The sequence below is a fragment of the Populus euphratica genome, unplaced genomic scaffold, assembly GCF_000495115.2.
Source record: "Populus euphratica unplaced genomic scaffold, PopEup_1.0 scaffold1045.1, whole genome shotgun sequence".
Classification (NCBI taxonomy): domain Eukaryota; kingdom Viridiplantae; phylum Streptophyta; class Magnoliopsida; order Malpighiales; family Salicaceae; genus Populus; species Populus euphratica.
The window spans coordinates 1-63,386 of NW_011500893.1; the positions used below are offsets into that span (position 1 = coordinate 1).

Sequence of the window (63,386 nt, forward strand, 5' to 3'; positions counted from 1 at the left end):
ATATTTTAAATAAAAAACATTTTAAACCATTACTACAAACATAAATAATATCATCTCAGGCATTGAAAGGACAAAACTGGCATTATAACTCTATAAGAAATGGCGTGGTCAGCTTGCTTGGCTCCAGTCCAGTTATCTGGCTCAAGAATTTAATAATTGTGTAGAAGAGATTTGATGAATTTTCAATGGGCATGTGTAGGAGCGACGGATGGGGAGTACAGTTCCCAGCCATCTCTCCAGACCCGGGCACGCCATGTTAATAGTCAACGGTCTGGTGAACATCTCCATGCGGTAGCAGAACCGTTCCTCCTGGTTTGTCGAATAATCAGAGCCTGGCCATTTGAAACAAGACATAAGTTGGCAAATGTCTAATTCTGCAAGCTGAATATTTTGCTGACTTGGTAAAGACAATTGTTTAGGTGCGTGGTCAAATTGTTTTTTTTTTAATTCTAAATTTTATTTTGTTTTAAAATAATTTTTTTAATATTTTTTATTGTTTTAAAATGTTGATGCCAAAAATAAATTTTAAAAAATAACAAAATATTATTTAAATATATTTTGAAATAAAAATTATTGATGCCCTTGTTATTATTCGATCGGATGTGCATTACAATGTTCGATTGTCTTGGTAAGAATAATGTTACTTGTCTCTGTCAGTTTTATCTAGCTCCTTATGCTCTTCTTTCGAATCTTTGGTTGCAGCTAGTCCTTTTAGTTGCAGTGCCAGCTGCCAATTAGGCAAAACAATATTTATATTCATTAATTAATCACGGGATGTGTACAACACATGCTAAACACTACTTATTCTTTAGATAAAACAGGAACTGAGAAACTATAATAATGTTAAGCAGAGAAAATAAAAATAAAAACAGAAATGAAAGTAATGATTTTCTAATTAAATAAGAAACAACTAATTCTAGAAAAAAAAATCAATAATTAAAGAATGATTATAATAAAAATAGTTGTGTTTGGAATTATTGTAATCACGCCCCACATCATATCCATTAATTTGATGTAATCATGTAAAATTTATTACATTAAAAGCTAAAAACATATTTATTTTTGTATTTTAAAGGTATTTAAAAAAAATTAATTTTTTATTTTAAATTAATATTTATTTGATATTTTTATATCATTTTAATATACTAATATTAAAAATATTTTTTTAAAAAATAAAAAATATTATTTTAATATATTTTTAAATAAAAAATATTTTATAAAATAATTATTATTATGACCCAAACTCAACCTAGCCAGGCGAAACTCTTACAATTTGAGCTGAGCTTCCCTCGGCGCCGACAAGAAAAAAAGATCACTCATGATTGGCAGCACCGTGGTCATCAACAAGTTACGAGATGTGAAGTATTCGGCTGGGTGGAAGTAGTTCTTGTCGATTGATGACCTGTCGGAAACTAGGGTTAGAAACCGCGTTTTTGTTTTCGGAGTTGACATTTGCGGCGTCATGTATTCTTCCATTTTAGGAAATTCGATGTCCTCAGCACCATTTTCATGTTTTGTACGTTCGAGACAGATTATTGGCAGCAAAACAATTAAAACAAACAAAATGGTTTTCCCTATGTAATTAATGGATGTTTTTGTCGGATATTTTGTGCAGTCGATGCATGCGCTGTGGCAAGGAATCTTTGCATAGATTTTTTCAAGCGGATGCTCAGCAGCTTCTTCATATATTCCTTCTATTAGCATGGTTGCCGGGTGGAAGACGGTCCATTTGACACCTTTTCTTCTACCCTTTCCTTCTTCCTTTTTTGTCTTTTCCGTGAAAAACACATTGGATGATCAAGGATGAATTAATTATTAGTGGGTATGCTTTATAGTCTATGGATTGCTTACGTAATCTATAATCACGTAAAATATATTTATTATTTTTAATATTTATTTATATTTAATTAATAAATTTAGAGTAATGGTAAAGTTTATTGGACAAAAATATTTTATAAAAAAATTATAAAATTATTATAATTATGAGATTCTTAATACATTAAAATATTATTTTTCAATGTTCCTAGTCAATGTTTTATTAAGACTAGACATTAATTAAAGCTATTAAGATTTAAATAAATATTATGTTTATTTTTTTATAAAAGAAAGCAACTGTTATTATGAGCCAAGATATGAGGGACACTTGAAACTAATATGCACGTACTTGTTAGATGGTATTTACATTGAACTGACTCGCAAAAGAATTTCATATAAAGAGATTACATATATCTATAGAAAGGCTCACGTGATAATTGTGTAAGTTATTCTTATATTAGACATCACCAGTTATCTTATACATAAAGTATTATGCTTTGATTTGACCATACACTGTCTTATAAAAAATAAACATATATTGAATATAATATAAATTATATGAATGCATTTAAGCAATCAAAAGAGGATTCATCACCTTAGGTAAATTAGAAAATGAGATTTAAAAAGAATTTCAAACATTATTCTAATAATTAATGACTATAATGTTGAGAGCAAAACAAGCATATTTCATGCTATAATATCTAAATCAAGATATTTTTTATGAAACTATAATAATTATACTAAGTAACTAGTCATTGAAAGGTTAAGTCAAACAACTTGTGATTTTTTCAATATTTGTGAGATCATGATATGTTACTAGATATTGTACTTAATCTTCAAATATAAATCAATCAATTATTCAATTGATAATAAATTAAATAATTTAATTCTATTTTATTTAAAATTATAATTTATAATTGAGGCAATTTATTAGGAAACCTAATAGATCATACACATAAGAACCATTGATTAGAATTTAAAATGGGATGATTAATCAAGTATGACTTAATTGTAAATAATTTTTAGAAATTATGGACTATAATAAAAGTAATATAGAGGATTATAATTATAGACTTAGAAAAAAATCAAGTAGAAATTTGACCAAATAAATTTATAAAATTATCTTGAAATAATATATGTAATATTATTTAAGCAACAAATTGATATTTTTTCATTTATAAGATTGTCATGTTTTCCAATAAATATAATGTTATGCTTTTTATTTTCTATATAGAGAAAAACTATGTTAGTTACACAAACACCCGAAACACAAAAGAAAAGAGTTAGTACTCAAAGGTATAATAATCATTCTCTTCTAAAAGGATTTAGGAGATTTCTCACTTGTGATTCATGTGAATTACTATTAAAGGCTGGATACTTGGATGACTTGTGGTTTGCGTTAACATAATCTTAAAGCAATTACTCAAAGTAAAAAAGAATATACGATCTTTAGACAATCTTTGTATAAACCCTAAAGGACTTTGGTTTTATCTAACAAAATCCTTGTGACTCCTAAAATAATTAAATTTATCATTTTTATTGTATATATTTTTTTCGAGAAACCTAACAGTAATAACCACTAAATCTTATGCATTTGAGTTGTGTATTCATCAAGATTAACAACTTCGATCTAAAAAATCATTGTAATTAGTCATTTCATTGATGATCTTTATACATTTTCTTTTTCACTTTGTACATGACATATTTATAGCAACAAAAAGAAGAAGAAGCATAAAACAATATATATAAGAAAAAACAATGAAATCAGTAACTTTATAATTAGATCACAATATGTTTTTTCTTTTTATTCTTACTTGGTATAGAAAAAAAATAATAAATGAAGGAAAAACTAAGAAGATCATACATTCCAATACAACATCTAAGTTCCCCAAATAAGAATATAAAGAATTTTTATGGTATACATATGCTAATTAACAACAAAAATTGAAGTGTAGCTAAGATTCTTAAATCTTCCATGAAAAAGACATTGGCCAACAATTACATTCTTTAAACATTTTGGTTTAAATTGATTATTAATTTATAATGATATATTTTTTTCTTTTATTAATTTTTATTGGTGTTGACACTAATTAAGAACTGATTTGTGCTTGTTGTGGTTATTTATTTGAATGCATTATAATTAGTGTAGTGGATAAAAATTAGGGTTCCTATTACATCTTTATTATATTGCTTATATACTAGTAAACAATCTTAAACAAAGCTAGAAAAATAATAAACAAGTTCTAATCCAATATAACAAATATAATAAAGAAAATCATGAACAATAATTATGGTCTTTATTTGAAAACTTTCCTTGACCTTTTATAATAAAAAAAATTTAACTCTATATAAAAAATATAATTTTCAAAATCTTCTATCAAAATTTCATCATAATATAATGTTCAGCTTAAAAATTATTCTTATTCGATTAGATTACATGCTAGACTCTTTTAAAATTCTTCAAAACCTATTTTTTTTTAAATTAAGGAAATAAAACAATAAAATAATTATAAAAATAATAATAAAGAAAGTGCCCTACGTTGGTCCCCTATACTTGCAAAAAAACTCGCCCTTATGTTAATTGTTATAAATTGAACTTGACTATGCTAAAAAAAATAGATAATTCAAATGTAACATTGTTATAAATTTATGCACCAGGTAGCTAGCTCCAAATATTTTAAATCTAATTTTAACAAATATATATTTATGTAAACTTTTTGAATTTATACAAAACTTCTTGTGACCTAAAAAATCAAGATCACATCACATGGAACCATTTTTTGAGATGATAAGAACTTTAATTGATGTGTTTGGTTATCCTCAATAATAAATTTTTGACCACCAGTTAAATTAGTAATTTTAGAATATTGATCCAACATAGATATATTTGGTTTAGACAACACATTCATACTTAATTTCTCTGTGACCCAAGACCAAACTAATCAAGTTGACTTGAAAATCATTGTTTTGATCATAAACCAACTCTAAAACTTTGGTTTAACTAAAAAACAAAACCCAAATAAAGTGAATATGCAAAAACAGACTCAATTAAAAAAAAATATGAGAAATATAAAATTCCTTAACAAAAACATATAAAACACAAAAAAAAAATACGATGAATGTTCTTTACGAACCCAAAAAACTTAACTCTCATCACATACCAAATATAACAAAACTAGGGTATAAAGAAATTATAAATCATGTAAGGATCAATAATATGATACCAATTTACTTTGATTATCACTAAATCATTACAAATTGACTAGAAAAGGTTTCAATTTGAAACCAAAACTTTAAGATTAAAATCATGAAATACATATTATTAAGGCAAAAGAAATCTAGATTATTGGACGGCTAACACAAAGAGAATAACCAAAATTGGATTAAATCATGTAGCCAAAAACATTGCCCCAAAAAATATAGAAAACCTCATAAAAAACCCAAAAATAACCTCAATCCAAAAACAAAACTAGAACTCAGGAAAAACAACCAAAACCTAGCAACCAATGCTTTGAATTGTTCCTATAATTGTTTTAAAAAACATTTTTAACCCTTCACACTAAAATATATCATCCAAATTTCTAATTTCATACCATACAAAACTTTATAATATATTTATTTGGTTCTCAATGGCTGTAGCTTTCTTGGAAAATCAATTAAACATATTATGAGAATATACAAACGGACATTATGATTTTGCTAACACAGAAAAGAAGAAGAAACAAGCATAAAAAAGAAGATTCGGCTCACATGGTGGTCAAGAACATGGTTTAGCTTTAGCCAATGTTTGATATTGTATTCCAAGCAAAAGTTGGTTAAAAATTAAATTTTTTTTAAAAAATTTTAAGAATTTTTATGCTGGTATTAAAAATAATATTTGAAAAAAATATTATTTTAATATTTTTTAAATAAAAAATATTTTTTAAAATAATTATTATCACATTTATATATATATAGATATACAAGTGATAGAAACTCATCATCCTGAAACCATAACAACAACTATAAAAAAAGAATAAAAAAAAGAAGGCAAACGGGAAAATGCAAATGTACAAGGAATGTGAATAAAGCATAACGCGTCCAAGAAAATACCATTACCACCCTTCAATTTAATTTTTTTATTAGAGAAACGGAGAATACTCCCCCATTCAACGACTCCAAGAAAGACGACGGTATCACCCAATACAACAGCGTAATATAACCCGGATTTGAGTATAATTATATTCGACCGCATCTACTTTCGAGCAGCTGGTGCCATCTCTTTTGAACGCTATTATTCGTTATTCGCTAGAGCTTAATTATTCGTCACCAGAGTCGAGCATATCTCTGATGCCGGCAACCGCTAAAATTTTATCGGTAAATATTCATAATGTTTTTTTTTAAAAATTGTGGACTCAAAGAAAGCATGGACCCCGAGCACCCGGTGCCCGTGAGCGCACTAGGCTCACCAGCCTAATTTTTGGGCACGTGTGCTGGGCTAGAGCACGCTGTCAACCCCCAGACCTAATTTTTGGGCGGGGACTTGGCACTCGAGGACGGTGTACGAAAATCTTCACCTGCCTGTTATGTCTCCATCCCATAAATGAGTTGGATGATTTAATATAAGACAATTGTGTTGTTGCAGCTATTTGAGCAGGCTGAGTGAAACCATAGCTGAGGACTTATCGTTTGTAAATGATGTTAAAATTATATTTTTTTATTAAAAATTATTTTTTATTTTTAAATTATTATTATATACTAACTTAAAAATTAATTATTAAAAAATAAAAAAATATTATTTTAATATATTTTTAAACAAAAAGTATTTTAAACTATAATTAAAAGGCACTTCTTAAAATAAAAATACCCTCTAATCTTACACCATAAAAAAGGAGTTAAAAGATATAAATACTCATTAAAGCATATAGATAAAAGGGATCTAAAGCTATGTCTTTGAGGGAAAAATTGCTCAAGAGGGAGTTTTACAATATTTATTGTTTTGGTCAGATTTTTAAACTCTTATGGCTTTTGTAATTCTACAATAGCTCAACCTATCGCTGAAGTTTACTAAAAAAATTACGAGAGGCAATTATATTGCTCCTTCTTACCACATGAATATTATTAATATAATTTAGATAAAAATGAACGTGCCAAAAGAGAATGAAAACTTGTGCGAGATCGATCACTTTTCCATTGATGGCCTGTGGACAAGAAAATCTTAATAGCACCAAAGGAGGGCAGAAGCACGACACGCTAGCAGAAAATAAGAGCTACAACGCGCTACTAAACGCCAAGCTGCTGCTGCTGTTTTGAAGAACTCTACTTGCGGATGAGAAGGGAACTCGAGCAATTTCTACACCACTCCAACTTGCAGCATCTTTTTTCCTTGTTCCACGTGCTAACCTCTTTTTATTTGATTCTATCTCTCACTCACCAGGTCCACCATGCCTGCTGGTCATGTGCTTGTGCATCTGACCGACCCTATTCTTTTTTCTTTCTCCACTCGAAACACAATGACCTCCCTGTACGTTTTCACAAATGCCCCTTTCACACTTCTTTATGCAAGAGAGTGTGAGTGAAATCTAAACAATGGAATATGGAACACAGGATATCAATTCTGAGCCGAAGGATTTTGTGGATGATTGGCGAATCCTGCTCTTGGAATTATAAATAACTAGAATTGAGTTAATAGGATCTAGATTCTTGACCTTGAATTATATAAAAATATTAATTCATTTACCCTTAAGATTTGAAAGAACTTATCTTTACTTGCTCTTTTGCAGCCTTTTGAACAAGACTAAACCTCAATATAATTCCACTGTAATGAAGACAGTGTCTGCCACATGCTCCCCATAAAGGGTTACGGCAACCCCAATAATATATATATCAGGCTAGACCATCTTGTTCCATGCAGAAGCTAGTGTTTATGGGGGTGAAGGGTAGGTTTCTTTTCCTTCTAAAACAAAATGCATAGAGAGAAAAGAGGAGAGGAAGAGAGAAATTCACCTCGTTCAAAGGTCGTACCAGTGTCTGAGTCTCAGACTGCATTGACAGTCAAGGTATCTATTCTCCAGTGATGAGCCACAGACCACATCAATTATGGAGTTGTTCATTCGTATCATTCCACAGATGATACAGAAGTGTCCAGGCTCCTAACAAATGGTTGCTTATTGCTATACATCTCGACCTGCTCTCCGCAAAGCAACGAAAACGATTTAAAATTAAATATTTGGTGAAGGAATATGACCTAATCAATAAGTAAGGAATTGCACCTCCAGTGGAAAAAAGAACTAAAGAAAGACCTGTAAACGTTTTATCAAAATCTCAATTCAACAAAGCGACTTCAAGATAAATATGGGCAGAGTAGTTTAATTACATGAAAGTAAGAGATACAGTTCATAAAACATCTTCAGCTATGCTAAGAGATACAGTTCATAAAACATCTTCAGCTATGCTAAGAGATACAGTTCATAAAACATCTTCAGCTATGCTAAGAGATACAGTTCATAAAACATCTTCAGCTATGCTAAGAGATACAGTTCATAAAACATCTTCAGCTATGCTAAGAGATACAGTTCATAAAACATCTTCAGCTATGCTGCCGTTCCAACATGACTTTTGCCTCTGGTGGAAGGTGCTCGGGAATCTTCTTTATTCAATTTTTCTTCTGACTAGTGCTCTGAAGAAGTCGAAACTGTAGCCAATGAGAAAAGAATAAAAAAAATATTGCGATTATTTCCATTACGAGGATAATGAGGCAGGTTCTCTGTATGGAAACAATTCATCTGAAATGTAAAACTACATGATACTAAACCTAGCATATTTTAGTCAAAGTAGGGAAGATAATGGCAGATAGTAACAATCAGAAGCAGATCGTTTCCAATTGTGTTTTATCTGATGACCAGAAAAATTCAGAAACATGGAAAGTTGTCGCTGGCCCATTCAAATTTGCAACCAAGTCAAGGACTCAAGACATCCGGGTTGAGAAAAACATAATGGCCACTCTGACGCACATGGATCCATGGAAAACTTGTACTACAAGAGAATAGGATAGATCAATACAGTAATGATGCACTATGCTTTTGTTGAATAAGTAACACTCATGCACAACTTAGCACCACAGAAACCCATTCATTCTCTTCGAATTCAACTTCAAAAAGTGTAGATTTTAATAAACAAGAATATATATTTTGGAAGGTAACACCAATCTACCTATTCCCATCAGGATGAAGTTCACACATTTGATTCTCTTCACCAATAGCTAGCAAATAACCAGAAGATGTCAATCCCTGCAAATATAAGAATTAGCTAAACACTTTAGAACACATCATTTCAGGTTCTAGCACAAGCAGCACGACACTTCCTCTTATTTAGCACCTGTTGCTAAAGGTCTATCATATCAAGGGGCTTAAGGAACTAAACTTTGCATCATGAATGGAACTGAAATTATAAAATCACATTGTGGAATTTTCAGTTAGTAATATGTAGTGGAATAAAACTGTTCCACAGGTTTACTAGGAACAAAATGTGAATTCAAATCAGAAGGTAGCATATTATCTAGGACATCAACCTTAACAAGGTCATACCTGAATGGTGACCACGTTCTCCACTACTTGGTTTTCATTCTTCTCCTGGATGATAACTCTCTGTCCGCTGCATGAACATAAAATAAAATCATAGCTATACACACAAAAAATGACAAATGCATTGCAGATCATGATAAGTGAATCCATGAGTTCAGTACTGAATGAAGAACATAACCAAGGTTCCAAGATACCACAGATAGCCTCCGAAGTTCCAATAATAAAAGCACACGGATAGATATTTGAAAATTGGTAATTCAATAATTATGAAAGGTGTGCCCAGAAAACAAATATCTAAAACATGCTTGTCTAAACGATATAAACAAGTCCGATCAGCATATTATAGGCAATAGCATAGAAAGTTAAGCAGTTATCTAGTTTAATATGAGGATTTTTTTAGAAAGTTGAGTAGTTGTCTAGTTATGAGGACTATTTAAAGCAAAGCGAACATCAATCTGGTGATCCATAAGCAGTAATATAAACAAAACAAGAATCAGGAATCAACAAGTGAAAAGCATGTGCAAGCAGTAATATATATATACACATACTCATAAGCTGAAGGCATCCAAAGGGAATCGATAATGTGAGCAGCTGAAACAAGGATATGCCTGAGAAGCTAGCTAATGACCCATTGATTTGAACAACACATCATCCTAGATGAAGCAAAGTGTGTGAAACAATATTCTTTTCCCTATAGAACTAGAGGGTTTATTTTTTTCTTCTGTTGTTAATTTCAGTCAAACTGTTTTTAGGTTTGCCAAGCACCATGCTCGGTTGTGAGAAATTCATAACAACAACAATTTAAAATTTCAATGGACCTCGATACTTTTCATGGCTACAAAACATGAACATGATGGATCTCCTTTGTTATGCATCTTGTGTTGGGAATTTCGACCAGTGATGTTCTGATACTTGCTCATAGGAGAGCCAAGCACACTGACACAATATTTAACGTGGTTCGGCAAAACCGCCTATATCCACGAGAGAAGTCAATATATTTAGAGATAGAGAAAGAATACAAAACAAATACATGGAGGAGGAGGATTACACCCTCTCATACTCAACTCTCAACTCTCTTTGCTGCAATGGCAGCAAGGCTGCTGCCATTGCAGCTCTCTCTTCCTCTCTACTCTCTTCACATTTTTATAATTCTCTTCACTCATTTTGCTCTCTTGCATATGCCTCTATTTATAGGCATTCATGGAGGCTTTTCTTCAACAAAGGTGGCTGCCAACTCCAACTCTTCTTCAACAATGGTGGCTGCCAACCTTTGACATCTTGGATGAGTGCACATGGTTAGTGCAATAGCAAATGGTTGTTGCACATTAATGGCAACCAACCTAACAATCACCCCCTTTGCCATTCATGTGGGGCAACTGTCCTCATTCTTCTTCAACACAAGCTTGCATCTTGCAGCTCTTCCAAGCTTTCCATTTTGAAAGCTTTTGTAGCCAAGTTTACAAGTACTTGCCAAACCTTTCAATCATCAGAGTGACCTAAGCACACCTTTACAAGTGATCTGGGGTATCCTGGTTTTATACCTGATTTCTCAATATCTGGCGAGACTACAAGTGCTCAGATTTGTCAAGATTGGTCTTCATCAAATTTCACTCTCCACCTCAAATTGTCCAAATGATCGGGTGCCCAAAGTGTCCCAATTTTAACTTCCCTCAAGGCAATTAAAATTCCCCACATAATAGTTCAACACATGTAATTGGACAAACATGTGTGATTTCTTCTACTTCAGCTCCATCGACCACCATGATGACCATCAGATGCCTCCTAATCGGGCAATCTCTCTTTAATAATTCATCACTGCCTTTTATGATCTCAATCTCAATGATCGGACCATACCATTGCATCCGGAACGATCAAATTAGCTGGAAACAAGTCTGAAATCATCCAAATCGCACTTCAGACGGCTAAGATTTGATCAAAACAATTCTGGCCTGATAAACGGCCCAGATTCAATCTCAGAACCGGTTGCACGTAGACTCTGCCACACAGGATCAAAATCCAGGGAGCTGACGTGTCATCCACGTAGGATATATATGTCAACCACATCTGACGTGGCAGTTTGACTGGTCAAAGTGCTGATGTGCCAGGTGATGTGCCTGATGACTGTGCAGAACTGCTGACGTGCCTAGTGACGTGGAAGTTTGACTGGTCAGAGTGCTGATATGTCAGGTGACGTGTCTGATGACTGTGCAGAACTGATGACATGGCTGATGATGTGGACAGTCACCCCGCCGGCGCGTGCGACGGTTTCCAACGTCCGATTTCGACGCGGTTTTCACCAGTGGCTTCGTCTCTTCCTCCTCTACATAGTGGTCTGGTCAAAACACAATTTTGACAACTTTCATTTTTGAGCAAAATCAAACACCACTTTAAACCGAACGCTCTGATACCAATTGTTGGGAATTTCGACCGGTAATGTTCTGATACTTGCTCATAGGAGAGCCAAGCACACTGTCACAATATTTAACGTGGTTCGGCAAAACCACCTACATCCACGGGAGAAGTCAATATATTTAGAGATAGAGAAAGAATACAAAACAAATACATGGAGGAGGAGGATTACACCCTCTCATACTCAACTCTCAACTCTCTTTGCTGCAATGGCAGCAAGGCTGCTGCCATTGCAGCTCTCTCTTCCTCTCTACTCTCTTCACATTTTTATAATTCTCTTCACTCATTTTGCTCTCTTGCATATGCCTCTATTTATAGGCATTCATGGAGGCTTTTCTTCAACAAAGGTGGCTGCCAACTCCAACTCTTCTTCAACAATGGTGGCTGCCAACCTTTGACATCTTGGATGAGTGCACATGGTTGGTGCAATAGCAAATGGTTGTCGCACATTAATGGCAACCAACCTAACATCTTGAAGATTATCTACTTCATAACTTGTTTGCACATAAACTTTCAAAAGAAGTGATGAAATGATAAACCACTGAACCATCATTGATTTGAATGGACATCAACCCTAACCAATTATAAACATTACCGGTGCCCTTTACATTAGAAAAAGTAAACAAGCACACACGGAAAAGAAAACCATTAACACAACAACAGAGTTGCAAAGAGGAAATCATGTGAAATACTGGAGAGTATTGAAAATTACATCTCACCTGTGTAGCCATGTTTTATAGTAAAGCTCCTCAAGAATTTGAAATCCTGGGTGCTATGCCGAGAGAGAGAGAGATGAATGTGACATCATCATCATTATTATTACTACTACATGTAATATGGTTAGCTTGGAAATAAACATGATATTATCAATAGAAAAAAATGGCTATTTGTAAAGAAATTTCTGATGAAGCAATTATACGAGAAAAGGAAATGACAGAATTATAATTTGACACAACCTTTGGTTAAAAAGAAGGAAGAAACCAACTAAACTATAAAGAAATATATGATTTAATAACACTAAATATCAATAATTCTTTAACTATTTTAAAAAATAAATTAGATAACCCTATTTATACTAGTTCTAGACTTAAATCTTAATCCTCTTCGGAAAAGGAATCCTTATTGATAGTTATATGATTAATATAGAATCTAGCTAGCATTGAGATTCCTAAGCTAAATAAGAAAATAAAAATAACAAGAAAAATAAAGAAAATTATGAAAAAGCAACTTCCAAACCTAATTTGGGCATGAAAACAACCTCAGCTAGTTATAACTTGTTGACTCTAACTCTTGTAGGTGATTACATTGATTCAGCCTTTGAATTCAGAATTATATTTATGGATACATTTATTTCATTGAAAACAGTACTGATATCACTGAAATAAATATTGATCATAATCCCAAGGAAGAAACTTATCTTGCATTCATGATCTAACAAGTGCCCTGCCCTCTCTTTTGCTTATAGCCATATGTAGTTTTCACCAAGAAAAAGCTCCACCTTTCAGCTTGTATGTGGTCAATTTCAATATCATCTCGTCTGAGGTATTCATGCATTCCTTAAGCTTGTCACATTTAGCAATCCAGTCAAAGAATTTTTCTATATCCATATCTACATTGAAGTTAGGGATATCACTCGTTAGATAGAATTCATTCATCTCATGCTAAAGTTTTACAAGCCTATGCTTATTGTAATAGGCCAAACCCTTGCAACCTCAATCAATCTTGTCCTCTTCAAATTCCTCCAAATAGATAGGTTGTCCATGTATGATTGGAGGAACAACTTTGGGATTTGATCCACTCCGAGATAAGTCTTTGGACGCCCCCCTCCTTTTAACACCATTCTTGTTTATGCCTTCCCTTGGTAGTTGATCTAACTGCTCAGCTATGTCTACTACTGAACGTTCTAATCAATCGAATCTTTGCAATAAGATTATATATGGTGCCTCTTGAGTCCTCACAACGCTTCTACGTCTCCAACTCCCTAAATTACATTGCAAGGTAGGATGATGTTGTCAATGTCTCTATCCATCAAGCAAGCTAACTTGCTATGATATTAATTGACGCAACATGTTTAGCAAAAAGGAAGAAACCAGGGTTTTACAAACCCTAAAATTGCACTAAACATCTAATTTAATGACTCTAATTGTAATAACTCTTACTTGTTATGAAAACTAACCAGACAACTCTATTTATACCAGTCCTATACCATATCCTATTCCTTATAGGAAAATGAATCCTTATTGAAAGTTATATGCCCAATATAGAATCTAATTGGCATTAGAATTCCTAAACTAAATAAGAAAAGTAAAATAACAAGGACAATTAAAAAAAAATAAAACAATTCCAGATCTAATTTGAACATGTAAACGATCTCAATTGGTTGTAAGAAATAATATGCTTGCAAAATTTTAGTTTGATCCAATAGTCAAATTAAAAGTTATGTTGTTTTTGCTAAGAAGCTCCTTTAACTTGTCCAGACTTTTTCTTAGATTTGGACTGGTTGATTTGATCATGAATGTACTTGTTGGATGTTCCACATCATAATTAGAGCAATCCTAACTTGTAACAAGTTATTGGACTTTATGTTATTGAGAACCAACTAAACAAAAACCTTAACCTCATAGGGTATCTTGCCCTAGTAAGAAACAAAAGTTTGGAGATTAAAAAAAATCCAATCAAATCTTCACTTTTTTGCTTTCAAACTTCACCATTCACATCAATAAAACCATAAAATCTCAATCCATTGTCTTACCATTCTAAAATTTCCTAAGAGTTGATTCAAGCAGAACTACAAGAAGTATTTGGTTGAGAGTTAAAATATGCCTTCCTTAACTGATTGGAAAGTATCAAATCAACACCTTTTAGTCTATCTTAGATAACTTAATAAAAGCTCGCTCATTGAAATGCTTTATGGGTTCTGAATGAAGTCAATTCCAGCTGTTGCTTTACTAGACTAGGAGATAGCAAACCAATACCTGGAAGAAATATGAAGCAAGCCCTTAAACGCCACAATATGATTATTAATAAGAGCTCAAAATGGCACAAACCATATACAGTGGCCTGCTAGTATCCAAGAGGAAGAACCCCAAAAATTTTAACAACTAGCTAATATTGTAAAGTATTCCATAAATGCAATGGAAGAAGGAAAGGGATGAAGCAATGAAGCTATAAATAAATCTCAAACAATTATTTGAGCTTCAATAATGAAGTTCGTTCTCCTTAAAAGTTGGACCAACAGGTACTGAAATTTCCATGACAACCTTTTTTTATTTCATCCTATATTGAATAACCTTTAAGTTTCAGCCATCTCGATGTTATTTTGCTTCCTTTTATGATGTTATGTGGCAAGAAAATAATAAGAATAACCATGCATAACTATATATGCCTTTTACCCTATGTTGGAAAAAAACTTAGTTAATTACCATGATGATGATATTTTTGAGTTTCAACATAGTAAAACCAGAGAAGGCTAGCATGTTTAGATGACAATTTTACAGGATGATTGGTAAGTGAAATGGCATATTTGATGATGGAAATGCCTTTTCAATAATTTAAAGAATTTACTCACCTCCATTTATGAAAAGACCATAAAGTTTTTCAAACTTATTTAGAAAGGCCGCAACAATATCTTCTCTTCTTAAAGCGCATGCAGCACCAACCAACTCTCTTAAGACCACATTCAAGCATGTTGTTGGTTTCTTATTATCAACATTCAAGCCTATACCTGCAATATTGGAATGCTAGTTTACTCGTATCATAAATACAAATTTAGAACCAACCTTCTGTATAATTTGGATTACAAAGAATGGGAGCTGAAGAATAAACAAATTAGCCAGTCAGCTATGTGTAAGTGTGAAAATCAGAAACCATTCGCAAATCACTGAAGAAGAATCATTTTTATCGGCACTGACATTAAACTTCTTTGATCTGTATATTGAGGTGCAGAGAATGCCTCCAACTTTAACACCATTTAAATAAAGATCACTTGGCCATTTTATTCTAACGTCAAGATGTGGTAAGCCCTGAAATAAATCATATACCCCCCAAAATGCATGAATCAACATCTAAACCTCAAACTCACATACTTGCTTACTAAAAATTTACAATAACAAAATCATGTATAGAATTAACGGGTAAAACAGCCTACAGTCATTGTTCAATCAGACACTGTCAGGTGTCATTCCTTAAAAACTTGTGTTTTTTACACACTATCTTATGTTATCTGGTTAAAGAAGAAATCACTAAGGAAGCAATATTTAGATATCAAATAAGAAATGAAAAGGTTATAACAAGGTAATGGCTAGCAACGCACTTCAATTAAAAAACAAAAACTAACATTTTTGTCACAAAGATCCTTAATTGCCTCTGTAACAGCAAGAGACACTATGTATTGCAACAAAGGCATAACTTGCCCATCCTTCATTTGAATGGTAAATGAAAACATCAAGCAACCTGCTAGAGATTCCCGCACATTCTTTGATCAACTTGCATAGTCAAACAAAATAACATACATATAGATACATTCAACTTTTCTAAATTCACAGCATGACATTCCTTTCACAAACCTCGCTCTTTATATTGAACATCAGCAACTCAAACAGTACTAATTGGAAGCTCGCCAAAATTATTGCCAGAAAAAAAAAAACATAACAATAATAATTAAACAGCACACCAAAATCCAAATTAAATTTGGAGATGCTTACTTGGAAACAAGATCATGAGTTGAGGGCAATAGCGGAGACCAAATGAGTAATCTACCGAATAGATTAGTTGAAAGACAATTCATAAACTGTGAAACAGAGAAAGATTCTTCATTTTATTGAGGTTCATCAAGAATCTCTGAGTGCAAAAGAGTAGAAATTTCCACATTATCCGGTAGTTTAAGAGTGTTATTGTTCATCAATAATTTAGCAATTTCATTCTCTGTAGATGATTTTCCACATAGTAACAGTTTACAAGGCGTACTATTGCTATCCATTGCTGAACCAAAACAACAACAACAACAAAGAAATAAAATTTTAAGCGTTTCCGGTTGTCAAGCAAGGTAAAAATATTTGACACCTACTTGTAGAGGTTGCAACTGATCGATAAAAAGAGACAGGAAAAGAGTGAATACGTGTTTTTTTTTTTTTGGATAGTTTCACTTTCAACTCATTAAAAAATAAATAATTCAACTCATTAAAAAAATAAAAATAAAATATAAAACTCTCTACTGAACTGTGTTCAAAGGAAGGGTACTCAACGGAGAAAACAACACATGCTACTTGCACAGGAGTTGTTAAAGTTTGCTATCACTGAAGTTTTGAAGCCGTTGGATTATCCAAGATTTTGTTACTAGTTTTTGATTTCCAAAAAAAAAAATCTAAAAATATATATTTGAAAGAAATCTAAAAAAAATAAAATAAAAATAATTGGAACAAGAAAAGAATGACGAAGTGTCGAAAAAAGACCAAAATTGATTGAGGAGGTTCAAAAGTGCAAAATGTTGAAATTTGACAATATATTTTTGACTGATGGAAACCCTATTGATAAGAAAAATTCAATTTGTGAAAGAAAAGTCCAAAATCATATGTTTATAGACTCAATTAAATTTTATTCGAGATTTAATTGAATTTATGGAGAGTTTGATTGCAAGAAAATTGATCTTTTAAGTCAACTTAGGCTTTTATTAGAAGAACTTAAAGTTTTTGGGTCCAATTATAATTTTAAAGAGTTGATTTGGTCAAATTAAAGATTTAATTGTATAATTATTGAAGTTTGATGGTCAATTAGGAACTTGATTGAAACAATTCGAAATCAAGAACCAAACCAGAAGAGGCGCTAAAATTAAGGGACCCAATCACAATTTTTCTAGGGTTTGATTACAAAATTGTAAAAATTACAATGACCAAATCAGAAGAATCAAACAGTTTTATTTCCATTGAAGTGCTATTCATTATCTTCTTAAACATGACAGCTGTGGTGTTAAAGGTAGGAGACTTTAGCAATGATAATGAAGCTGCTTCAATCAGGGGGTATGTCTCATGCTACCATATACATCGATCGTTACTCTATTGCCAAAAAACATTTGCATCCTCTGGCTATAAAAGCCAGAGGAAAGAAGCAGCCAGGAAATGAGGAAAAACAAAAACAGAAAGGGCAAAGACAGCAGAAAAACATGCAGAGAAGAGGAAGAATAACCGTCAACTGGCCAGAATCAGCTTCCCAGGCCGCTGCCACCAGCACCTTCATAAAGCTGCTACAGAGAGGGAAGAACATTGTTGATAGAGGAAACAACAACGAAGAGAAAGAGCGACCACAACACCACCACCACCAAACTAGTCACCAGCATCACCGTTAGCTCATCTATCCAAGCTCATCATCCCAGCAACAACATCGCCATTTACCTTCCTTTTTGAACCACCGTTTGGAAGAAGAAGCAAAGAAGCAAGGTGATAGAAAAAGAAGCAACGCAGAAACAAAATAGAAAAGGAAGAGAAACCACAGCAACACCACCGCCCAACTGGTCAGTAGCATCACCATCAGCTCATCATCCCAGGTAATTCTTCCCCTTATCTTCATTTACTGTTCATCTTCTTGCATGCAGAACGTGCACTTTGCACGTTCTGCAAGCAAGACAATAATTAATCAGTTACTGTGCAAATGCATAATAACCAATCCATATTTGTTTTGGGCTGGAACATTAGCCCAGTCCATCCGGCTGGGCTGAGTTTAGCCCTGTGGAAAGTAGGTCCTATTTTATTGTAGGCTGATTTTGGTCTAGTTTCCTTTTTGATCGAGTCCAACCTAGTAAAAAAATTCTAAAAAAAAGGACATTTTCTTCAAATTTCACAAAAAATTATGATTTTCTTGTATAATTTTCTACTAAATTTTGGTTAGTATTGGTTTGTATTTTTATATTGTAAAGATATAAATTCAGTATTAAAATACCTAATTTTCATCAAAACATTAAATAAAAAATGTTTTATTCTCATGTATACAGTCAAGTCTCTAAAAAAAAATTATATTGTATTTTTATATAACAAAGAAAATTTTAAAAATATGTATTAACATGTATTTTGGCTTTAATAACCAGTTTATTAAAGTCACGAGAACTAGGCCAATATTTTAAAATTTTCAAAAAAATTATTTTCTCTTTTAATATCTAGGTTTACAACCTTATACATAAGTCATATTTAGGATATTAAATTCTTTTATTGATGTTAGAATTACCCGATAAGATAAGGATCACCTTATCGAGGAGGACTTTTCTTAAATCATAGATGGACCAACAACTAGAAAATATGACAAGACCCTAGATTTTATTAGATAATAAAACAGTGTAGCTTACTCTATATAGGACGTATTTGAGGTGTTAATACCTTCTCTTTACACAATTTGTCCCCGTACCCGATCTGTGAGACCAATTAAGGTTTTTAGTGACCAAAATATTAGGTGACGACTCCCATTTTAATTTTTTCACTAATAAAAGACAAGAATTCATTGTCTCTTCATATTTGTTGCATTAGATATAAAATTTATAGGTGGATGTTTCCGTCGCGACGCCGTATATGCGCAATATAAGAGACACGTCGTTCACAGTAAGAGAGCATGACTTTAACCCATAGTTTTAAAATTAGGCCCGGGGGGTCAACTCGGGGCTAAAATTGGGCTGAGTTTATGAAAAAACTAGCTAGAGAATTGGCTCGACAAACCTAGCTAAGACTCGATTATTTTTTATATTACATTGGAACGCAAATTATTTGATTAATTGATAATAAAATTCATAGCCTTATCAATCGAAGAAAAATTTAAGCCACACACAAGCTATATTAGGTAAGTCCCTGTCTCTCTTTTGGTTATAATAATAAGAAAAGACCCTTAGCAAACTCTAAATTTGTTTTTGCAGGGTGTTTGTTTCTTTTCTTGTTTTGGCTCTCTTCACAATTCATGATGCTGTTGTTACTTGTTTCTCTTTAGTTTTTTGTTTATGAAAGCACTTGCGCAGAAATATTCTCCTTTTCAGCCTCATAGAAAACAATTATTTGTTTCGCTTCAGTTTTCTTCTCTCTCATATTTCTGTTCTTTATTGATTGATTAAGCAAACCAGTAACTATACCTTTGGAGAACCTCATTTTGTTGGTAAACTATATGTCCTTTTCTTCTTTATCATTTTTCTCCATTGTGGCTTTTTGGCTTTTCTAGTTTCTAGCTTTTCTGGTTATTAATTCATTGTCATTTAATTCATTGGTTTCGTTTCTCTTCAAGGAAGTAAGATAAGTTGTTAACTGCTTGTTTTCATAAGTCAATCCTTTGCAAGTTACTTGCCTTGTTTATATATAAATCCTTTTATATTCCTTGCCCGTGTTTTGCTTGAATTTGGGCTCTGTTTCTTACCCTGTTTCTATTCCTATTAATAATAGATTAAGAGAATCTGATCATCTATGATTATAATTAGTATGATTATATAGATACATAGGAACTTATCATACATGTATGAGGAGAAAATGCTTGTTCAGAAATTCCCAGCAAGGGCTGTTGCTAACCAATATTTTAACTAAACTATATGCTTGTTTTATTGTTAATTAGGTGAATATACTATGATAAATTATGTTTGATTTAGTTTAATATAGGTCCTTAAAATGTCTTATCGTGATGGTAGTACTCCAAATAATGATCCTTCAACGGTCCAATCATCTCAACCTTTAATTTTCATGTCAAGTGGTGACTGAGAAAGAACAGAGACATAAGGTCATTTTAGAGAAGCTTTTGAACTTAGTGTTGGATATAAAAAAACTAAATTAATATGTTTATATTATGCTAAAGTATTTGCGGGTGGTGACATTAATTGATTTAAGCAACATTTAGCTGAAGCTAAAGGAAAAGTTGAATAATATCGCAAATGTCTTCCTGATGTTTGACATAAAATGCTTTTGAATCTTAAAGGAAATGTAAAAAAAAAAAATATTTATCTTGTTTCTTCGCTGTAATCCATCAAAAGTTAAGACAACATCTACCATTTTCCTTTGAAACTCCCCCGATTATATGACATTCGCAATCTTAGAGATGATGATTAGGTAATTAAAAGATGACGATGACGATGACGATGATGAGGATGGTGATGATGTCAATACTAAAAAATATATGTTACCACCGAAGGTTGCAAAAAAGAAAAAGATTCAAAGCACCAGCATTATAAAACAATCGACTATAAGTTATGAAAAACGAAAGAAATTTGCAACATTATGGGCATATTTCATGTCAAGAATAACTCCTGGTGCTCAAAGTCTTTTAAGAATTGTTGGCAAAAAAGGGAAGCAGCTGAACGATGTGATCTTACTTTAGCAAAGTGGATGGTTGATGAATGTGCGTCATTTAATGTTGTTAACTCTGTGTATTGTTAACATGTCATAAATGTCGTAATAGCCATAAGTTTTGGTTATAAAGTACCAAACTTGCCTGTTATCGAGAGATTTAGAAGAAGACTGGTTGCACATTAATGGCTAATGGATGGAAAGATCATAAGAGAAGGACTTTAATTAACTTTTTAGTATATTCTCCTAAAGGAATAATGTTTTTAAAAACTCTGGATGTATCAGATATCTCAAAGACTGCTAAATTTTTGCATCAGTTATTTGGAGAGATTGTTTTGTATGTTGGGATACAAAACATTATGCATGTGGTGACTGATAATGTTGTAAATTATGTTGTTGCTAGCAAATTATTGATGGAAGAATTTCCTTCAATATTTTGGTCTTTTTGAGTTCCTAATTGCATCAACCTATACTCAAGGACATTGGTAAATTGCAGTCAGTTTGTTCTATTGTTGAGCATGTTTCTGGTATTATATAGTACATTTATAATTATTGTTATCTATTGTATTTGATGAGGAAGTTCACTGGAGAGAAAGAATTACTTTGTTTAGTTCCTACTCGTTTTGCTACTAATTTCATTGCATTGCAAAGCATTTTAGCTCATAAAGATGAGTTGAGAGCTATTGTGACATCTAGGGAATGGGTCTCACCTGTTTATGCTAAAGATAACAAAGAAAAAAAGTTTGTTGAAAGTGTGTTAAACTCTCTGTTTTGAGAAGAATGTGCAATAATTGTGTGAATGAGTGAATCTTTAATTCGAGTTCTACGAATGGTTGATGATAATGATAGACCTTTAATGGAATACTTGTATGATGTTATTCATTACATGAAAGAAGAGATGTTGAGGAGATTTCAAAAGAGAAAGGCTAGAATACAATCTTTCATAGACATTATCAATAATCGGTGGAATGGATAACTATATAAAAATTTTTATGCAATGACATTTTAGTTGAATCCTCGATTTCAATATGATGTAAATATAATGGATAAACATATCAGCATAATTTCTGGATTTTTAGATGTTCTTGAGAAGTATACACATGAAAAATTACCATTGCAAAGTAAGATCACTAGTAAGATGAAGTTATTTAGAAATGCAGAACATGAATTTAATTTAGCGTCCGTGATAAATAATTGTACCCTTATGCCTCCAGGTATATATTTTTTATTTAAAGATATTATTTGATATATTCTTTATTTTATATATATATATATATATATATATACATATATATATAGATGAAGTAGGTATTTATAAATATGATAGTGATTTTTTTAAAGTGTTTTTTATTTGGAAATATATTAAAATAATATTTTTTTAATTTAAAAAATTATTTTTAATATTAATATATTAAAACAACATGGAAATATAAAAAAATTATTTTTTAAAAAAATCTTTTTTAAAATAAAACCAGAGCCTGATTATCTGCATTTGCCTTGCATTTTCAGAAGAGAAATAAATTAGAGCACCAAAGGCTTAATGACCTTGTTTGCGTCCATTGCAATCTAAAATTGAAACAAAAGTATTTTCTATTTTCTAATTTCTTAAATATTATTTTATCTTATTTAGTAACATTATTAATACTTATATTATGTTTACCTTCACTTTTAATATATAGAAATTATTGGAAATGATGAAATTATGATCCAATTAATTTTGAGACAATTTGTGACATCAAAAATTAAGTAATAGAAGATGACTCGTCAATTTTGACAACTGAAGAAGCAAAGAATTTTCACTAAACTCTATCAACGATGACCATATAAAATACTTTAAATGATGGTAATTAATGAATGATCATTTAGTAAAAAATATTATTTAAAACAAAATATTGTTTAACACATAATATTTATTTGTTAATTGTGTTTTAAATGTAGATTTTATAAATATTAACGAGATTGAAGATGACTGTGACGATGAAGTTTTACAAGAGCATGTTGATGTTTTATTAGGTGTTGATGAGATTGACTCAATTCCATCAATATTTGATTTAATTTTGCTTTTATGGACACCGAAGAACTTAATATGTTCATTTAATTAAAGTGAATGTGTTGTTGATTTATAATTTATATTTTCTGATGTTTTATTTTAAATATTTTAAAATTTTATATTTGATTTGTGTTTTGGATATTAAATTAAATTGATGTTGTTGGTTTAACTTAATATATTCATTAAAAAAAAATGGATGTGTTTTTAATTTAAAATTTATGTTTTTGGATATTTTGTTTTAAATATTTTAGAATTTATATTTGATTTATATTTTGTATATTAAATTAAATTTGTATTTTTGGTTTAAAATTTAAATTTAATTTATATAAATATTGAATTGTAATTGTAACTTTGTAGGCATTTTCTATAAATATTGTATTAGTTTTTTTTTTGTGGTATTTTCTATAAATATTGTATTAATTTATTTTTTTTGAATTGACTCATATTAACTACCTGACTTGCCCCGATCATAATACCGGTTAATTATAGAGTTGAGTTTCAAAACAATATCTTAACCCAACTTTCTGGAATGCAAAAATTGGAGGAAGGCAAGGTCAAGTTAAATTCAAAATATGGGGAACCGTCTAGACTCTTCAGTCTGCCCTAGAGTTGTACTCTACTAGATGCGAGTGGAGGGGAGGGGAGAGGAGAGGCGAGGCTAGTCCAGCCTGAGTAATCTATCTATCTATCCATGGAGGAATTGCAAAATGTTGTTAGAGATGGTGGATTAGCTGTGTCTAATCTTCCGGAGAAAGGACGATGTCTGCTCACCACCAAGAATTTCCATCCAGGTCTCTCTTCCTCATTTATTTATCATGCACTTGACAAGCCCAAGAACTCAATAGCTATCTGATAGGAAATTGCTTTAGTTTCTTGAAGCGAAGCCAATTCAACGCTCAATATCTTTTCATCTGTAAATTAAATTGGCCATTTGTATTCGCAGGAGAAGTGATTTTAAGGCAAGAGCCCTATGTCTGTGTACCAAACAACTCCTCTACTGTCTCGAGATGTGATGGATGTTTTGCATCAGAGAACCTCAAGAAATGCTCGGCTTGTCAAGTTGTGTGGTACTGTGGAAGCACATGCCAGGTGTTTCAAAAATCTCAGCACACAATTTCTTTTTTTCTTCCTTTAAAATGAGAAAACTGTGTATTGAACAACGGTGTTTGTGTGTAATTTTCAGAAATCAGAGTGGAAGTTGCATCGACTTGAATGCGGTGCTCTCTCTCGGCTTGAGAAGGAGAAGCGAAAGGCTGTTACGCCTTCTATTCGTTTGATGGTTAGACTTTACCTTCGTAGAAAATTGCAAAACGAGATGGTAATTACTTTATCAATTTCTGGTTTATTGTTCATCACATACCTGCTCACTGGGCTCTTGTCTTTGGCCTGTGCACTTACAAATTTAATTGTTTTGACTGCCAGTTCATCCCTACTGGTGTTACAGACAGTTACAATTTCGTGGAGTCATTGGTGTCGCGTATCCACTCATCTTGTGTAGTTCATTTCCTCAATGTTGTGGTTGCTTAAAATGCTTGTTTTGTTTAACCTTATATTTGGTGAAGACTTGAAGGAACTTGATGAGAAGCAGCTGGTGCTATATGCACAGATGGCCAACCTGGTCCACTTGATTCTTCAATGGCCTGAGATCAACTTAAAAGAGATTGCCGAGAACTTCTCCAAGGTCCCCAACTTATTTTATGCTGCACATTAGTAACTTGTAGTTGGTAACCACTATCACCTAAAGCTGTTTCAGCAAGCACTCCCACTGTTCAGCTGATTTATATGCTAGGAGTAGTTGCAAGCTTTCTTAAATGTGTTTCGTCTGCAGTTTCATATTCCCTATCATACGCTTCCCTTGTGCGAAACAGCAGGGACAGTGCAACGTTGTTTTGGGAACTTTTGCATGTATTTCATGCATTATTTAAGAATTTAAGGGTTGTTTTAAGTTAAGCTTTTAATTCATAATGCTCAACAAAATCTTATGTAGAAGTGCACAGGATCCATAAAAAAAGTGATCCTATGTTTTATTTTCATGCGGATTGCAGTTGAAATGGAAAGTGATTCTATGTAATGCACTGAGACAAACCTCCATTTGAATCCTTTTCTGATACTTAGTTTTGGCATCTGATCCTCCACAATGAAATGCAGCTGGCATGCAATGCCCATACCATTTGTGACTGTGAACTCAGACCTGTAGGCACAGGACTCTATCCTATTGTATCCATTATCAACCACAGGTAATTATTAGTGAAATACTGTGAACTTGTCATCTTTCCTAGTTGTTGGTTTGCCAATTCATTCTGGTGCTTGCAGCTGCTTGCCCAATGCCGTGTTGATATTTGAGGGAAAGTCATCTGTTGTTCGAGCTGTAGAGCATATACCAGAAGGAGCAGAGGTAAGTTGTGCTTTCTATTAATCATTGTACTTTGTACATTAGTTGAAGAACTGTAAGAGGTAACTGATTAGTTGGGTTTGCCCAGGCCTACTTGTTTGATGATCATGTAAAAATTTATTGGGAAACCCAAGGCTTAGAAAATGCTAGAGCTGTGAATGGGTTATTCTAATATATAGTTGTTTTAATTGTTCATCACAGTGTAGTCTCAGGGATTTTAATCCTGTTTTATTTATATATAAAAAAAAAATTCCTGTTCTGCACCAGTTTATATGTTAAAAAACTCTAAGCATTTGCTAGTGACCAGTTGCTTCAAAGGGACTGTTATTGTCAGTAACGCAGAGATGAATATGGGTGGATATTGAAAATACATCCGATGCAAAATTTGGGATTCAAGATTTGGATTGGGACTTAATTCTGAATACAGAACCATGCTGAAGACGTTGTAAGACCTTAGACAACAGGCAGCAGCAATTTATTAGTCATGTTAGAGGACATATCAAGACTGAAATTGTGTGGTTAGGAGGGAAAGCATGTTTGAGAGGAAAAATACTTCTGATTATGAAGGTATTAAAAATATAGGAATTCATAGTTCTTTCTTGCACAAATAGGAATAATTTGGTCTGCAAAGGACACACAAATATCTAGTTATAGGAACGAGGGAAATGAATCCATGCAATTTTGTTGGGAATTGCTGGAAGGTTTTTTTTGAGGATCTAAATTTCACTTCTTTTCCTCTCTTGAGCAAACACTACATCATTATAGTCTGTTCATCACCTTTGATAAAATTATGAATAAGATAAACCTGCATCTTATTTGCATGTTTGTTAGTTCCTCTGGATTTGTATTGGACTGCTCACAAGGCACATAAACCATTTGAGGTTTGAAACCATATAGACTTCCAGAAAGCGACTTCACATTTTCTTTTACCAATATCTGAAGCAGTGGCAGTGACAACTTTTGTCAGGTTGGTTGAGCCATGCCTATTATGATGTCTATATGGAAAAAAATAAAAATGATGATTCCTTGACACAGGATGCTAGGAGTTGTTACCTGCTGGTTAGGATTAGCTTCTTTGAAGCTTCAATGAACTTTATTGTATCTTTAAACCCTCCTTTTATCTGCTTCTGCTGTTTTCTGGAAAACATGTTGCTTGGAACATTTAGCTATGGTGTAAATTGGCATTAGAATGCAAATTGTCTCTAAATTCTTAAATACTTTATTGATGTGATTCTAATGTTATTTGTTATGTTTTTCTTTTAAGGTGTCGATAGCTTACATAGACACTGCTGGAAGCACTATGACTCGGCAAAAGGCTCTCAAAGAACAGTACTTTTTCACTTGCACATGTACCCGCTGCATCAAAGTGGTACCCTCCTGGCCTAAATTTATAAGAATGCAGCAGACACGTGCATGTGTAAAGTATGCTAGGCTTGTCTTCATCTTTCCCTCATAAAATATTTTGCATGGAAAAAATATTATGAGGAAATGGCATATCAAATTCTTCTGATTTTTTACTCCTCTTTGATAAATCTAAGTGATTTCTGTAATGAAATCTGTTTTTAAAGCGGACTTGTGATAATCTGAAAATAAGAGGCTCCACCATATGCATGAACACACATACACAAACATTTGTTGCCAGCTAATAATTTTTGCATACTGTTGAAGGGTCAGCATGATGATATCCAAGAAAATGCGATTCTGGAAGGCTACAGATGCAAAGATGATAGATGCAATGGTTTTTTGCTACGTGATTCTGGTATATGATTATATTGTTGTCATGTCAATCATACGAGCTTCACCGTTTTTTAATTCTTTTCTTTTTGGGTATGGCAGAAGACAAAGGATTTGCATGCCAAACTTGTGGCCTTCTTAGGAGCAAGGAAGAGGTAAAAAGGATTGTATGTGAAATAACAGCAATTTCAGACAAGAAACTTAAGTCTACTTCCCCTGGAAGTATCCTTTTCATGTAATTCTTTATTTTCCATTTGGTTACATGGATTTGCTTCTCACCTTTACATTATGGATTTACTTCTCACCTTTCCATTGCTATGTTTTGTTTTTTTTTTTTCTTTGTTGAAACGATACTTCCATTTACATTTGACAAAATTAAACAAGAGTTTGATATTTAACTAACTTTAGATCACAAGGAAGTGATTTCTATATATAAGATGATTGAGAAACTTCAAATGGAGCTGTGCCATCCTTTTTCAATTAGTTTGATGCGAACTCAAGAAGAACTTCTGAAGGTATTTCCTTAGGTGTGTTTTCTTTTTAATGATTGTTCTCTTACCAACATTGAGTTCTGTGTTTGAAGCAATTTGTGTAAATGTTAAATAAATGCTTGTGCTGAAATGTGTTATTTGGCTTTTCAGATTTTGATGGAGCTAGGAGATTGGAGAGAAGCTCTGGCATATTGCAGATTGACCATTACTGGATATCAAAGTATGCCATTCGTCAATTGGAGTTCTGGATAGCAAATATATTAAAGCTTATTTTAATTATTCTCTGGCTTTTAAAAATGGAAATGGGATACTTTTGTCTAATAAGGTAACATGAAGGCTTGTTCCTTTAAGCCTTGGAAACTCAAGCTTCAATATTTTGTAAAACTATCTACGCCAGCCTTGAAAGCTAGCAAAAAAATTAAGCTTAATTCAGAAACATAGCTCTTATATTCTGTGCTTGGACCTGGATACTCTGAGGTACTCATTGTTGGTTGACTAGTTTCTTACAATCATATTGTAGTGCTTTGATATCAGGTTTATTTCTTTTACACAGGGTCCTTCTGTCCATGTAACCCATCTTTTTCCATTTTCGAGTTGCAGAGCTGAAGTTGGATTACTGCTGACATCCTAAACTTTGTTCCCTGTCCTATTGCAGGAGTGTATCCAGAGCTTCATCCTTTGCTTGGGTTGCAGTATTATACCTGTGGCAAAATCGAGTGGTTAGTTTTTTCCCTTATACCTCTTAGATTCTATTATTATAATTCGAACCCCTTCCCCCCCTCCCTTTTCTTGATTCATTTTTTACATGCTTTGACAATCCTATCTTGTCAGAAATATGGCTTTGAGGTTCAAAGTCGTTTTTGGGCACGTAGAACTTACAGTTACAGTGACCGGCACACTGTCTTCGTCCGGCAGATTGTGTATCGCAATCTTCTTTAGCTTAACCCTTTTAGTAATGGATGACCAAAATCAATTACCAGTTTAACAATTCAATACTGTAGGCGACAGATATTGTAATTTGGCATAAGAAATGGGGCCGATTAAGATTGGCACATGCTTCTCATTTCTTTTTGAAATTTTCTTGCTGTCTGACTTCTGATCCTGTACTATGCAATGATTCATGGAATCTCTTCGCTTTTTGTATGCTAGAAACCAAGAACTGAATGGACTGTGTTTGGCGTAATCAAGATATAGTGAAGAAATCTTGTTGTGCATAATTTAACTGCTGCACCCCATGCCCATGTACAAACAAGAGAGAATCACGTCAAAGAATACTCATACTTTTTTGAGAAATATCTTCAATGGCACCACACTTGTGGAGTTTAGACTAGTAGTTGCTGTTGTTGTCACTGGCTCAGATGCACTGAACTACTGTTATTTGTGTTACAGGTTGCTTGGTTACACAGAAGATGCTATCAAGTCACTGACTAGGGCTGTGGATATACTTCGAATTACTCATGGGACAAACAGTCCCTTCATGAAAGAACTCGTGATGAAGTTGGACGAAGCACATGCTGAGGCTTCTTACAATCTTTCATCGAAAGATGAGTAGCGTGCTGCTATCTTTGCTCGATGAGCTTGTTCTTAATGATTCTGTGTGCTCTGTTCAGTCATATTTTGAGAAGCGGATTTACCTTGATCGCACAGCTCTGCTTTATACGTAATCTCTTACATCAACTTTGCATCTGAGAGCCATTTGTCCATTTCTCTGCCAACAACTTGCGTTGCTGCACTCAATTTGATTTAACTCTCTTCTTTGCTGGCCAGCCCTCATCTAATGTTTTGACTCACTGGAGATTTTGATGTAAAAAATAATTTTAAAAATAATATTTATCATAATATTAAACAGGTTATTAGAGCTTTAAATTACTGCGTGAATGCTAAAATCTTTGAATGCATGCCTGCATTACTTAACAACCACTTGAATTTCTAATGAAATCCGAACTCAAATTTAATGTTCGAAAATCCATACTAGAACTAGAATCCAATCAAAGGAAGATGAGTTGACGTCTGATCATCTATTAATTTAAAGTTGCAAGATCATCCGAATTGACTAGTCATTTTCATATTCCATGGAGGCATCATTGTGATTTTACTTTTCCATGCGCCAATCGCTTCATTGTCTGGGACGTCAGCGCCCCCTGCCGAGCGCGTGAAATACGCTCTTTATCTCAGCGGCTGGGTGACTTAAGAGCAATGGATTGTTTAAGAGCTAAGTAATTATTTTTTAAGTTTTTTTATTTGAAAAAATATTAAAATAATATTTTTTTAAAATTTATTTTTGATATTTTAAATTAATTTTAAAAAGTTATTTTAAAGTAAAAAAATAAAAATTAAATTTTTTTAAATACAAAAATAAACATGTTGGAGAGAGTGGCGAAAAGAGAATGGATTTTATTGTGGTTTTTTGTTTTTTTTTTCCCTTGTGATCTTAGGATTTCCAAGAGAATGGATGAGCATCACTTGATAAGACTCGGATCAGATGGGCTGACAACCCAAATCCTCTCTTTCAATCTCTTAAGCAACAAGGCAAATGCAAGTGGTTCCTGTGGAGAAACATTCGATGGTAATTTTCTTAGTTTTACCTTTTTGAGTCATCATTCTTCTCGTCTTTCCTTGCTTTACCTTTTGGTTACATCCTAATCCCGCTCTTTCAATGATTATTATTATTATTATTTTTTTTCATATGGATTTGATTACATATAGCCAATCCTACTCGTTCTTTCTCTTTGGACTGGATCTGGCTTCCCTTGTGTTTCTAGATTTTACAAAACCACCATCTCTGTATTATAACTAAATGGATTGCAAGCCTTCCCACCGCAATAATTATCAAACTGAGTTTTCTCTTTTTTAGATCGTACGAGATACCATGCCCATGTCGTATCATGACACACAAGTACTTCACCTTAATACGATGCGGGATTCTGGCTTCCTGGAGTCATTTTAGGGCAAGCTAACCTTAAGAGACCTGCTCTATGGACATTTTAGGGCAAGATAGTCTCGCCGACCTGCCTGCCTTAAACGAGTGCAACGTTAAGCAATGATTATCTCAGCATTTTTTTTGTTGTTGTGTAAAGGCAATGTTGCGGCTCAGTTGTTTGATATGTTTGTTGACTTGCTGCAGAATACAGTTTGTCAAAAGTGCGGTGATCGTGGCTATCCGGAGGCTCTAAATTACTGTGTAAAGTGTAAAGTTGTTGCTGAACACACGTAAGTTTCCTCCTGTCTGCCTTTATTTGATTGTATGATTAGATTGATTTTTGTTAGCTCTAAATGTCTTACTGTCTAAACTTGATGCCAATTTGAGACCCAGAAATGAAGCAACCAAAATAGAAGGAAAGAATTGGCATAAATTGAATATCATCACTGCTGCTGCTTATTACTTATGTTGTGACTCTACACGAAATCATCTGTGTATTTTTAGTAACTTCTGTGCTTCCCTTTTTATATTATTCAGCTACTGCTTAGATGTTGTTCCCAAGGATTTTGATGAGGATGTGGTTTGGACGTGTTGGTTTTGTTTATCTGGGAATGATGGCGGACATAATAATACCGTGGACAGTTCTAGTTATACCCAATTATTAACGAGTGATCAAGCAGTTAAAATTGTAAGAAAACAGAAATGGAAGGCATCAGATGCATTCTTGAAAGCTCTGAGAAAGGTAGAGAGACTAAAAAGGGGTCCCTCTTTGCAATCTGCTGAGGCAGAGGCAGAGGCAGCTAAAAGGGTTTGCTTGACTAACTCAAATGATCAAGAATCGGACTGTTCTCACCTTCATAAGGACAAAAGGAGAACACTGGCCCGGGGTGAGAGCTCTGATGAGCATCAAAAAACGAGAGAACATGGTATAATGATTGTAGAAGATAGGGGTGGCTCGAATGAAGAGGTATTAACTGTTGAAAGAGATTCATTTCAAAATGGCAAGAGTGATCTGCCCAAAATTTCAGACCGTGATTCCCATGTTAATGTACAGCAACCTTTTGAGGAGAAGATGAATACACTGTCTGGCAGTGAGAGTTGTGCACAGGATCAGAACTTAAGTGATCAGAATAGATTGATTCTGGATGTTGGGGGTGGCTCAAATGAAGCTGTAAATTGTATTGAAAAAGAGGCCTCTCAAAATAGCACTGCTGACCTGCCAAAAATTTTAGATCGGGATTTCAACACCAATGCACAGCCAATTCTTGATCCCATATGGAGGTAAGAAAATCGGGTTCTCTTTTTATTTTGTCATGTTCCTTTCCTTCCTTTGGGTGTTTTCCTTTTTTTTTTTTTTGTGGTGGGGTAGGTGTATTCTTTAACTTGTACAGAGCATTTAACATATTCTCTTTGCAAATTTGGCAGGGGAAATTTTACCATCAAAGATGGAAATTTTGATGTTATGAATGGACTGGTGGCCTATACATCTAACCAAGCATCCCCAAAAGTTCGCGAGACAGCTAGTTTGTTGCCAGGATGTGTTTCTATAGAAATGCTTCCTAGGCATGAAGTGTTTCCGAAAAAGTTTGGTACTTCAGATGTAACAGCTGAAGATATTGGCCTTTATTTCTTCCCGGAAAAAGAGAGGTTCCATTTCTGACAATATAATTGAACAAGACCTTAGATGAGTTATATCCTGTTTTAATTTCTTGAAACATTTTTCCCTCTCTTCAATTGCTGCAGAGATGAACGAGCCTTTGATGAGTTAGTAGATAATATAATTGAACAAGACCTTGCCTTGAAAGCCGTTCTTGAGCATGTAGAATTATTGGTCTTTACATCTCTTCAATTACCTTTGCAGAACTGGAGTAAGCTTTGCTGCCATTACGTGTTATATTTGTCTGTCTCTCTTCTCATTGAACTGAATGAATGCTTGAATGATCTTTTTGCAGGATATCGGGGAAAGTATTATCTGTGGGGGTTGTTCGGTAGACACAAGCATTCTCACTATTCATGTAGAAGAGAGCATGCTACAGCTTAGACTTTGTAAAATGATGGGTAGAGGCAGTTCAGACTGATCAGAACTATATCATGTCTCCGTAGGCAAGGAATGCTGGAAGGTAATTAGCATGATGCAGAGAAGACATGCTTCGAAAATTCCAGCAATCTTTTCATGGATCAAGTCTTATATCATTGTGTTATAAAGGAAAGAAATGGGCACGTGGGAAATATTACCACGGGAAAGTTGTCCAATTTTGAGAGTTGGGGCTGTGGTTATGGATTTTGCATCTTTATATGCTGCTGTGATTGGCAGAGATGAATTTTGACACAGATGCCTCACTGTCGCCTATACAAATATGAAAATGAAAGTTGTTATTTGTCGTTTAAAGCTTGCGATTCTCTTACACGAGGCATCTCATTGTGTCTCCTCCTTTATCCTCTCTCTTTTTATTATTGTTTTTTCAGTGGGGATCATAAATAAATAGCTGATGTACTACATGCCTTGAATGGATGAAAAGAAATGTCGGTTTATTCCAGTCTGCGAACTGGATCCTACCGCTATAATCCTTTCAGGAAAAAAAAAAAGAAAAGAAAAAGATTCTGCCGATCAGTCACGCTACGCCTAGATTCTGCCATTCGTTTTTGAAGTTCCCTGCCCGGTTCACAAGCTCAAAACTGGGAGTCTATGCTCCAAGCTTCAGGGTGTTCTTACCCTCTTTTTTCATAAACTGTAATTTTTATCATCCCTGTTTCCCTTCGAACATTGAACATCTAGAACCATGTTGTTATTGACCAAGAATAATGCTAGGGATACCAAGATTTTCGGGTACGCCTTTATTAGGGGACTTCACGGAAGCATTCAGTTAACATTCCATAGTTCGTATTTCACCTCTGGCTACATGGTAATCATGGAGCTCACAACTGGCTCTCGTTTTTTTCCAGGGCCTTCCACAATCAATCAATTGTAGGATGCAAAAATTGTGTGACAAGGGAACAGCCGGCTAACCACTTAAAGTTTATATATTATCGTTACTTGCTCGTTGTTGACCTAGCCAATGTGTTGCAAAATGTCTTAGAAGATCCACGAGAAACGACTATTCCAGTTAAGCCGAGAATCAAGTCATGCATGCTGCTCAAAGTATATGTGAAAGATTACATCCAATGTCACACTGCGTGTATTCATCGGGCCCGTAAAGGAGATACATACAAGTAAAGAATTGGAGTTCAATACAACTGTTCGAAGTCAAAATAAAACAACAGGGATGATTACACCTTATAAAGGGTAGGACGGCCTTGATTTCTCATATTCCCCGAAGAGAAGAGCTTCCCGGAGTTGACTGCCTACCTCAAACATGGATTTATACACCTGGAACTATTCCTAAAATCTCTCTGACTTTGCTAAACATTCCCGGAGCTGAAAACAAAGCTTAGACATCTGGGAGAGCAACTTGCATTGTTGGTCTCGTGATGTTAATGACTCGGATATGAGGGTGCCTGGGTTAAGTAATTGTTGGAGCTCATGGCACAGCATAGAAGCTTCTTGGTCACTGCCACAAGTTTCTGCAACAAGTTGAAGCAGTTCACAACCTTGATTCTGAGATGCAGATTGTTGAGTCGGTACTGGTGGCACAAGAAAAGGATGTTGGAGTAATTGAGGGATCCTCCATCTCTCGTTCCTCTCCCAAGCCAAGCATCGTTTCATAAGATCAAGAAGCCATGGATTGGAAACTGGCTCATAAGTTATCTCATGGTTTGAATCCGTTATAACTTTGAACTTGGCCCAAAATGTTTTGTACGCAGAAAAAGGGGTTCTTCCATACACCATTTGGTAGAGGATACAGCCGAGGGACCAAATATCTGATGGCCGACCACACTTTATGGTTTTTCCATTAGTATCACTCTCATTGCACATGAATGCCTCTGGAGACATGTAGCTTAGGGTACCTACCTGCAGAAACAGATTATGAACCACTAAGCAAAATAGTACCAACTAAAAAGCCTTTGAAATAAGCTAAATTGACATATAAGCAATCCCCTCCTTTCTGTAGTCAAAGCAACTTCGTCGCTTTTGTATACCATTCGGACAGCAGCCCTTTTAGGGGTTCCTTGGGTACCGATTCACCCTGCGTAGATTGACTGAACGCAGAAAGCCTTCCACTGGCAGGCAATCGTATTTTTCACAGGTTTCTCTTTATCCAAAAATATTCAGAACAAAAGAGATTCTGAAGTGGCAACAAGTGGTCAGACATGGATGGGCAACAAGGTGAAATAAGCATTCTAATAAAATCACTTTCTATTTTTTTTTTGTTTGTTTACCATTAAAAAAATTTAGTGAATAAAAAATATCTTTTAATTAAAAAAAATATAATTTGATTTTTAAAAAAATATTTTTTTTCTTTTATTTTGGATGGCAAACATTTGCAAAAATAGCAAAAAAATTAAAAAATATCTTGCTATTTAATGATCATATCAAATTTAGTTTTTAATTTTTATATATTTTGTTTTGAATATTTTTTTTTCAATTTTATCATTTAGAATTTGATTTTTATAACTTTGATCCTCATTTTTTTATTATTATTTTTTTCTCTTATCCTTTTCTTAATTGAAATTTTTTATCTATCAAATTTAATCTTTATTTTTTTAATTGTTATTTATTTTATTTAAAATAATTTATAAAATATTTTTTTTAATTTCATCATCTTTTTATTTATTTTTTCTGTCAAATTTAGTTTTTATTATTTTAAATGTTATTTATTTTTTAAAAATAATTTATGAATTTTTTTCTTTTAATTTTTTTATTTATTAAATTTAACCGTTATTCTTTTAATAAACTTGAAAAAAATTAAAAATATTTTTTATCTTATTTTTCATGGTATAGTCAAACACTAGAAAATATTTTTCAACTTATTTTTTATGACATTATTAATCATTAAAAAACAATTCTAAACTACTAAGTAAACAAATAAAAACTAATTTTAAGCGAAGAAACAGGTTCTAGTTTGGACAACTAAATGTGAGGGATAAGTAAAATCTACCTGTGAATCCCTTTGAATGTTAGTAGTGTCACTCATTATGGCTTTGGCGATCCCAAAATCAATCAACTTTAGAGAACCTTTGACAAGAAGAAAATTAGCAGGTTTCAGGTCAGAGTGCACGATACGTTCCTCATGTATGGTATTGACAGCTTGAAGTATTTGCTGCAAAATATTTGAACAAAACAATGTCAATCCCCGTTGCCGTTTAATTAACTATGAACAAGACCAACAAGTAATGCGTGTTTTGAAGACGATGTAAATTTGCTACTTGATAGTATACTGTGAAAACAATGTTACATCAGTGATATAAAACAAATGTGTTTCTTCATCCATGCCAATACCCTTCGATGCAAAATATGAGAGAAAGATGGAAATCCAAACAATGCCACTAATCAACATCATGCCAACATTAGAAACCTATCCAGTACCCACGCCATGATGCAGACCAAGTCTCAAGAATGAGAGCAGAGGCACCATTACAATCCTTCATTGAAACAAAGAAACATTGTCCCCCCCTGTCTACAATGACTTCCTTCTAGCAATAGACACTAATATGTAGATTAGTAGCTATAGCTATCAAGCTTACTATGAGAAAAAGCTATAGAATGTTGCTATAACCAAACTGCAACTATGAAGCAAAATAAGGTGTAGCCCAAAGACCTGCCAATAAAATCTAAGCCAATTCTCATCTATCGTCTGGTTGGAGCTATCCATCTCCTTCCATTTCTGGGACAGCATGTGAGCCAAATCAATTTCCCCGTATTCAAGGACCATGTATATACACCCATCATCTTTGACTATTCCATCTTTATTATTTACAGAGCCACTCATGACTTCGTGGAGCAAAGTTTTATCTGTCACCTAAATCCAAAAGAGACTATTAGGGATCGACTAGACAAAAATAAAGCAAGAATAGATGCCATGCCTTGGAAATATGGATTCTGATGAGAAGAAAAAGGAACACCAAGCTCAAGTATAGAAGATATATTATTCCGAGACAAGATTTATCATCTTCTGTAATGATATCTCAAAGCACCTATGTTGCAACCACAAAGTATCGAGTTCGTGTAAATTGGACAAACAGAGAGAACTTGATAATAAGAATTGCAAAAATACTGCCCAATCATGGAGATTAGTGCATGATTCTTTTAAGGCTGTAAGTGAATACCTCATAATCTATTAACTGTATAATGTTGTTCTTCCCCTTTAATTTGTTTAGATAAAGAATTTCCTGACAAAAACCATATGCAGTTCCATAATCACGACCCTTGAGCTTGATTTTCTTAAGTGCGTAGATTGTGCAGTCTGATGAAATGACTTTGTGAACCTCACTGCTTCCTCCACTTCCTATCTTACCAAGCCTTTGATAGAGCTTCCCATTAACTTTAAAGAACAAATCAGGGTCAAGATTCCTTTTTCGAGGCACTGATGCACCTTTACTACTTGAAACTTTTTCGTGTTTTTCATGTTTAGGAGGCTCCAACTTCACATCTGAAGATGGGTTTTTGGACACTGGAGGCTGAGATTGTACATCAGCACCATCATCTGCTGGTTCAATATCCTTAGTGGACCTCTCAACAACAAGTGAAGGATTGTTTGCAATGTTACTTACTTCAGGCACACCTCCCTGTTGCTCCTTAGGCAGGTCCTTAAATTGGGAATGGATAGCAGAGGTAGAGGGCCCGGTTGCAGCGGCTCTCAGGTCAATTAGCATGTCACTTGTGTCCTTCAATGAAGGATGTGACAGCTGCTCCAAATTCAATGCAGGTCTATCACATAAATGAAAGGTCTATCACCCTGGAGTAAACTTATGAGAATTTGCATTAGAATCCCTCAAAGGTTCGACTGCAGCTTGAGAACCACTCTCACGAGAGCAATATGTCATCGAGTTAAGCATGGGTGCTGAAGTAGAATGAACAGATGTTGTGGTAGCACAAGATGGTCCAACAACAGAAGATTGAGTGGCTGGTTGGCTTAAAAAGTTCCTCAATTGATGCAACTGATTCTGAATAACCATTGTTCTCTTTGCCAGTGATGGTACAGCTCCATCAGACCTCAAAGTGAGATCTGATTCCATGTTCTGCTGCTTTGTTTCGTCATTGATCACATTTGACACCTCTACTTGATTGCTCACATCCCATTCCATTTCTGTCAATGCAAGTGAACCCATATGAGAAGTTAAGTTCTCCAATCCAGTGGCCATTCCATTATCGGCCCCTGCATGTTAGAAGATAACAGAGCATATATTTCTAGAGCAAAAAATTTAGAAACTTCTGTCACAGCATCACGAATTAGATGACAGACAAACAACTAATCCAGCAAAACCAACTTTCAAACCACAACTCAAAACAGCAAGGAACAGCATCTTACCCTGGGAAATGGTGTTGTTCACTGTCGAAAACTGGACTTTTCTCTTACCCTCAACGAGTTGAGATTCTATGCATGTCAAGGGCATCGGATTATTCTCTTTAGTATCGATAGCAGATTTTGGCTGCTCTCTCTGTGCATCAAAGGGATTGAAACTCTCATCAAACGTATTCGTGATTGTTCCAGGAAACGAAGGAGGTGTGATTGACGCATCTTCATGACTTTCCCTGATAACAGTAACTGGATTCTTTTTTGGCAAATTTGAGTTACTCAATGGAACAACATCTTGAGAGCTCTTCGTGCCTGTGGTTGGACCCACATTTGAAGCTACAGTTCTTGACGCTTCACGTTTTGGAATTAACGTACGTCTAGGCTTTGTGCTATTACTCGTCTGCATTATTCCTAAAACGAGCATATCAATCATTTAGAGCTTCAACAGTTATTTCATTTTTTAAAGCATTAAGTTCACAGTTTTCAAAACAAATAAAAAAGAATCCATATTGAAGAAGTTAATTCCATTTTAATAACAGAATCACCAACAGACATGGTAATCAGGATTCCTGGATTAAGCCTTCATTTAGCTTTTTAGTAAATGACAACAAATAAACAAATGTGCCAAAGTTGAGCAGTAGCTTTCAGAATTTCTTAGTAAAAGAAAAGTCTAGAGAGACACAAAGCACAAAAAAAGTTATCGATGGAGAGTTGCGGTGGTACCAAGGGGGCGGTGGCGCTTGAAGGCGGCTTGGACATGCCGGAGAAAGTCCGGCGGGGAGGAGGATGAGGAGGAGGAAGACGTCGTGTCTGCGGCGTTGGTGACGGGACGAAAGAGATTTCTTTGCGGAGGTGCAGATGGGACCGGAAGGTTAGCCTCCCTGTTCATGACCGGATCTGAACAGCATTTCCGTCAAGGAGAGGGGTGATTTCGGAAGTAAAAGAGCAAAATGAAGATTTTAATTTGTGGAATTAGTGTTTGTGTGATGTCCATGAGAACTTTGGAGTGCGGGTGTTCGTGTGTCAAACAGAGAGTGGAACCAACCACACTCGCTCTTCCAATCCTGCCAAAGCCAGCACAGACAGGGGGGGAGAGGAGCGTCTTAAGTTTCGAAATGACTTGTTGGCGCTCTCGACTCAATTCTGCATTTGGGCCTTTATTGGGCCCCTAACCTTTTCTCATCTATAAACCACCTAAGGCTAATATTAATACTGGGCTTTCTAACACGTGGATTTCTAAGGGGAAAACCCAAAAGCTTTCTCCAAACCCCTAAGAGTATTTTTATGGCAAATGCTAAATGAAAAATCTAAATAGTTAATATGGAATTTAAAATATATTGTAAATATAATGTGATCATAAGATTCATATTTTATAATTTAGAAAAAATTGTATACAATGAGATGCCACATCATATTTTGTAAGAACATGGGCAGATTCCGTGATTTTGTCTTAAAAGGAGTTTTTGTACAAGCAAAGCAAGATCCATTGCATTTCAGGACTGGACAGGCTCAAAACCATAGAGGAAATAGAATCGGGCAAGTTGAGCCTTTATATTGTTCATTGGAGTAACAATTGGCCCTTTTGAGCCCAATTTTAAAAGGCTTAGGCTTATTGAGCCACTAAACCTAAATGCCTGAACAATTTTTTTAACAAATTTTCAATAATAAATATTTATTTTATTAAAAATTAAATAATATAAGATGTGTATCTATGTGAGTGTGTGTATTAAGCTGTGAGCCTCTACTTAAATCCTAAGCTAATTTTTAGAGAGTCAGTGTTGATATATACACCACAATAAAGTACTACAATATTTAAAGAATCAATATGGTGTCTAATTTTTTCATCAACAACGATATATATATATGGCGCAATCTTATTAATACAACGATAACTTTTCTTGTCAATCATTTATATTCACTAACCCTTTCATATGGTATTTACATAATTATTCTCATCATTACTTTATATAGCCATTTGTAACTTCTCGCTCATAATGTGATTTTATGTGATGAGATGTATAAATATCTCGAGTCACAAAGTAACTAGATAGTTCATAATATAACATCAAATACAATCACATAATTTTCAAACATATGAACATATACCTTTTTAAGCTTTGATTTTCTTGGTTGTATATTATTTCTCTTATCTAATTTATTGATTTAAATATCAAAGGATTCACTATTTTGATAGAAAACTTATTTTAGAAAAGTATAAAATAATCAAATCCAAATATCTCATTGCAATATGCAATCATGAAAAGCTCAAATCTAATATAAAATTTCAATTTAAATTTAAAATGAAATTCATCATGAACTTGACTGGTGACCCATTAAAAATTAAAGAAGGATTTTTATGAGAGCTGAAACTTCAATTCAATCTTATAAATTCTTGCCCCATTCTCTCACCATCAATATATATTTAATATACCTAAATGGAGTTATAGCAAGAATTTTCTATTAGTAATATGTTATAAGTTAATATTCTTTACTTAATATTTCTTTGTTTTGGAAGAGCCCAGACCTATAATGAGATGTAACTTAATTGAACATGGATTTGATAAGTTATCAAATTTAATATATTTGAGTTTAATCAACTAAGCTCAAATCTTCAAGAATTTGATTCAGGAATTTGATGAGTCAATGACTGATATACTTTTTAGACCAAGAGAAAGGAAATATTAACATAAATATTTAATTAACTAGTATTTATATATCAAATAACCTTATTCCATGCATCAACATGCATGATGCATATAGTTTCATATGATACGGCTTCCTATATATATATATATATAAACCTTGATGAAAGCCAATTGCTCCATGTTTTATGAGCTCAGAATCCACCAATTCTCCTTTCAAGTGGGACAATGGGATCGTCATCTCTGTCTGATAAGTTAGCATTAGCTTTAAGCTTTTTATTTGTTTTTTATTTTTATAGATTTAAAACAAGCCTAATTGCAGCAAATGAGTATGCTTATTCGAAATTCAAACCCTGGATGGCTCCCCAAAGGTACACAGGCGTTATTTATCAACTTTTTTTTTAATAATTTAATACTATCCACGTGATATTATAAAAACTCATTTGAAAATCAGATTTTAAAGACCATGCTGCCACTAAAAAACCTGTTGGACTTGTAAATTTCAGTCTAAAGTTTGGTTGAAAAAGTTTACAAAACCTAAAGCAGATGTTGCCCTAGCTTTAGCGGCTAGTAATCAAGTAGGTTAGCACACGAACTGAATTGTTACTCCCAGATTTCATATTAGTAACGGTTACTACTTGCTAGAGCTCCGTTATGTCCTGGACACATGTCGAAGATGAAAAGTTACAGGTGACCGTTTGGTAATTTTGAGAACAAGAGGGGTGAAATCTTGAGTTTTGATAGTTACGAATTATTAAAGTAAAGAACTTTATTCCATTGCATATGGGTGTTCGCATGATTTTGAGGCAAAGGGAATCAGTCAGCTTTTCCCCGTAAGAAGGACCATTATGGCGTAATTAGTGAGTGCCCTGTTCATGATGCGTCGCAGCGCTTAGGCCAAGAAATTCACCTTGGGATGGCAATAAGGCAAGCTCAGGCTCTTGATGAGCCATCCACACCGTCCATCTGCTCTTGTATCTGATCATTGTTTAGCCACAACCCGTAAGCAGGAGACACCTATTATTTTACCAGGACAATTTGTGAACGGCCACGTTTGTTTATTGGTTACAGAGTTTCTGAATATGTAATTATTTTTTAAAGTTTTTTTATTTAAAAATATAATTTGTGTGTTTGTAAATGTAATTAAAATTGTATTTTTTTAATTTGATTTTTTTATTAAAAAATTATTTTTTATATTAACACATAGAAATGATTTTAAAATATAAAAAAAATTTAAATTTTTTTAAAAGTTATTTGAAATGCAATTTCAAATAAACTTACATAGTTTTCTAATATATTCTAAAATAATAGTTATAAAGTATTATGCAAAAAAATGAATTCGTTGCTAACTAACCAAGCCACGCTGGAAAGTTTTTATTAGAATATAATTTGTGTGTTTGTAAATGTAATTGAAATTGTATTTTTTTTTACATTTGATTTTTTCAAAATTAATTTTTTTATTTTTGAATTATTTTAATGGGCTAATATTAAAAATATTTTTTAAAAAATAATATTATTTTAATATATTTTTAAATAAAAAATACAAAAATAGCTGTATTTTTAAATAAAAAATACTTAAAAAAAAGAAGAAGCTTTGATTAACTTTGAATTCTAGCGTCTGGTATCTCTCTCTGTGTAAATTCTGTGCCTCGTGCGTATCAAATTTTAATTAATATGTGTGCTAAGGCGTTCTATCCATGTTTTTGAAGTATTTGCTGATGTAATAACCTAACAGAAACTGTAAATCAATATTTAATATTGATGATTTTCTTGCGCAGACCATCCACTTTTCCCAAACTGCTGAAGTACTGATCTAACCTACTGGACAAAGAGAACAGAACCCTTGTAGTAATCTAACATGAGGGGCCCATGTCTCTTTCTTCTTCAACTGATCCAAGTATCTCCTCCATGCAATGAACGGTCAGATTTCCATCATGAACAATGTCATGCCCAGGGCTATTAGTTTGCTATAAATCACAGTTTGCACATGCATATCAAAGACTCCATAAACACCAAAATCTAGAACTACATCTCCTACAAAAGGAAGCTTCTCCTCATGTGACAAAAGAGCTCAAGCTTCAGTATTCTATCGCCCTCCAATGGCTAAACCAAAAATCTCCAGAAAACCCACCGTGGAAGTCAACCAGAATCAAAGCCAAGAGCCCCTGAAAACAGAAAAACCACCTTCATGGTTTGTTGTGAGAGGCCTTTTTGGCTGCAAGCATATCCAAACACAGCAGCAGCAGCGGGAACAAAAGCTACAGAAGCAACCACAGCATCGAAAGCAAGATCAGCAGCAGCAATCAAAGAAGGAGAAAAAACATAACCAGCATCAAGACCAGTCGCTGGAGGAAACAAGCAAGAAATGCAAGAAAATGAAGTGTTCAGGCTCAATATGCAGCAACTCAAAGGTCATGCACAGGCCTGAAACAGCTTCCATTGAAGTCCAAAGGAAAAGGGCTTCAATGGGCTCAGCTGGTAAAAATGTTTCAAGCAGATCCATGAAAGGTCCTTTAAATGAAATCAATGGGGTTGTTCCCTCAACTAACTCTTCACTTTCTGCATCTTCCAATTTCTCCAGCAGTAATGTTAGTTCTTTCAGAGGAATGCCATTCAGTAGATTCTCTGGTTGCTATGAATGTAGAATGGTAGTGGATCCTGTTCTTGGAATTGCCAGAGACCATTCCTTGAGGGGTAGCATTTGTTCTTGCCCTGAATGTGGTGAGATTTTCATGAAAGCTGAAAATCTGGAGCTTCATCGGGCTGTTAGACATGCAGGTAGCTCATCACCATCTCCTTCAACTCTTAATACATGTTCATCCAACAACCATTTAATCATTATTTTCACTTTCAGTTATCTATTAGTGTATTTGTGGTTCATGATATTGTTTATTGAAAAGGAACTTATTTTTCATCCATTATTCCAATATATTTTGGTTGCTCATGAGTTAATTACTCCGTTTATTTCAATGCATTGTTTTAAACTAATTTCAAAATTCTCAATACCCACCACACACATATCCATGCATGTGCACCATTACCATCTCAAATCCTTAACTCCCTAATTTTGGAATCAAATTTCAGTATCTGAACTGAGTTCAGAGGACACAAGCAAGAACATAGTAGAAATCATTTTCCAATCAAGCTGGCTAAAGAAACAAGCCCCCGTTTGCAAAATAGATCGCATCCTCAAAGTCCATAATACCCAGAGAACCATCTCTAAGTTTGAAGAGTACAGAGACTCCATCAAAGCCAAGGCCACCAAGCTTCCCAAGAAACAGCCACGTTGCATAGCAGACGGCAATGAGCTCCTCAGGTTTCACTGCACCACTTTTGCGTGCTCACTGGGCCTAAATGGCTCTTCAAATTTGTGCAATTCAGTTCCAAACTGTAATGTATGTAGCATTATCAAGAATGGCTTCAAAGAATCCACCACTCGAGATGACAATGGGCGTGGGATTTTGACTACAGCGACAAGTGGAAAGGCACATGACAAAGCCACAATATCAGAGGACGGCAATGGTGAAAGTGAAAGGAGGGCAATGCTGGTTTGCAGGGTGATTGCTGGCAGGGTTAAGAAGAGCATGGAGGGAAATGCTGAGGATTATGACTCAGTAGCAACTGGCATGGAGGTTTACTCTAATTTAGACGAGTTGTATGTATCTAATCCTAGGGCCATTTTGCCTTGTTTCGTTGTTATCTACAGAGGGTTTTAGTATGGCCTAACTCGTTGCTACTACCTTGTATTCAATTAATTAGGGTAATGTTTCCTGTTTTGTTCACTTGATTCTCTTGATAAACATATTTAGTTTCGGAAGGATTTCGCAATGCATAATTTGGGGCTTTGGTCAACTGTGAACAATAAATTTTGTAAGGCAGAACTTGGACGGACGTAGCTCTCCATACAGGGCATTAAATGTACATTGGACTTGTGCACTGTCTCGGTGTCTCCTCCTCTCCAATCGAGAAGTTGTGTAATCTAAGCAAAACAGTAGCCTTTTTATTTTTGTTTAATCATACCAAGTTCGAAAGTGATGGGCGATCAAATTCTCGGAAAGTATGCACTCATGTTTTGAGATGTAACGACGGAGTTCCAGCGTTAAACTTCCCCACCAACCTAATAGTTTACAGAGGGTTTAACCATTCGAGTGACATTATTATCGAATCTATGGACACAGAACACTAATTTGGAGGACAAATTCATAACCTATGACTTGAGATTCCAGTTTCACTAGCTCATGAAGCTGCAAGACCTGCTTTGTTGTCCAACGCTCCGCGTGAAAATGAACTTCAATATCTACTGTAGCTCAAAGGCCCAAATTTTTCAAAATCCTTTTTGATAAAACAATATTATATTTCTCATAATTGGTTCAATAAAGTAGTTCACAAAGGAAAAAATAGCCTCTGAAGCATGCACCCCTATTCGATCTCACCGAAGCTTTGCTATCCATTAAACAGCCAAAAGAGGGTAGACGAAGGAGAGATGTATGCTACATAATTACCCCCTAATTGTCATCGCAAATTTTCCACCTTTTGACTTTACGTACGTGTAAGAATGAATTCTAGGTTTTTATGAAATAACAGAGTTTAAAAAATTAATAAAATAACATAGTTTGCATTACTTTTATAACTTATTGTTATTTAAAATAACTTATATCCTTAAAAAAATATATAAGATGCATAGGAGTGAAAAAAAACAAGAAAGAAAAAGAAAGATCATGAAGACATATAAAAGTTTTAATTATAACATCATCAGTATCATAAAAATATCTTGATGAGATAAATCTAACAACACTAAAAAAATCACCAATAATAACTCGATTTAATAACATTTGTCATCTAAAGATGAAGGATGAACCACTTGTTTTTAACAATAAATTTGACCCATTTAGATCATTATTGATAATATTTTTTAATATTATTGAATTCATTTCATCAAGATTTTTTAAAGATATTAGTGATATTGTAATCAAAATTTCAAAGTGTTTTTGATGTTTTTTTTGTTTTTTTTCTTTCTTTACTCTCTTTTCTCTCCAATACATTTAATATTTTTTAAATTGTAACAAGTTATAAAAAAACATGTTTTTTAATGGTAACATATATAAATTATTTTATTTAATAAATTATTTCTTTAACTGTGATATTTCATAAATACTTCTAAAAAAAAATATGCCAAGTTTTTTTTTAAAAAATCAACAATGAATTCTTGTGGCGTGCTTTAAGTGGGCAGGAATTGTTATGGAGTAAAGATTTGCACGTCACCACCAGACATCACCAGGGTGAAGAGTGAGCTGATATGCTCGGTTGGTTCCCCTATGAGCTAATTGTTGACTGACTGCCTATGAACCAAAAAGGTCTGTGGGTCAGACCACCCATGTCCTATATGGTACAGCGTGCTCTAGCATTTGTTCTGTGGCCTTGTTTTGTAGCCTGCATGAGATCTTGATTTTCGCCACATTTCTATTCTTGATTTACTATATTTATTGACTCTTGTTTTGTACTCATTGCCTTATGATTTCGATTTTCTTGATTTCCGCTAAAAAAACAAGAGGCAAAGCACCCTAGTATGGGCTTGTCAATCACTTGCATTACTATATTTAAAAATAGCTTCCACTACCAAGAGATTTTGAAAACGGAGATGGACGATATTTATCATGGCACCAGGCCATGGAATGTACTGGCAGTCTATGTGAGGCCAAGTGATAGAATTTAATGGCTCGGGATTTGCTAGATGATGTTTTGGCGCCACCAATTTAATGGATGGGCCCAGAGGAGGCGTGGTCGCTGTACTCTTACAGCCATCGGAAACACTAAAAAGAGAGGCCGACAGGCGTACACGGGCACAATCATAATGTACATTCTGTGGAGAGGGATTGAAATGATTGAAGACGTCAACATGGCATGAAAAGGAGTACTCTTCAAGACAGCCAACCTGTACAAATTTGGAATAATGCCTTGCAGAGCAAAGCATTGCCTTTGCAAGGCAGTGCCCTTTCCTTTAATAATGACAAGTATTTTCTTTAAAAAAATAGCAAGGTTTACTAAAAATTAGGTTAAAATAATATTTAAAAAATAATATAATTTGAATATAACTGTATTTTGAAATATTATTTTAATATAATTGTTACTTAGAATAACGGTCACTTATAAATAAATCCAATTATTATATTGGAGCTCACAAGACACTCAACTTATTAGTATCTTGTGCTTATGTTTGTGCAACAGAGATATAACAAATAAAAAAAAAAGAGAAAAAGTATAGATGGCAGGTAAGAAAAAAAAGAAGATATATTATATAGTGTTACATGAATGGCATGGAGCTTAGGGTTATAAATGGATGATTAAGAGTATAAAAAGACTCGATTTTGATTTGATTTAAAAAAAAACACAAAAAAATAATTTACAATAAAATAAAAAAATTACTAAAGTAAAAAAAAAAAGGAAGGGAAGTTGAATAAAAAACTAAATAAATTGACTCATTTAATTTTAAAATGAACAATAAGCCGATATAAATTATCAATCATGATTATGAATTAAAAAAATAAAATGAAAAAAGAGAATTGCACAACCCAAAAATAATAACGATAAAGATGCACTACATATTAGATGCATTCAATGCATAATCATAACATGGGTGAAAACCCAAAGAAACTAAAGTTTAAAAATATCAAAAAAGGTGCAGCTATGCATTAAATATCAAAGGTTTGTGAGAGAAAAATTAAAATAATGTTTGCAATTCAAAAGCACATAAAAAATAATCCCTCTAAAAAACTCTATTCCATAATAAGTATCAATAAATAATCGAACAACGTAATAGAAATCTTGAATATGATGAAAAGACACATCAAACAATAACATATATTTAAGAGAAAGCCAAAACAAATTAAATATAAAGATTGTATATATAATAATTGGGGATGAAATCATAGAAAAATGTTTTAATGTCTAAAGCGTTAAAAGGAAAAATTGGATGAAAAGGCAAAGCAACTGAAAAATCAAAAAGCTTCTACAATCTAGATGACATGAGACATTCATGTTAGTTGTAATATCTTGCTATAATTTTATTGTACAAGTAATTGCTTGATGTAAAGAGTTGAATTAATAAGAAATAGTTGTATATAGTTACCTTTTTAAAAAAAATTAAAATTATGATATAGAATGATTGTATGTTGTAATTATTAATGGGACGAGATCCTCAATTAAGAGGTATTTGGATCATTTTGACATGGTTTGAGAGTTGGAATTCTAAATTATATTCTTAATTCTCTAAATAAGTGTTTCTTTTTTCTTCTTTATTTTAGGTCTTAAGAGATTTTTTTTTTTGGGTTTCTTTCTTGAGACTCCTTGATATGATAATGTTTGCAATTTCTAAGTGTAAAAAGCTTCTTCTTTTTTTGTTGGACATTGTAACGATACAATTAGTTATTTTAGAAGTTTCCATTCTTGGTAATTTAAAGTCTTTTTAAATTAAGGGTTCTTTTCTTTAAGTTTATAATGTCGGAAACTAATCCAATTAAGAGTTTCAATTCAGGATGCTTGTGCAAAGAAGTATAGTCACTTAAATAGACCGCCTACTAATCTTAGAGAGATTGTTTTTTAGGAGAGTAAGAATGTCCATGATATCTCTTGGTTACTAGGTTCTATTAAACTATATATGGTGAATAATATTTTTTCATTCATTACTGTTATCGAGATGTAGGTTTATCTTAGAAATATTTATTCTCAAAAGTTTCAATTGGAGTTGGCAATCAGTAATTATCATCACTATAATCTTTCTATTGAACAATTTTTTCATAACTCAATTTTTATCCCTATTTCTAAAATATTTTCAAAAAATATGCTTTCAACCATTCATGTACCCATTCCATGATTTTTTACTATTTTTCTCTTGTTGACATTTTTTTGAAAATGAATGCCAAAAAATGAGAAAAGTAAAAATTAAAAAAGAAGATTGATAGATGAAATGCAAAAAAAAATAAAAAGAGAGACCATAGTAAATTTTGGTTACTTTCTCTCTAAGTAATTGGGTAAAAATAAAAAAAATGACTATAAATAGAAAAGAAATTTTGAGTAAAAGGGGAAGAATGGATGCAAAAAACCTAGCCACCTTGGAAAAAGAGCCAAAACAATTTTGAAGAGAAAAGGATAATGTGAAAAAAATAAGAAAGTATGCAGAAAGAGAGAGAAAGAGAAGGAAAAAATTAAAAAAAAAAGCAAGAAACGTAAAAGCCTCACACTATCTCTCTTATACAAACCCAGCCTATACCACCACATCTCCATCATTCTTTGTCGAATCCCAACCACCATCCCTGCCATAAGTCACTAACCAATTATTATATCATTAACTATATTTTATTTCTTTTCTCTTCTTACCTATTCAACAACAACACCACCATTGATAGCATTCACCTTTTTTTTATTATTGCATTTAGACTAAACTACAACAAATAAGATCAACAGTCAAAACAGAAGCCTTGGCTAGATACAATAGTGAAGAAGGAAGGAGAAAGAAGAGATGAATTGAGAGAGAGAAAATAAAGAAGAAAAAAATAAATCAAAAGAGTAAATAACAATGTTTAGTCACTCTCAGCTTGGCTTCACTCTAAAAACCATGACATTTGAGATGGTTAATAGGGTATATACTACACACGATAAAATAAGATCCAAGTCATATACTCATTGTTATAGTTACAAAGAGTTCAGATATATTGTAAAGCATTAAAGTAAAAAAGAAAAACTCTATCATTATTGGAGAAAAAAAGGCATATCACTAAACATTATAAAGTACAACTTCAAAACCAACACACTTTAGCCCTCTTTAATGTTATCCAATCTAATTTCATAGCTATCTTTTTGGTTTATTCTATAGATAAACACTTTATAAGTAATTTTTTCTCTCACCTCATATCTTTGATTATATTTTTTTTTTGTTCACTTATTATCCACTAAATATCACAAGCTTGTTATTTATTCTATTCGATGCACTTTTCTTGGATATAGTAATGTCCATAAAAGGTTTATGTGTTTTGATTTGGATGCTAATAAACTTTTTATTTATTAAATGATGATTTTTTTTTAATAATCAGCATTTCTTTCAATCTTTTGCTTTTCATTATTCCTTTTTAATTTTTCTTTCTGTTTCTTATGATATGTCTTAATCTATTGGATGTTTTAAGGTAAGGTTGTGAATTAGAGATATCGTCCACCATTTCTATAGCTTTACCTTACCCTAATGGCTAGTCCTTTCTTGGCTAACCTTATTAGTCATCTTGGATTTCATGTCCTTCAAATAGGTATGAATTCACTTATATAAATATTTAAGTCACTCTTAATACTACTAGTGTACCTCAATCTTACTATTAGACTTTCACTCAAGCATGTTGGTAGGAAGCTATACAATAAGAGTTGTAAAATTTTTAAGATAATCACACATGTTTCTTACATTGATGGTATCAAACTTTTTATCTACAAATGATTTTACACCATAAAGCTATGTTATGATGGTTATATCGTAAGGTATAAAGCCCGTTTAATGGCTCTTGAGAATTGACATGAATATGGACTTGATTATAAAAAAGACATTTACATTTATGGATAAGATGACTATTATTCACACTACTATAGCTTTTACTGCCATGAAATGGTGGTCACTCCTTCATGGAAATATCAAAAAATAAATAAATAACTACTTCACCTAGCATGTTCACTCGTTCTTATTTTAAGATTTATCACTTGAAGCAATCTATATATGGATTGAAGTAGGAACAATACACCTGGTTTGAGAAGTTTATTGAAGTAGGAACAATAAACCTGGTTTGAGAAGTTTTGTTCTATCATTCTTGATTTTAACTTTATTCAGAATTAATTTCATTCCTATTTCTTACTTTGAACGAATATCAATGGTCTTGTTATGCTTCCTGTATATGTGGATGATATTGTTATTATAAAATCTAACTTTTTGTTGATTGAGCAAATATAAACACATCTCAACACTTCTATTCATATGAAATATCTTAGTCTCATACAATATGTTTTTGGTCTTAAGCATCGTTGTCTGACTGGCACACTCCAGCATCAATATAAGTATACTCAAGAGCTTACCATCTTAATTGATCTTCATTCCAGTAACTCGACCCTTATACCAATAAAAGTTAACTTGAAGCTATAAAAACAAATGATGGCATGTTATTTTATGATCCTTCCTAATATATGCAGCCAGTATATAGTTTAAATTATTTGACAATTGCTTTGCTTGATATTTCTTTTGTTGTGTAGTATGTTAGCTAGTTTATAGATGCTCCTTATCATTCTCACTTGACCGTTTATACAATGTATTCTTCAATATCTCAAGAATACTCCTGGTTATAAGTAATTTTTTTATTACTAGGACATCTTTATAGTTGATGAGTTTTAGTAATGAAGATTGGATTAGTTGTCCTTGTACACATCGTTCAGTTACTAGTTGATGTGTATTTCTTAGTAAGCTTTTATTTCTTAGAAGAGTAAGAAGTAGGATCAAGTTTTTAAGTTTTTAATCAATTTTGAATATCATAGTATATCATTCATTTGCTCTGAGATTGTTTGGTTTAGGGGTATGTTTGGTGAAGTTGGTGTTTTTTAGCTTAATGTAACTCTCTTTCATGCTAATAACACTAGTGTTATTCCAATTATGTTAATCTAGTCTTTCATGAGCGATCAAAACACATTAAAGTAGATTTTCATTCTATTTGTGAAGCATTTGGTCAACATGCGATTACTCTCCCTTGAATTTCCTTTGAGTTTTAGATGATTAACATGTTTACTACCACTCTATCTTGTTACTGACATTAATTCATGATTGACAAATTGATGTTTCGTTTCGTGATCCAACAACATCTAACATTAAATCTATTGGAAATGAAGTTTTATTTTTTTATGAAGTTATCTCAGTCTCATGGTCTAAGTTGCAAGTTTAATAAGTTAGCTGGTGTTGAGTTGGGTTTTTTTTCTTTTTTTTTAATTGATTTTTTTATTTTATTCTTTAGGGGCGGTTGGAAATCAAGCTTCATAATTTATTTTTATTTACTTTATATAAAGTTATTCCAATCTCATGATCCGAGTTATAGGTTTGACAAGTTAACTTGAATTGACTTCAATAGTGCTTTTATCCTTTTTTTATTTGAGTTGATTATAAATTTACCTTTATAATTTATCTTTATAATTTATTTTGATTTGTTTTCTATAGAATTATCATGATCTTATAACTTAGATCCTAGATCATAGATTTGATATGTTAATATAAATCAATTCAATTTATTGAAGTTTTAATATTTGAAAAAAGATATCATTAATATACATCATATTTTATTTAAATCTTTTTTTTTTTTTAATTATACCATGTCATGGACACAGAATTCTCACTGCTTTTACATACCTCCCACAAAACACAACACCAGACAATAGTCTAGTTTGTTATATAGGATTGTCCACGTGAAACATTGCAGAATCTACCGAAATTACTATGCTGAATATAGATAAGACGAAGGAAAAGAAAGCTCTTGTCCACTGTTCAAAACATCTCCTAAATTTGAATTTCGCCGAAGAAGAATTCATTCAAATCCTTTTCTTTTTCTTTGAAATTTTCTGATATCAAAGACGTTAACAAATGCATTTTACCAATAGAAGAAATATAAATAGCCAATTACAAATATAAAATTTATGATAGTTGACGCCTAATTTTCATAAAACAATAAAAATAATCTAAAACTGAGACGATATTTAGAGTCCAGGAGGTGGGGAGCTCAACTAGAGCCAGCCGGTTGAATAGAGCTAGCAAGTCAATCTCTATGTTATAACAACAACCAAGCCCCAATTCCACATTTTTGGGATCGGCTATACGAATGTTTCTGTACCATTTCTTGCGATCATACCCCCAAATGCCATGCTCACACTTTGCAAGATGAAGATCGGAGGCAGCTAAAAACCAAACATTCACTTGTTGCAGCCAACAAGAAACTGGATGCTGAAAAAACTCAAACCAATGTAGAGAATGCTTGGATGCAGTCTTGCGCAAAATGTATAATATCAGAATTCTTTTTTTTCTGTATTGGGCCTTTGTCAAATCCTAAAGCTCAGTAGTATCTTGCACTCTAGTTTTTAACTTATACATAAAGCAAAACCACTTTACCTGCAGTCTTCCCTGGTTAATGAAAAACCTTAAAACAATATATCCTCTTATCTAAAATGGTTTAACAATTGATGTTTACTATGTTTGTGATAAAATACTGGAGAAATACAAACTCGGGAGAATTTTCCAAAGTTCAAAATATACAGACTACCATTTGATAGAACATGCCAAAGTTCTAAGTGGCACGCAAGACATTATTCAGTCAGTGTTTTCCACTGTAACTGCTATCTATCAAGTCATCAACAGATAATCAAAGATAGAAGCAGATTGCAAGTCCAAAATTCTCAACGTTGTAGTTCCAAGTAGCACAAGTATATTATTAACAAAGAGGAATGGATGCAGTTGACGGAAAAAATACCTGATTGTCATGTTTTCTAGTAGACCAACAAGCATGCGTTTATCGGGTTTAATGGTCTTTGCATGCCCGTTAAAAAGGAATCTACGGTGACCCATCAGAAAATGTGGGAAGTTTCCTCCTTGAGTTGTCACGAAAACCTCACTGAACAAACACACAGTGTAGTCCAAAGCTGCTAGCCTTGAAGAATAGCCCTTCAATAAGAGAAAACAAGGAATTTGAGCAAGTTAGAAGAACAAGCTTTTGGGTCGATTTGGAAAATAAGCACAAGCATAGCAGTCAAGACTTGTTCAGCTTTATGCATGGGTTTGTTTCCATATTCAAAATCATTTGTATGCTGTTTATATTCAAGTCAAGTAGCTCAAAAAGATAAACTCACTAACTCAAAACCAATATAGCAATCTAGACATTCAGCAGTTTATTCAATTCAATTAATCCATAGACACTCCAAAATCCTATTGAACTAACAGAAACTTTAAAAATAGAGTTAATTATAACTTGATCCCTGTAGTTTATCAAAACTAATTAACTAGTCCATGAAGTATCAGATATAATTGAAAAGTCCCTTACCCAGCATCAACCATTCTCAATTTAATAGTTTCTTGTTCCAAAAATGCTTTCTTTCCAAATCAAAATTTCTCATCTTACCTGCTTATCTTTTTTCTCTTTTGTTAAGAAAGTCAAAGAACAAAATGAATTGGAAAAGAATTAGTGATTGATGAAATACTTGAGAAATTATAATTAAGGAAACATAACATTTGGAACAGAGTTATCAGGTCTTGCTCAAAATCCACAGTCAAATAAATATGCCTTTCAAATTTTCTGTCACAAGCTCAGGTAAAACATGAGCTGTAAGTGAAGCAGGAGCAGTAAAGTGGCGCCTGTTTTAGACTTGTATGGTTTGGTTAAACTTTAGTATGTTAGTAAATTTGAAAAAACATCCTGGATTCTGATCCAACAATTTCCTTTAAGCATACAATGCAAGAGAGGAATAGTGAGTACTTGGATTTACCTGAAATGGAGCAAGCTCGTCAGAGGTTGCAAGAGATTCCTTGGTGTAAAGAAGGGGAAACATCTTCAACAAAGGAGCTAAATTTTGTTCTGCTTTGTAAAGTTTCCCTGAGGCTAAATAAATTGAAGTGTTGTTATCGAATCCCATGCCCCGCAGCATCATCCCAACCTATGCTGACAGCAAAAACATTGTGTACAAAAGAGTTATTACTGGCAAATTAGATCAGCAGGGATGAAAACCAATAAGCTGATTTACAAGATGGTGCACCAACCATACCAAATTTAATCAAAAGTTATTTGCAATTAGTTAGCGTTGCATAATTGAAACTGTTAGAATTTCATGAAAACCAATAAGGTGATTTACAAGATGGAATACCAAATGTAATCAAGAGTTATTTGCAATTAGTTAGCGTTCCATAATTGAAACTGTTAGAATTTCGTTTTGTTTTGTTTTATAGCCAATGCAACAAAATCTTTATTTTCAGTTTTAAAACAGTAATGAACATCTTGCATGGCACAAAACAAACCAAGAGAACGTAGAAGTACAAGGAACTTAGAGAAAAGCTGTTGTGCACTCTTCATGGCCATTCTCTTTAATTTAAGATGCTATAAGAGCAAATAGAAGGTCATGAAAATTTGTCTTAAGGCTGCAAGTAAATCACAATAGCAGCCATTTTATGATAGGATGAGCTCAAATGAAAATGCAAGAAGTCAGAATAGCAAGAAAAGAGGTACAGGAAAGGGATACCTCCAAGGGGGTCAGAGGGCATTTTCCATCAATACGATTACGACCAGCTACAAAGTCAAGATCTTTTTTTTTAAACTTCCCTTTCCACCCTTTTTCACGAAATGAATCCATTTCAAACTTTTCAGCATCTCCTCCATCATACAAACAGCATGAGAAGGCCACCATGTCCTAAAAGATGAACAGGGATATCTTCGTAGTTATGTGAAATCTGATCCTCAACATTTCAACATAAAACAGATAGAATAGAATAATAAATGAGCTTTAGTACCTCCTCAAATCGAAGGTGAACAGAAACATATTTTCCACCAGTCATTGAGCTCCTCTCAATCATTCGGTTTAGTAATTTCTGTGCTAGTGTTGTTATAGGAGAAGAGAACCTCAATGCTCTATAATTTGTTATGCACCTGAGCAATTGAATATGAGATGGGACATTCATTGCCAGTCTATTGGCAAAGGGTGCAATGCGGATGACCCTGCTTTGAACAAGCAAATAGTAAAAAACGAGCTAGAAGTATGTTTCAACAGATATCAGGTTAGAAGGTAGTGAACACAGAAAATATGATAGCTGGGACAAATTAGCAACTAACAGATGGATCATTTTCTTACAAACAGATGCATTCTAATTGAGTAAACAGATAAAATGATAAGAAAGATAGAAGAAGAAAGAATGCTTAATCACATACCCTTGCTCCTGCAGGACAGGATAAACTTTTCCTAAATAATGTTTAGCAGGAGCCCATGCTTCAACACGGAGGTGTGGAATATTAGTAATATTGTGGTCATATTTTGATATCAACTCATCAGGCAACTCTTTAACCACTTTCACATAACCCTCAAGAGTGGCTATAAAATGATCTTCATCATAGATGTCTCTGAACTCGCTGTAAAACAAATGAATCTTTAGCTATAACTGATTTGGTGCGGAAAGATTCAGTTTCAAAAGAAAAGCATAGAAAGCAAGGGAATGCAGGGGTGGAACTCACTGTTTCACCTATAAGCTTGCACTTATAGCAAGTGTAATTTTAGCAAGTTTCCGAATACAAACAGTGGGGCACTCACCACTGTTGGGTGTGCCATTTGAATCAAGAACTTAAATTTACTTCCAAAAGGAGGGTGGTTTTGATTACACACGCATGCCAATAGGGGGTTCATCCACAAACTAAAAGAAATAAAATACCAAAAAAAGTATTGCCTGAAAAGTTACAGCAGCATGGTGGGTTGATGGAGTGATATTTTAATGCAGCACGTGAACTGCTAATGCAAGCACCCACCACCGCCATCTCAAATTTAAAAGACAATAAATATGACAAAATCAGTATTTGATCATGTCTTTAAGATGTCATGCTAGCCATTAATTATTAGTCTTAGAGATACAGGCCTGAAAAATGGACGCAGCACTCCCAGCTAATTTGAATACAATCACGTGTCTCAGTCCCAGTTAAAGTTCTGCCATCTCTGAATTACTTCCAGGTTACACTAACATCACGTCTTTAAATTCATGTGTATTTAGATAATTAAATGTGCATTACAGTAGCCAAAGATGACCTTAATATCAACTCGCCAGTTTTGAAATTAAAAACCTGGTCAAGAAATTAAAAAAGAAAATGAGAAAATAATTTAACAGCTCACCTTGGATCCTTCCAGACACTGTTGTAACCCAAACGAGGGATGACCAGCACTGCATTCAAAATTCCAGCTACGGCAACTGCATTGCAGATCTACAACAAGCCATAACGGATAGACGAGGACAAGCTCATGAGCAGATTATTAGATAAATTTATATCAATATCAATGCATTCAAGACCCTGCATATCTGGCAGCCCATAATGCTCTGGCTATAACCTATAATGATAGCAGTAAATAGAAAACATACCGCAGAGCGTTGTTGGTTCAGACCGCCATTTGCCTCAACGATTAAGTAACCCGTTGGGTCAGATGACACTGCATTTGAAAATACAAATATCGGTTTTACACTCTTACTTCCTAAAACTCAGCTAATTTCCCCCATGGCGTTGATTAGCATGCCGACATTAACCTTAAACAGAAGGGGCTGATGCAAAGGGATGTGCATTGGACTGAAAACCATCGGTAACAATTAGACTTACCTTCAACTGAGCCCAAATGTCTAGCAGTTGACACGGGACAAGGTTTCTGCACTTTCATTCTCCTTTTGAATTGCCAAACAGAAGATAACTGGAAAAGGGGGAAAAAAGCGGACATTGTTGGCAAAAAATGGATAATGCCAAAACTCCTGAATTAGGACTTGGTACATTAATTCACTTTACTAAAAACCAAAAGCCTACATTAGCCCACTTTATTAAAAACCAAAAGCCTATCAAAATGACTAACGCCTCGAATCATTATCAAATTAACCCCACTCTCTATACACCTGATTGTCATTTGAGTTTTTTTTTTCCCCATAAATTTTTCTCTTTCGGCCCCACAATAGCAATTCGGTGGTTTCGAACTTCATTTCTCTTTTTTGTTTCTTCCCTTCCTTTTTATTTTTCCACATCTCCGCAACAACCAAACAGGAAATAAAATTAAAACAGAAAAAAAAAATTACAGAATACTAATATCAGGAAATAAAATTAAAACAGAAAAAAAAGAAAGCAAAATTACAGAATACTAATGATGATGTGATTTGAAAAGGCTGAAAACCTCAAGAGCAGTAGAATTGTCAGTCTCGATATCATGCCAAAACTTCTCTAACAATAGATGGCTTTTATAGATCGCAATAGGCTCACGAGAGTGACGCAAGAAATTGGAGAACCGGCCCACGCACATCATTAAGCCAGAAAAGTAGAGAAAGAACAGAAGCAGCAGGAACTGTATGTTCCGCCGGCCAAAAATCCCGGCAGCTATGCTGTATTTGCGGAAATACTGTAAGGGAACCTTCGAGCGGAGCCGCCGACGGCATTGAGAGAAACCGCTTGTCTGACGCCGTGGCGATGGTGGTGAACTTGGAGGATTTCCGTCTCCACCGCTTCCCTCGCTACTGACAACATTGTAAGGTTTGTTTTTCATTAAAGTGTTTAGAGCCATGCAAATAAAGAAACAAAGAAAGAATGTTTATGTTCTAGAGTGTGAGAGAGAGATCATTTCAAAGGAACAAGAAAAGGCGAGTGAGTGAGAGAGAGAGAGAGAGAGCTCTTGTTCCTTTGTATTTTGTGTGAGAAGAAATGATGAAAAAGATGTTTTATGTTGTATTTGTGCTTTTAAAGTATCTTTAAAAAATAAATTTTATTTATTTATTTATTTTAAATTAATATCTTTAATATTTTTAAATTATTTGTATACGTTAATTTTAAAAATATTTAAAAAAAAATAAAAAATATATTATTTTAATATATTTTTAAATAAAAATACTTTTAAAAAATAATCATATATTTTTAAATAGTCAATATATTCATTATGTTTCTAAGAGTTTTTTTAAAATTATTATTTCGAGAAAATCTCTATCTTCCTCCCAAATCTACACATTATATCAATTTTATTTTGAGTTTTTGGAGAGTTTCTCTATTGCATCCTTTATCAAACATCAAATATGCATATCAACACTTTTATGCATATTTGACGTTTGATAAAGGATGCAATAAAGAAACTCTAAAAAAACTCAGAACAAAATTGATATAATGTTTGGATTTGGGATGCAACTGGGAACATATATATATATATATATATATATAGAGAGAGAGAGAGAGAGAGAGATATGAAAAAGGGATACACATTAGCGTTTTTAGTCTAATGTTGTAATTTGAAGAGAAATAAAAGTGTTGGAGAGAGAGAGAGAGGGAGGGAGGGAGGGAGCGGTGGAAAGGGAAAGGCCAAGAGGGTGGCTTGGCTGCTTGGCTTGGAGCCAATAACGGTGAGTGTGCATGAGGGTGGGTAATTCTGCATGTATAAAATTATAAATTATAATTGGTGTCCTTATTGAGGGTGATTCCGCACGGTAAAAATAAAAAATAAAAAATAAAAAATAAAATAGCAATTAAGTAACTAGCAACTAGATATTCATGAAATTTTAAATTTTAAAAAAATTAATTTTTTTAATTATTTTAGATTGTTTTAATGTATTAATATTAAAAAAATATACAAAATATTATTTTAACATATTTTTAAATAAAATATATTTTAAAAAGTTACCGCTGAAATGTTGAATTTACAGTAAAAGATAAAAATAAATTATTCTATAGCAACTCAATTTCCAATCTAAAAAAATCGAAAATGTACATGAAGATTTATTATTTCCAATCTAAAAAAATCGAAAATGTACAGGAAGATTTATTATTATTATTTTCCCTACTTGCTTTTTAAATTGATTGTTGTAATCTCTTCCTGTCAACATTGATGAACAGCATATGTTAAATTGAAATATAATTTAAAAAAAAAACATATATAAATAAATCAATTTTAAGAAATTAAATGGTGGGAATAACAAAATCGTTAGTGGATATAGCAACTCTAAAGAAGGAATTGTTGTCTCAAATTATCACCGAAAAACACGGTGTCATGTGAAAGAGATTTAGAAATCTGGAGCGACCTTGACAAAAGGAAGACGCAGCCAACTCCAAGTTATATGAAAAGAAAATTCAATGCCTTAGATTCTTGAAAACATCTTTTAACAAAGAATCCAAGCATTCATATAATCATTACAATTACACCATTACAATTAACAAAAGTCGAGCCCCAAGAGTAAAAGCATTTTTCTACAACCATTACAAATCCGACTCAAGGCAAACTCCAGGTGATGAGTTGAGATAATCAACTTAAATTAACTTAAAATAATATAAAAATAAAAATTATTATTATTATAATTATAAAACTTAAATCGAGGATCGATTTAGGATAAAACTTAAGTCACGAATCAAAAAAATTAACATGGATTGATTTAAATTAAAAAAAATTAAAACAACTTGGTTTTGACAAAAATATATATGAAAAAATCAATGGATTTTTTACTTATATTTTATCTCGGATTGATTGAGTTATAGGATGACTTGAGTTTTTGAATGGCTAAGATCAAATCAATCCTTCCTCTCTTTTTTTCCTTAAACTTGGACTGGTCTAGATTTTATGCTGGTTGAGTCTTGTCTAATACATACCAAACACAAAATAAGACAAATTGTCCAATATAATCTAAAGCACAACAAACACAAGATAAAGACAATTATTTGTTTAGTTCAGTATAATCCAATCTATTAATTACGATAGACTCGCTATTTGTTTTTTCATCCTTTTTTTTTCAATCACATAATTTTTTCTTAGTTCTATTTGATCATTCCATATTAAATTGTTTTGAGTTAGGCTTAGCATTTCAATTCAATTAATTTGGTATGGGGTTGTTGCATTGTCGAAAACAAAAAACTCAATATTGGATTGACATTTGACTTTACAAAAACAAATTCAATTGATTTTTTTTCATGAAATGCAAAATAGAGAGACTTAAATTGAAAATTAGAAACAAATTTCAGCCTTTTCCCCTAAAAAAAAATTACATTATTTCAATGCCTTTTGTCATTTTTATGCCTTAGGATTTTGGAAACTTTCTTTATGGTCCTTTTAGTTGTCTAATTGCTTCTTTTAATTCCAAAATACATTTTTATCATGTTGATGTCCTTAAACACTACAGAGAAGAAAGAAAGGCAAAAGAGTCCTTGATTGTATACATTCAGAAACAAAAAAATCATGGTTTTTTATGTTAATGAGTTCTATACAAAGAAAGCTTCATTGTGGTGTTTCTTGTCCTTCATCTTACCAGAAAAAGGTAAATCAAGGTTAATAAAGAGAAATGTTTTTTTTATTAGATTCTATTTTTTTGAGCATGATTAGAGCTTTTTGGGTTGTTAAAATGTCTTATTGGCATTTCGGGCTGGGATGAGTTGAAAATTTAGGTTTTTTTTTTTTAATATGGAAACACACAATCTCAATTTTTTAGTTACTAGTGGCTGGACTTTGAAGATATAGATAGCGCATTGTCTACATCAATTATTCTTTGAAAACAAAAAGGTGGATGAAATGTCGTCTGCCTCCTCAACTAAGGTAAAAAATAGGCCTAGATGTGCAAGGCTTGTCTTTTTTTTTTTTGCTATTTTTTTTTGTCGAATTCATCCTTCAACATTTGTTTTTTTAGTTAGATTGATATTTTTTTCAATTACATCCTTTAATATTTCTTTTATTTTGAACCAGGATTCATAATTTGTTCTAACTTGTTTTTTTTTCTATTATGTTCTCAAACAAACATCCCAACATTTTGTTTATGCTTAATTTTACAAGTGTTTATTTTTATTATTGTGAAATTAGTTAAAATAGTTTTAGAAAAAATAAAGTTATTAAACATAGTGGAGCCTATGACTCGAGTCTTGGGTTTATTAGGTTAACTTAGGTTGATTAGGAATATGATTTCATGATTTATTTAGGTTTATTTTCTATAAGGCCATTATGATCTCAGATAAACATATCAGCATTTTTTTAATTTTACAAGTATTTATTTTTATTATCATATAATTAAATAAAAAATATTTACCATAATTAAAGTTATTAAACCTAGTAGAGTTCATTATTTGAATTGTTAATTTGGTATGTTAAACTATGAAATACAAGTCAAATCAAATAATATCATCTCAACCTTAACAAAGAAAGATGTTATCTTGAATTTTTGTTAATGCTAAGCCTTATTTTAACTAGTCATCCATTTTTGGACCCATCAAGTTGCTTGGATCATGTCAAGACAACTCCCATATTATTTGACTTGAAACTTAAGCTAAGTATGAAGTTGGTTTAGAAAATTTTAAGGTTGACTTGCTAAACTAAACTTAATGATATTGTCAAAGATTTGTCTATAGACTAATATTTCTTTTCTTTCATTAGGAAACTTTTTATTGAATCCGCAGCTTAATGGGTGTCAAATATCTAGTCTCAACTATATACTTAAAGTTTTTTTTTTTTTTTGTGTTGATTGTAACACCAAAAATTATTTTCTCAATTGGAAAATTTTATTAAATACAATTAAAAAAAATTAATCGCTAATAAAAATTAATCATTTGGTACAGTGCAATGTGAACATATAATAATAATAGTAATAATAATAATAATAATAATAATAATTGAAAATTAATATAAGCATCAATGAACCACATACAAATTTATATTTATATTTACAGTAAGTACTAAAATTTAAAACAATGCAAATAGGGTACTTACTGAATTTTGGATGAAAATAAGAAAATAAATATGTTATTGACAAGGATTATACTCTTTATCCTTAAAATTAAATTGCTTGTTGCTTGGTGTAAGTACAAATAGTTTCTCAAATTTTTAACAACACTACCTTGAAAATTGCACAATTACTCAACAATTACTCAACATCTATGAACTTAGAAAACATATTCAAATTTCTCTCTATGATAATCAAATGATTCAAATCTAAAGCTTTACAATCAAATAGTAGGCATATGAAAATAAAAACAAAATAAGAATGAAAAAGATAGGAAAAAAAGAGAGTAGAAAACTTGTTCAGGTTATTGTTTTGAATTAGCCCATACAACGCCTTTATATAAGGAACCTAGGATTATTGACGAAGGAATTAATTATGCTAATTAGAATTAATTTTTATCATTTTTAATTCATTAACTTCAGTTATTTTGTCTATAAATATATGTTTTTTCATTTAAATACTAGAAGTTTTTAAATGTAAAAAATAAAAACATTTACAGCAAGTATAAAATAAAATTTAAATTAATAAGTGAGATTCAATGAATTTAGATAAATATACTTAATAAATTAAAAACATATTTTTAAATTAAAAATATTTTTAAAATTAACCCACGCTCAAGGCACTCATTACCCGAAGCCTCTCTCTTCTAGAAACTCTAGCCCTGACGTAATTTTAACTTGATTTTATAATTTTTCAAAATAGAATTATAATTTTTTTAATTTGAAAATTTTGCAAACAGATATTTTATAAGATTAATGTTTTATTTACTGGAATATTTTTGGCACATAGGGAGAGAGACTATCCCAGTAATTAAATGAAAAGTTTTAGGTTCTCCTTAAAAGAATTTGAATGAAATTAAGTTTGGCAACAACATGGAAAGGGACCTTATGAATCTTGACATGAACAGATTTGATTTTCGAGACTCCGGTTTATTTCACTTCAACATAATTTCTTCGATCTTTCAATTTTAAAATTAAAAAATTGACCCCGCAAGCATCCTTGTTATCTACTAATTTCTCGTTCTAAATATGGACCGACAGGGAGAAACAAAAATCATCAATATCTAGACTATTTTAAATACTTTGTTTTTAAGTTAATATGTGTCATTAAAAAAATAAAATAAAAAATTTGTTTTCGGAAGGATAACCCCTTTTTAACCTTATAGTAAATACACGGCTGTTTGTTTTA

At 32.9% G+C, this 63,386-nt stretch overlaps 5 protein-coding genes, 1 long non-coding RNA gene and 1 pseudogene across 12 annotated transcripts; 4 read left to right on the forward strand and 3 right to left on the reverse strand.

Moving 5' to 3' along the window:
* Positions 1-8,363: 8,363 nt before the first annotated feature.
* LOC105116743 (biotin--protein ligase 1, chloroplastic-like) lies at positions 8,364-16,219 on the reverse strand. The gene is made up of 7 exons (XM_011014197.1): positions 16,123-16,219; positions 15,688-15,808; positions 15,355-15,510; positions 12,506-12,551; positions 9,381-9,447; positions 9,007-9,083; positions 8,364-8,488 (listed from the first exon to the last, which is right to left on the reverse strand). Exons 1-7 carry the CDS (start codon positions 16,207-16,209, stop codon positions 8,446-8,448), a joined length of 597 nt encoding a protein of 198 aa, XP_011012499.1. The 5' UTR covers positions 16,210-16,219; the 3' UTR covers positions 8,364-8,445.
* LOC105116742 (uncharacterized) lies at positions 9,928-12,565 on the forward strand. The gene is made up of 2 exons (XR_840586.1): positions 9,928-10,250; positions 12,256-12,565. It is a non-coding gene; the product is annotated as an uncharacterized LOC105116742 (long non-coding RNA).
* Positions 16,220-23,633: 7,414 nt separating the features above from the next.
* On the forward strand, positions 23,634-29,644 carry LOC105116744 (histone-lysine N-methyltransferase ASHR1-like). 5 transcript variants are annotated; one of them, XR_840587.1, is made up of 14 exons: positions 23,634-23,920; positions 24,073-24,218; positions 24,313-24,447; positions 24,552-24,606; positions 24,692-24,810; positions 25,278-25,366; positions 25,443-25,524; positions 26,786-26,890; positions 27,190-27,280; positions 27,358-27,477; positions 27,664-27,782; positions 27,897-27,966; positions 28,402-28,465; positions 29,136-29,276. XR_840587.1 is itself a non-coding variant. In XM_011014198.1 (14 exons), exons 1-14 carry the CDS (start codon positions 23,821-23,823, stop codon positions 29,296-29,298), a joined length of 1,446 nt encoding a protein of 481 aa, XP_011012500.1. In that variant the 5' UTR covers positions 23,634-23,820; the 3' UTR covers positions 29,299-29,644. The 5 variants fall into 5 exon arrangements, 4 of the variants coding, with proteins under 4 accessions (XP_011012500.1, XP_011012501.1, XP_011012502.1 ...); XM_011014198.1 differs by having other exon boundaries at positions 27,664-27,770; positions 29,136-29,644; XM_011014199.1 differs by having other exon boundaries at positions 27,361-27,477; positions 27,664-27,770; positions 29,136-29,644.
* Positions 29,645-30,133: 489 nt separating this feature from the next.
* LOC105116745 (uncharacterized) lies at positions 30,134-33,059 on the forward strand. 3 transcript variants are annotated; one of them, XM_011014203.1, is made up of 7 exons: positions 30,136-30,312; positions 30,601-30,778; positions 30,871-30,956; positions 31,204-31,947; positions 32,092-32,313; positions 32,410-32,534; positions 32,619-33,059. In XM_011014203.1, the coding sequence occupies exons 2-7, from the start codon at positions 30,722-30,724 to the stop codon at positions 32,705-32,707; spliced, it is 1,323 nt and encodes a 440-aa protein (XP_011012505.1). In that variant the 5' UTR covers positions 30,136-30,312; positions 30,601-30,721; the 3' UTR covers positions 32,708-33,059. The 3 variants fall into 3 exon arrangements, with proteins under 3 accessions (XP_011012507.1, XP_011012505.1, XP_011012506.1); XM_011014205.1 differs by lacking the exon at positions 30,601-30,778 and having other exon boundaries at positions 30,134-30,312; positions 30,824-30,956; XM_011014204.1 differs by lacking the exon at positions 30,601-30,778.
* A 693-nt stretch (positions 33,060-33,752) lies between these two features.
* Positions 33,753-39,150, reverse strand: LOC105116746 (probable serine/threonine-protein kinase mps1; annotated as a pseudogene).
* Positions 39,151-42,671: 3,521 nt separating this feature from the next.
* Positions 42,672-44,522, forward strand: LOC105116747 (uncharacterized). Its single transcript, XM_011014206.1, has 2 exons — positions 42,672-43,480; positions 43,787-44,522. Exons 1-2 carry the CDS (start codon positions 42,802-42,804, stop codon positions 44,416-44,418), a joined length of 1,311 nt encoding a protein of 436 aa, XP_011012508.1. The 5' UTR covers positions 42,672-42,801; the 3' UTR covers positions 44,419-44,522.
* An 8,261-nt stretch (positions 44,523-52,783) lies between these two features.
* On the reverse strand, positions 52,784-58,175 carry LOC105116748 (uncharacterized protein At1g04910-like). Its single transcript, XM_011014207.1, has 9 exons — positions 57,644-58,175; positions 57,088-57,175; positions 56,856-56,923; positions 56,612-56,700; positions 55,666-55,863; positions 55,251-55,455; positions 54,983-55,150; positions 54,236-54,403; positions 52,784-53,417 (listed from the first exon to the last, which is right to left on the reverse strand). Exons 1-9 carry the CDS (start codon positions 58,025-58,027, stop codon positions 53,100-53,102), a joined length of 1,686 nt encoding a protein of 561 aa, XP_011012509.1. The 5' UTR covers positions 58,028-58,175; the 3' UTR covers positions 52,784-53,099.
* Between the last annotated feature and the right edge of the window lie 5,211 nt (positions 58,176-63,386).

Excerpts from the sequence above, each read along its gene's own strand:
- LOC105116743 (XM_011014197.1), bottom strand. The coding sequence starts at position 16,209 with ATGAAGGATGGGCAAGTTATGCCTTTGTTGCAATACATAGTGTCTCTT. Across the intron at positions 15,511-15,687 it reads GAAGTTTAATGTCAGTGCCG|GTATAGGCTTGAATGTTGAT; the intron begins ATAAAAATGATT and ends CCAATATTGCAG. Across the intron at positions 9,084-9,380 it reads AGAACGTGGTCACCATTCAG|GGATTGACATCTTCTGGTTA; the intron begins GTATGACCTTGT and ends TTATATTTGCAG.
- LOC105116744 (XM_011014198.1), top strand. The coding sequence starts at position 23,821 with ATGGAGGAATTGCAAAATGTTGTTAGAGATGGTGGATTAGCTGTGTCT. Across the intron at positions 24,219-24,312 it reads ACTGTGGAAGCACATGCCAG|AAATCAGAGTGGAAGTTGCA; the intron begins GTGTTTCAAAAA and ends TGTAATTTTCAG. Across the intron at positions 24,448-24,551 it reads GAAAATTGCAAAACGAGATG|TTCATCCCTACTGGTGTTAC; the intron begins GTAATTACTTTA and ends TTTGACTGCCAG.
- LOC105116745 (XM_011014205.1), top strand. The coding sequence starts at position 30,195 with ATGGATGAGCATCACTTGATAAGACTCGGATCAGATGGGCTGACAACC. Across the intron at positions 32,314-32,409 it reads TTCTTCCCGGAAAAAGAGAG|AGATGAACGAGCCTTTGATG; the intron begins GTTCCATTTCTG and ends CAATTGCTGCAG. Across the intron at positions 32,535-32,618 it reads ATTACCTTTGCAGAACTGGA|GATATCGGGGAAAGTATTAT; the intron begins GTAAGCTTTGCT and ends ATCTTTTTGCAG.
- LOC105116747 (XM_011014206.1), top strand. The coding sequence starts at position 42,802 with ATGGCTAAACCAAAAATCTCCAGAAAACCCACCGTGGAAGTCAACCAG. Across the intron at positions 43,481-43,786 it reads TCGGGCTGTTAGACATGCAG|TATCTGAACTGAGTTCAGAG; the intron begins GTAGCTCATCAC and ends ATCAAATTTCAG.
- LOC105116748 (XM_011014207.1), bottom strand. The coding sequence starts at position 58,027 with ATGGCTCTAAACACTTTAATGAAAAACAAACCTTACAATGTTGTCAGT. Across the intron at positions 56,924-57,087 it reads ACATTTGGGCTCAGTTGAAG|TGTCATCTGACCCAACGGGT; the intron begins GTAAGTCTAATT and ends TTTCAAATGCAG. Across the intron at positions 55,456-55,665 it reads CCTGTCCTGCAGGAGCAAGG|GGTCATCCGCATTGCACCCT; the intron begins GTATGTGATTAA and ends TGTTCAAAGCAG.